At 42.6% G+C, this 72,089-nt stretch overlaps 1 pseudogene; it reads right to left on the reverse strand.

Annotated features, from left to right (window-relative positions):
* Positions 1 to 21,383: 21,383 nt before the first annotated feature.
* On the reverse strand, positions 21,384 to 34,621 carry LOC138733690 (hippocampus abundant transcript-like protein 1; annotated as a pseudogene).
* Between the last annotated feature and the right edge of the window lie 37,468 nt (positions 34,622 to 72,089).

A 72,089-nucleotide genomic window follows, 5' to 3' on the forward strand; every position in this document is an offset into this window, starting at 1 on the left:
AAAACACACCAGTTTTGACATTTCTCACAGCTTCAGTAAAGGTTTATTCCTGTAGAAATCAGACACAAAATAATCAATACGAAAGACACTCTGCAGCTGGGAAAAGACTGTGCAGATTGATGGTTTAGCAAGAGATTTATTCACAGGTGTATTCTCTCTTGTTCAAGAATAAAACAGCCAGTAAAGTACACTTGATGCTCTTGCAAATGACTGTGTACGGTGCATTGATCACTTTGGAAGACAGGCTCTTTGGATCTGGAAAAAAACCTAACAAATCCCAGTGTCATTCACACTGCCAGTGAAATTACCACTTTCTCCAATACATGCAAGAAACAACAATTTTCTCCACTTTGTAGTCAAGTTAATATTATACAAAAAAAAAAACTTATAGAAATATTTTTATTTGGAAATCAGGTATAGAAAATATTACATATGCTATTTGTGCTAAAATATTATATATATCAATGGCTAGTTATTTTATTATTTTATGAAAACACACATCTCCAAAATAATAATTATTATACATTTATTATTTGAAGCATGAGAAAATTTCCTTCCAATTTATTGTCTCTTCAGCCAACTTAACTCATGTTCCTCCAAAAATCCCAGGTTAAGCAGAAAATCTCAAAGAATAATTGGGTATCTTAATCTTTGATGATGCTCAGATCAAAGCACAATTTAGTGTATACTAAAAGAGATATTTTGCACCTGCTGTGATCTTAAAGTTTGGCAGCAATCTCTTACAAATGTCCTAATAATACTACCAGAAAACCTACCCTGTAGATTATTGATCAGAATTTCTAAAAGTTCAATCTTATATTGAACAGAAAATCTCTCTGCACTGAAAGGAAGAAAAGGACATTTTTCCTTATTTAAAAGTGAAAATTACTAGGGACAAGAGGACATGTTGTTATCTGTACTTTGCCTTAAAAGTTTACATCACAATGACCAAATTAATCCCTGATTTCACTGAAAACTCATAAAGGATGTTTGTGCTGACTGTGGCAGTTTTCAAATCTATCTTCCTATTGTCAAAAAGCAGTGCATTATAGATAAAAATTTAAATTTCTCTCTTATTTCGTAATACATCTAAGACAAGATCAAAAGCAAAGCAATTACTGCTTCTACAGTGCAAAATCAGAGGTTTAATGTACATAGTTATAATAAAAAACAAGATGCATCAATATGTACAAAGCTTTTTACTATTTCATTTCAAGGTTACTTCCGCTTTGCTCTTTTTTAGTATGTCTCTTGCCCTAAAAGGAAAAATATAAAACTTTCATCTGGAACAGTTTAACATGTACGCTGACAGACGAGAGTCTTAAAGTATTCATACTTTCACTTGAGTTAATGACTCTGAGAACTTAAGAGTTCAATAAAACATTGTTTGCACAAAATTTACTATTAAGTAGGTAATTAGGCAAATAGATTTGACCTCTTGCATTCAATTTCAAATGTGAATGCATCCCTGCATTTTCCAAGGCATGGTAAAAAACAAGCTTTCAAAAACAGGCCATGAAGAGTCCTAGGTATTCTGTAAGCACCCAAGGTAAGTCCCAGAGTTTCCCAATTACAAACTTAAATTGGACTATTAAAAATACAAACTATCTCCCCAATTGCTCAAAAAAAAAATCAGTTCTGCATTCACCATTGGCTTCCACAAAAAAAAGTATTGATTTTAAAAGACTGCTTCTGGAAAATTGATTTCCATAAATAACAACACTTAAACAATTACAAGAAATCCTTGCCAGCCTAATCGCAAAAGGAAAGCACAAAACAAAACAAACAAAAAAAGGACTGTTTTCAGTCATAAATTCAATGACTTTTGATCACTTCATATATATTCAGTATATTCAGCAAATTAAATTTAAGCAGTAATACAGATGCAAGCAATTAATAATTTGAAGTGAGCAAAGCCCTTACACACCTTCAAAAGACTTGGTCACCAAAGCAAACATTTCCAGAAGATAAATGTGGTTTTGGTTTTGTCCTTTTCGTAATTATAATATAGAATTGTGTCTTTACCTTACCCATGTGAATCATTTTGGAGATGTCTCCCCACCTTTTGTTCTTTCAGAATTTTACCTCAGAGCTGTCAGGAAGCCCAGATTTTCATATCTGGGCTGTAGTCACAAAGGAAAAGCTATGAATAAACTGATGGTTTATTAAGTGTGGCTTTGTGTTATACAAGGATATCAGCCCCTAAAGTTGGATAGCTTTGCCACAGAATGCAACCCAGGGACCAGTCTTCAGTGTGATGGATCTTAGGGATTCCACAATTTTCTAGCTATTGGGGAGGACACAGAAGGATAACTCCTTCACTTAGAAGCTGGCACAGTCTCTCAAACAGGTCCCACCACTCAAGCCAAAAAGTTACCTACGAGAAAATATGTTGCCCGGTGCTTCCCACTGCTTCCTACACTCTAGGTGGGCACAGTTCCAAGGAAGCTTGCTCCTGCTTAATGCAGCTCTATGCTCATTGCCCCATCATAACTCAGAGCTGGTGATATCAAAGGTGCTGAAAAACCTGACCCTTACATTTAATAATGAAATAGGTTCTCCTGGGTTCATATGGTTTGCACTCTATGCTCTCAGTGTGCTGACACAGACTTCTTAATTAAGCTTCAGAAAAAGATTACACATCTCAGTAAAATACATCCTGTCATCACAGAGCTATGGTGGTAGGGTCTTTTGTATATTCGGAAATGTATTTTTGAAAGTGCAGTCAACATAGGCTCTTTAAAATTTAGCACTGAATAGGCAGTATTATGGTAAAAAAAATCAAAAGATAATGGGATATTAAAACTTATCTCTGAGGAGTGGTATAGTGGCTTTATTTGTGAGAAATTTTAGAGTAAAAGGGCAGAAGGAACTACTGAAAGAAAAGAAAGAACTACTACACAGACCATGAAGGTAAATTTTTGCTTGAATTAAAGAGCATCAAAAAAACTAAATCTCAAACAAACTGAGTAGAAAATCCAGTGTACCACCTACTACATTTTCCCAGTACTTTAAGTGCCACTAGTGACAATCTTCATTTCCAACACAGACTCACCAGGTTTCATCTTCCAGACATGGTGCTTTCTTGTATAACTTCAAGTTCTGCGTCTCACACATTTATTAGCAGATGCTTGTCCTTTTTAGATATCTGTAAATTATAATTCTTTGTCTTTGATAAGCCAAATCTTTCCTGGAGTCTCTCAACTTACAGCAAATTCCTCACCCTCTTGACACTTCTCTGAACCTTCCTAGACTTATCACCTTCTATCTTGAATTTTAGACAGTTAGAAATGATCCAAGATATTGACAGAAGCTGCTCTAGAGCCATAACCAAAAGCAATTATCTTCCACTTTTCTACTCATAAATCCCTGATATATTCTACACTTAATTTCAAAAAAACAGGGGAGTACAATCAAATGTGCCAGTGCTAATCTGATGCAGAATCAGGATGAACTGCACTTCATAGGTAGTATTAAAATAATGTTTTAAACTCTAATTATTTAATAACTTGTTCAGGTCTCACAGATAATATTAAAAAGACAATGGTCACAAAAAATATGTTAAAAATAGGCTTGATACTTTGGAGACTTGGTTCTATGGAACTAATCTTATTAAGAAAAGGATGAATCATCCATTTCCAAAACATCTCTATCATTAACATGACTATTGACCTTTATAATATAGAAAGACTCACAGCATAATGAAAAAACTATTTTACTGCACAGAGTACCTAGCCACAAGTGAGAAACAAAACTTTTTTTAGAGATGCACAAGTGTGAAGGAAATATGTAATTTCAGATGAAGAACAGTTTGAAAATAAAATTAAAAAAAAACCCTAGGTAGTCATATCAGAAGACATAATTTATAAATTCCAGTTATTTATTTGCTGGTCGGTTTTCAGCCTCAAGCCAAGAAAATTACAGTTTCCAGTTGTCATGTTTTCGCATTCAAAACAAAAAGAACAAGGAGAAAAGTGTTATCTCTTAGCCAGGTATAGCAAACTGTTTCACTGCAGAGGACATGCAAAGAAAAAAATTTTGAATAAGATTTTATGTTACTAAAATGTATTCAGAAAGCGCTCAGGTGCAGTCAAGCAGAGTATGGAAATGACAAGACCATCTGAACAAATTATAGTTCAGAGAAATGACAACCACAGCATTATTTTGTGCATTTGAACCGGTTTGCTTACATAACCTCTGCCTGCTGTTGAGGTCTGTATCTCAATAAAGCAAATGTGCAAATGGCATGGTTCATGTTAGAAAAGAGCCTTCCATCAAGTTAGATAGCTGCTCAACATATCCAAATCCAGCAGGCTAGCATTCGACACAATTTTTCGCATCTGTTCAAATTCTTGTTACAGTAAGCAAGACAAAAAGGATTAGAGGTATACACAGAAATGAACTGCTTTTTTTTTTGCTTTTAATCTATCATTTTCTGGCCCCTCCAAGTAATCCTTACTATGAACTTTAATAATAATATCAGAAATCATAATCACTATCACTATCCCAGTTAATAAAGAAAACTCACTGAATCAAAATATATTGTGGAAAGACAATCAGAGTAATAGAGTGGGTTCCTTTGAGAATGGCAGCTATAGAGGGCATCTCTGTGTGATTTCAATAACTTTTGTATAAACTGCTCTCCACAGATTCTTGCACAAATTAAGAAGAACCCTATTACACAGTACCTTGATTTTATTTTTAAGAAATCCTGATGGATATCCACAGAACAGTGGAAAAGTACAGTTGGTGTCAAAACAGTGATAGACATTTCTTATGAATAAATGTAATAGCAATCAAAATTTTGTCATCAGAATCCCATCTATCTAGTTGTGCCTATTGGCCAAGCTCTTTGCCAAAACTGAACATGTCATCTCTTCTAAGCTACCTCTGGAAAACACTCCATTCTTTCAGCAACCCATGGAAACAAAGTTTTTTAGCAGCCTCTGCTTTGATTAGCTCCAGTTTCACCTTTTCAGAGAAAGCACTGCCTTAGGGAGATGGCAGAGGAGCCAAAACAGAAATGCAACATACTCATGTACAGTTAGTTATTTCCTTTGCAGCTGCAGACAAGCCAATTAGAAGGCATATGTTAGCATATTGTTATCTGTGGATGACCTTGTGAGCACTTGGTTACAAGAAAAAGGTCATGAGGCCCCTCGAAGCTTGGCTACCTAAGCTTAGTTATTATGTTACAATAGTTATGGCCGAAACGCAAGGCTTAGCAAGTTCAAAGCCGCTTAGATCATACTACAGAACGTAGTGAGACTGAGATAATCATGTTTGTAGTTGTTTCTTTTTAAGAACTTGATGTTTAGATAATTATAATAGCCGTGGTAACAGAATAATGCAGTATTGTGTTATATTTAGACCTTTTGTAATAAATTACTAAAATAATGTAACCAATGATGAGCCTTTATTTTGCAATATGTATGAGCTAATTAACTAGTGTATATATGTCATCGCTTTATCCCTAATAAATTGAGACTTGTTGATCATCATCTGATGTGCATGTCTCCCGTCGTTTCCGACAGTTATCAAAGGATGAATAGATTTGCCATTTTATGATGACATAAAACCTCTCTAGCCTGTAATACCAATTCTTGCCTAGTGTATCCTTTAACAGCGTAATTCAGTATGGTGGGTTTGTGGCCCTGTGTTTGTGGTATGTTCCAAGAGAATAGGCTTTTCTAACTTCAAAAAACCTGTAGGATGGATCTCAATTTCAAATTTGAGATCATCAGTATAGACCTTAGACACATTCAAAAGAATTTAAGACAAAACACAGTATCTAAGAAATTGAGAAGATTTTTCTCTCAGTTATCCTAGTATTAAAATAATCTTTGTAATTACTATAAATTAAGCAGATGTTTAATATTATAAATAGATTTATATTTTATCAGCAGGCAAGTTTATCCCTGCACTGAAAAGCACCTCTCCCTAATGAATACATATAAAAAAGAACAGGGATAGCTTTCACTTGACTTGAGCTCCAGTTTGCTCCCTTTGGTTATCCGTGCGCACCACCTGAAAATTTATCCAGTACAGAAAGGCATCTACTGATCAAACAGGTTCCTGAAGTAAACATTTCATTAACCTTTCTAAAAGGAACAGTTTCTCCAAAGAGAGAAAGCATGTTTCAGATAAAAGATGAAAGAACAGCAAAGCAGAGTACATGATCAAAAGAGCTTCCATATTAAAGACGAGCTAGCGGATATCAATAGTGAGAAAACCTAAGAGATACAGAAGTAGGTAATTACATACCAAAAGCTCCACCATTTTTCTAGTGTCCCAATCATAGGCAAACCACAAGGCAAACAGCTGGCTGGAAGCCACTTTTTATTTTTAGATAAAAGCATACGACATTTAAGCTACAGTTGTGCTGCTCACATATCCATTCCCTCCAAAGACAGAAATTTTCTCAAAGCAGGGGATTCTTTATGTGTAGAGGAGCCCTTTTCAGCTGCCTAGATTTCCCACAACATTTACATGGTGCTTGCCCACCACCTTGGACCAGCAAAGAATATGATCAGCTCTTTATATTGAACTTATTCTGTGCTGCAGCTGATTTCAAGATATGACTCCTCACTACATCTGCCTCCTAAATGCCTGTGTTTAAGTTATATGCGGTGGCGTTTTCTTCTTTTCCTTCTGTTTCTCTCCACTAGGCCCTTGTTCTTCTCTGCTTATTTCTGAAGGTATTAAATGAAAGCATTGACTTGAGAAACAAAAATGAACACTGAGAACTGAGTGTCAGCTTGTTCACTAAGTAAACAAATGGGAATCAACCTACTTCCAAAAATTGTACAGGTAAAAATCTCAAAAAAAAAAAAAATCTCAAAACACTTCCGATAAAATATTTTCTGTCACAAGCATGATTCCTTTTCCAGAATCTTTTAAACTCATTTGTCTCAGCATTTCATTCTCTTACATTTTTTTCATACTAAGAAACAATAGTCTTTGACCACTGAATTTCATGGGTCTCCACTTACTTGAAGGTAAGGGACCTTGTAGCAATAAAAAAGTCGTCTAAACAATGGCAGCTGGAGTATCCGGTGCACGAGGTTAGAAATGTAGTCAGCATATGCCACCATTTGTACCCACCCTCATTGCCCTGAACTCTGGAGTAGCTCCCATTGTTTGTCTCTCTTAATAAGACATTGAAGAAAACCTGAAATGATACCACAGGAAACAAACAATAGCAGATAAGCAGGAGGGGGTACAGTTTTAAGACATGTGAAGGTGAGGGAAAGACACTTGAAGTAAGTGCAATGAAGGACACCTAGTCTGGAGTTTCAAAGAACTGATTGTACAGCCCAGGCTACTCACAGATAAAACTATTATACAAGCTTAATTTTCAACACACTGGATGGTTTGAGGTAAGAATAAGGCATTTAAAATCAAAGTTAAAACTAAACATGCGGAACTGGAGAAACAAAAGAAAAGCAAAATAAGCAAAGGTTATTACTTCAGAAACTATTGCTGCTCACTTTCCTTCCCATTTTCTTGCTAATCTTCACTGGAGCCTTAGTGGTGAAATATTCAGAAGTACCCAGCCCCACTGAAATCCAATTTCTTTTTCTATTTTTAAAATTAAAGGTCTTGAGTCAAACCATGATATATTATGCAATGAATCTGCAACAGGAAGAGCTGTATAACATTGCCGGCTAGTGGTCACTTGACTTCAGAGCACAATAACTCAATTCTAGCAGTTATAATATTTTTGAAATGTAATAAAATCTTTTATAGCTGTAGTTTAAAGAGAAGACACAAACTGCAAACACATTTTGGAAGGTTAATTTCAGAGCCTAAATATCTGCATGAAGGTAACATTTGGTTCATGAACATGTTTGTCCTGCATTTATGTACAGTTTTCCAATTCAAGAACACATGGGTATTTTAAGACCATAACAACACTGATTCCTACAGTGCAGGAAGCGGTATTATGGCTTAAATAATGTTGTATAATTTTACTGTCTGTGCCATCTCTGAGCTATATATTCTGACATCTGGGCAATAATATAACTTTTTTATTATGATTGTGAATGATAAATACTACTCATCAATTAAAAGTGAACTCTCACAAAAGCATACACATTAGCAAACAAAAAATAAAATTAATACTAAAGGGGCAAGGAAAATGCAGGAGTGTGCATTTTATTGTGATAAGGGATGCATTTATAGTAATTACACTTAAAATATTTATGCTGCATCTTTCTGAATGCTCTCTGCAACCTAAGACCTAGCCTCAAACAGGCTGTTTTGTGAAGCAGGATAAAGGGGAACATGAACACCCAGTAACGCAAAATACAAGGTAAGAGAGAGTAAAAGAATGGAAAGAATGGATCCTAAGGCAAAGGTCATGTCCTACAAAAATATATGCACTCAGCTTTTTTTCTGCCTTTGTAAAAATTAAGTCACTTATCATTTACATATCTGGATGTAAAAGTTGTAGAGCAGAATATACATTACGGAGGCAGACACTTCCAGGCAGATTAATGTAAGACAAATGGAATTTGTTGGAAATTATGTAAGAAATTACAACTAATACTAGATTTCGAAGGAAAGTCTATGCTGTTATAGATAGTTACCACCAAATTGTTCCTATTAAGGCACTGTTGTGAATAATATTGTATTAAGTACAATAAAGGGTATATCTATGCTACTGTTAGCAAGCAGTTTGAAACTTGCTGTGTTCACACTCAGTCAACTAGGATTGGGAGCTACTATCACCTCGCAACTGATCTTTGTTAATTCATTTTGCCTTGCAGCCAGATTTATTGTGTTGGCGTAATTTCTGAGCTAGCTGTGGCTATGGGGCCTGTCTAGGCTTACAGTGAGAACTCACCAAGCCCATACCGGCAAGTAGCACCACGAGGATCAGCCTGGTTCTGCTGAGTACAGGACACCTGTCCTAAACAGAGAATCCTTTCCATCTGCCACCTGTGACGGAAACCCTAATTAAGGAGATGTCTTTAAAAAGGGGAAAGAAGATAGTTTTCACCTTTTACCCTGTGGTAGCAATTAAAGCAGGAAAAGGAAAAATTGTTCTTCTGAGGCTGCATCTGCACTAGTGACTTGGTTCAGAGCAGTTTTGAAGCCCTCCCCTTAATGGTCTCTACTCAACAGACTCTTTTCTCAGAGTGGTTTTCCTGCACACTGAACAGATTCCTTGGGCTTTGTACCAGGTATCTGTCACAAGAATGTCCAGTTAGTCCTTTAGCTATCCCCAAACCACAGGTGTGATGGAGACTTTTGGCCCAGGGGATCAAGCTTGATGTAATTCAGAGTAAATCCCCTGAACCACTGTAAATAGAAACAGAAGTCCAGGCACAGCCTCCTACTACTGATCCCTTTCTATTGTGCCAAATTATCTCTTCATGTAGATATAAAAAAAGGTATTAAGTAAACAACACACAGCCAAAGTCCTGTTACATTTTAGTCTCCACTGACAGAACACAGACCTTCAAACACACAGTTCTGGTTAGCAGAATATTTAACTAGCCTCAGCAGTGTCAGGTACTGTGAGCCACATCTGTAAGCCTCCTGAGACACAAGCAGACTTGCTGTCAAGCAGTGAAGATAATAATTCTAGATGGGCCATTGCCATCCCAGCAATGTCCAGGAATTACTTCAGTTTTTGCTGACTACCACAATACACTGTGAAGCTCACCTCATTCAAGTTCTCATAGTCTTCTTGAATATTTGCAAAACTGTCCAGCTGCTGGGAAATGCCTATTTTGAAGTTACATTTTCAGGTACCTCCACCAATGCACCACACACATTCTCCTAGAACACAAGGATTATCTGTATCTCCAGCTCCCCTCTTGGGGCAGACATGGTCGCTTCAGCCTTGCTGTGATATAGCTGTCTGCCTCATGGGTTTTTATCCATCTTTCAGTTACAAGAAGTTTATGGTTGCTCTTTGCTTACTAAAATATGCTGGCAAGACTTTTCTAACTCACTTGGTAGTTAACTAACTTCTGCCACTACAAGCAGATTGCAGAGAAGTGCTTTCAGACTCAGAGTCGCACCATTCCAGGTGGAGTGCTGTCCACAGCTCTACAAAGATTAGCACATTCGTCACCTCTTGGATCACACTGTGCTGTGCCAACACTGGCCAATTTTTTTTCACTGTTTTATATAATCATTCTACAGCTTTCTCTCTCTACAGAATAAAAGTCTTTCAAATGCTAAAGGCTCATTGATCTCAGCTTCCAGTTTTCACTCTGTCCTATGAAATCCAATACCTGTTCAAGGACTGGTTTTCCTCCTTCCAGAAGTGTCAGTGTATGATTTCCTTCTTTTTGTATAGTTAGAACTTTTCTGAACCTACACTTCACTTCTGCACAGAGAGCAGCACTCCTAAATTTGCTGCAATGTACTTGCACAGTTAGCTCATCTGCCTGAGGTAATGGAAAGACACCGAAACTAAAACAATTCATTACTAGCACTGCCATCAGAGAAATTATCCTCTGACAGCCTTCCTGCTTGAGAGTACTGCTTGCTTTCATGGGCACGGAGCAAAGCACTCTCCAGCCACCATCCACTGTACTAAAATGCCATCAGTCACAACAAAGCTTTTAACTCACTTCTATATTTGTGAGAAGTTAGTGCAGCAAAATTCAATGCAAGATCTTACAGAAGATGAAGGTGATTTCGTTTAACAAAATTACCTCAGATTCACTGTGCATACAGTTGCATACTAACAGCACCAAGGCTACCTACTCAGCTCTCACACATCATTATTTATTTTTGATTGATTATCACACACTGACTGGGGATGCACTTTTTTCTGATCCTTCAGTCTGGACCCTGCTTGGGATCTTTCTCAGTAATTTGTCTCACCCCTTGCACACCTCGAGCAAAGCACTTGAGACTCTTGACCCCTTCATTTTCTTGTGCAGATAATTCATGGCCCCAGAACTCTCACCTTGAAATTATTGATATTTCACTTTTTTTCTTCTCATTATATGAATAAAAATATGTACAGCATTGTGTAGCAATTAACACATACCATAACTTTGCTTGGCTGTTTCTAAGGCTTTAGCACAATTTCTCATCACATTTCAGTCATATCAGTCAGTATTTTTGGTACAAATGTCTATACTTTCTATTAGATTAACCATCTTTGTTTCTATTTGGTTTTCAGTACTTTAGCCGCATAGACACACAGAGATGCATTCCTGCTGTGCCTGACTTCTTTCTAGCACAAGTTCATGTAACAGAACAGCTGACTCTCACAAAAGGTATCCTGCTATTTCCCATTTTTAATTACAAAACAGGCATGTATCCTGCTCTCCATCATCTACCTCGGCAAATACATTTCTACTGCACAGACAGTGATTATTTTTGAAAGGTTTTACTTTTTTTTCCAGTTTACTAAAATCCTAACTAATCTATACCCAACTAGACAGAAGACAACTACTCATACTTACTAAAACTTCTGTGAGATGTGAAATGCATTGTGTGTGCATAGGTGAGGATTTTCAGTCCATCACAGAATGCATTAATGGAACTGATCTTAGATTTCACAACAGGCACTTTCAAAGAGACAAAACAGCAAGGACTCTTCACTCCCTCAGTCTGTCCTTTACTGGAGGTTGTCTTATGTAGAATTACAAATACCATTTGCATTCAGTGGATAAAGCTCTTTGTGGTCCTCTGAGTTGAGTGGTGATGTCAATATATATTTATTTTTTTTAGGTAATTCAACTGCTTTTTGCCATAATGGGGTCATTGTATTTTCCAAAAGGGCTGACAAGAGGTTTTAGACCATCTAACGGCCAAAAATGTATGTGTGATGTTTTACTCAAGCATTTGAAGGTCAGTGCCTTAAGGCACATCCTAACTCAAACAACATTCTGATTTTTATGCATGGTTGTCCTACTTCCTTAGCTAAAATTTTCTTCTGTGATTAATTCTACTTAGGAATAAAGTAGTACAGTAATTTTACAAAGGCACTCACATCTCAAATTATTCCTGAGACCCTGACATGAAGCCTAAAACTGTGACAACAAAAGTGAAGATACTTTTATTACAAACACTAGTCTTTCTAGAAAGCTGCAATGAGCAGTGTTAGGCACTTCCAGTAACTGCTGTCGATGGGAATAATCATCTGAACCTTGTCTAGTAATGAAATGTTGCAATCAAGGCTTAAGTCACCAGCACAGACAATTCTCTCAACAGCACTGCTGTGTGACCCTTTCCTTAGACTTTTAGATCTCTTCTATGCAGGGCAAAAAGGACATAAGAAATCATTAAACTAGTGTTCCCTTGACAACAAGTATCTGAACGCTACAAGTCAAGCATGGTTATTTGTTGCTGAACACAATCATGTACCTATCTACTGGAAATATTCTTAAAAGTCACACAGTCAGAAACTGAGTAAGAATTGTAATCTCAAGGAAAAAATAATGGAGCATGAACAAATAAACAAAATGCACATTTACAGCACATGATTTAAGGAAGTGTATCCTACTAAAATAAGCTGTGAAATTAACACCTGAGACTGCACTAGTTGAACTCACCAAGCTTTCAAACACAACATGCTTGAAGCTGTAAGTTTTCCTCTGAAAAGAGGAATATTTGCAAAGACTGTGGTGCTCAGGTTATCACCGGAAAATAGCTCTTTGAGATGGGCATGATTTCCCTTCTTTGAATGTCAAGTTTTTCAGTATACAGACATTAAGCTTGGTGTGCAGGTTTTACTATCACTTTTGATTCATAGCATTAATTTTAAAAAAATTATAGTTATCTTTCAGATATAATCTTGGCCAAAGTCATTGAACAATGGGATGTCAAAACATTCCATTTCAAACCTAGGTCTTACTATAAGTAAAGCATTTTTTAACTGAAAGGTTTTTAACAAAACCTTCTTGCAAGCAGTACTAATCTTTACTGTCTTAACTTCCAGACAGGGCTTACTCATTACAGGAGATTTTTATCTGGTTTGAAAACTCAGCCAGTTATGAAAGCCAAGCTTCTTTCTTTCCTTCTCTCTCTTCAGTAAACCAATGCTATCTCTAGTGCATATTTTATTATGAATATCCTACACATTAGATGGGTCAGCATTACAGAACAGCACAAGTTGAAAATTTTGGGTTCATTTTTGGAGTCTTTCTAATTAAGGAAAAATAAATATCCTATTTACAAACAAAAATTTTAAAAATCACATTGAAAGACACAAAGGGAATACTTCCCATTCTATTTTAATAGTCTCTTTCCAAATATAACTACATTCAATGCAAAACAAAAGTAAATAAATGCAAAGATATTTGCTCTGGGCTTCTTCCACAGACTTAGTGATAAGCTTTTACCTTTGTGTATTTCCTAATAAAATAAAAGACCAAGACCTCAATCAGATGCTTGAGGCACCTGCGCAGAACTTTTTAATATTATAGCTACATGGTAGCTTAATGTTTCCGCACCCCTCCCCCCATAACCTGAGATGAAAGAAATCAGGCAAAGCGGTTGTTTTTACTGCCTTAAGTTATCGCCAAGAATCATGAGCTGTTTTTTCTTTTGACAGATGCCGTAATGTCAAAGTGGCTCAAGCCCACTCTTAGTGAGGCTGTATCCTAGGAAAGTGTTTTGCTCATAATATGCTGCCTGACAGGCTGACCTTTATCACATTTTTAATTTCTTTCACCTTCAGGAAGGGCAGCTGCAGTTCTGCTGCTGTATTTCACATACAGATAAATAATTACAGAACAATTTTGAAGCACTAAAAATTGAACCTCTCTTGATCTTGCCTCATTTTCTGTTTTCATGTTATTTGTATTAAAAATTAAAAAATCTGGATTTATTTTGCATCACATGGTTCCATAATCACTACAAGATTTTACCAGTCCATATTTCCTAAAGTATTTTCCCCCACAAGCCTCCATGTTTCAAAAACGAATGCTAACTCATTGACAGGGAAAGGTTGTTTCTTGAAGAAAACTGGAATCCCATTGTCCAAACACATTAAATCCTTAACCATTCAGTTAAGACTGCAAACTAGCAGCTCTGCAAATGGGTTTTTCCCGAGACTGCACAAAGGCCTGCAACTTCTCTCAGAGGTTGAAATGTATGCCTGACAAGGATCTGCAGAATGCAATTGGTTTTATGTGGCAGAGCCTAGTGAATATTTTCATTCCCCTCTCCCATTTCAGTTTTATTTGTCTCTGAGTGTTAACAAAAACATAAAATATACACTTTTGCACTTCTTTAAATAAGGTATTTAAAGAATTCTACTAGCACTTAAATGTATGTCTAAAACTTGCTGCAATTAATTAAAGCTTGCAGGATCACTAGCTGCACTGAAGTAAAGCTTGCAATGCATTTAAGCATGAGCACAGTGTACACACTAGAGGGCTAGCTTGGCAAGCCTATGGAAGTTTGATGCCAAAGGTACTTATAAGTCAGTTACTGGTGCAGCCAATAATTACGAAATACATTTCAGTTATCGTCCAGGTGCAAAGAAGTAAGACAGCTAGAAAAAACTGGTTTGGAGATTTAAGCAACATGGAAGGATGGTTAGACGGGTTTGTTTCAGTTTTTCTTCAGAGCTTAAGACTTAGAGTCTGTTACTAGAAGACTTTGTCTTGGGTTTTTTCTTTCCCTATTTTTCACAGCAATGTTTTAATCACTACTCTGAGAAGGAGCATCTGCTTACCAAAGGTAGTATCGGCATAACATAGACTGGACACCTCCATATATGGTTAAGTATCTCTAACAAAATAGAACTCATCACTTTCAGAAAAAATAGCAATAGTTAGCTGCAAGGCACAAAAATATGCTTAGATATACTCTTATCAAAACTGGAAGGGGGGAAAGAGAAAGAAAATTAATTGCTTGTGAGACAAAATCTGCCTGTAAGATAGATTTTATAGAGAAAACTATACAAATACAGCAAAGTTTTCAAGATCATCAACTCTTTTCACATGTTTAGAAAAGTCATTTGATGTGGCTTCCTGTTAGTTGCCTGTCATTTTCTGTCAGATTTTCTTGCATCGTGACTAAATAAAGTCCTTCTGAGCAGATTTTTGCCTTCACTCAGATAGAGCAGAGCAAGCGGCAACCTCCTTTACAGTGCCTAGAGCAGTACTAAGAGATACATAAGGCAGCAATTAAGGGACACTTCACATACAAGCAACTTTCTGAAATCCATAAGCTGGAAATCTCATTTGGACATGCAATCAGATATGACCATTGTTTCCTGCCAGCCAAACCATGGTTTAAAAAAAGATTCTGACTTCAAAATCATTAGCACTTCATTCAGTTGACTGCATTTACATTACCTAGCTCTTAGGGATTCAGTAACTCATCTAGGAATTACTTTCAAATTAAGTAAGGAATGTAACATTCTCGCTTTAAGCACTGACACTGTATATGCAATATATAATATAAAGTCACCTTTATATCAACACAAAATAGACAGGCTGCAAGGGCCAGAAAGTAGCAACGCTAGGCCTGGAAGCATATCCTGAATCTTGCCCGTCTTTCTCCATCTTCTTAATGTAAAATCTTCTGGAGAATGGAGCAAGACTGTTCTTGAAAGCAATGAGAGAAGACATATAGCACCCTCTTTTCTGAAACACTTTGTTCAACGGAAATTGTCTAGCAAATAAAAAACTGGTTCAATACAGTTCTCTAAACACGTGAGATTCAAGTATTTTCCGCTACTCTTAGATCAATCTTACCACCAATCTTCTGAAAACCAAATGAGACAGCATGCTGGCCTCTTCTTCCAAGTGACAGGGGGCAGGACAAGAGGGAATGGCCTCAAGCTCTGCCAGGGGAGGTTTAGGCTGGACATTAGGAAAAAATTTTTCACAGAAAGGGTCCTTGGGCACTGGAACAGGCTGCCCAGGGAGGTGGTTGAGTCACCTTCCCTGGAGGTGTTTAAGGCACAGGGGGACGAGGTGCTGAGTGGCATGGTTTAGTGTTTGATAGGAATAGTTGGACTCAATGATCCGGTGGGTCTCTTCCAACCTGATTATTCTATGATTCTATGAAACAGGACTGGAAATCATGCTCATTTTACTCAGTCATATAAAAATTAGGCCATTCTGCTTGCCTTCTATTCCTGGTTCCCCAGAGTTTTCACATTGACTAGGAAGAGTCTCAGCTTAGCCAATTAAGCTTGGAAGATCCCATAAGTGAAAGCATTTAGGCTGCAGCAACAAGGAACTCTGAGCTGATTTTATTTTTAAAAAAATTCTTTTCTTAAAAGTCATTCTGATGCCAGACTCTGTAACACACTGGCTAACAGACTTTCTTAGGAAATCTAAATCCCAGTATAAGGTTTTATATAATCACAGTATAGTAACGTCATATTTTTGTGACAAATGCATATACAGAGCAGCACAAAATCTCAGCAGAGAGGAAAAGGAAAAGCAAACAAATATCCTAAGCATAATTGTCTCAGTATTTTATCTCTCTTCCCTTGTCTTTCTCCCCTCTCCCCCAGTTTTTGGAGGGGTAACAACATGGTTTCTCCTTAAAAAAAACACAAAACAAAAAAAAAAACCTCACAAAAAAAAACCCGAACAAACCAGAAGAAACATACATTGCACCAGCACAATTAGAACTTTGTTCCTCTGGACCAGGGATGCACAGTTCAACACAAACGATGACCAGCAGCGGCTCTAAAGAAGCATGCCCATTACCTCCTTGAGCAAGTGAGAAACTGCCTTACTGTGATTGTACATTCTTATTCTACAATAAAACAAATTCTGGGGCAATGGTTTCCCAGCCAGGGGGTGAACATCCTGGGGGTGTGTAAAGCAATCCATTGGGGTGCAGGAAGAAAATATCAGAGTTCTGTTTATTCCTTACCTAAAAAAAAAAGTAAGAAAGAAACAAATCTATACCAATATTTGATGTTCTGACACTGACACCATCATTTGCTTTGTTTGTCAGATGGTAACACATCACATAGTCAGTACATGACATATTATTGGAGAAGAGTGGGTGCTTCACAACACAGAGAGGGTTTGACTGTGGCACACTCATTTACTTGTTTCTTTTCAGTGTACTGCAATATACTGCAGCTAAGTGCATCTATGGATTATATTGTCTAGTCATAACTAAACCAACCCTCAGAAAGGGATCAAGTGGTTTAAAAAGATTTTTTAAAAAAACTGCGTATTGAAAGTAATACTAATAACAAAAACACAAACAAGAAAGTTGCAAAGCTGACACTTCTGCTATTCGTACGAGCCCTTCAACAGCCACACAGAATAATATTAATAAAATTCTAATCAGATTTTACAAAGTTAGGGAAAAAAAAATCAAAATTATCAAGATGACTATTTGAAATACAAATTTACATCCACTGTTGGTAACAGTGAACCTCAGTTTCAGTGCATAGTGTGTCTTTAGGTACAATAACAGCATGAAGCCATCAGGATTAGCCGGCATCTAAAAACTAATCATCCAGGGCACAGAAGACAAACCTATACAATTTTTTTTCATCTATGTTTAAAGTAAAGTGATGCTTAATCTAGTACTTTAAAGAATTTCATGAAAAACATTGCTGAAGATTTTAAGAAACATGTATTAGAACAAGTTACAGGATGTGGGAGGTTTCCTGTACAACTGGATGAACACACAGGTGTTCCTAACATGTCTCATCATTTTTTAAAATTAAAAAACGCACAGAGAAAAACTTTGAGTCAGTTAAGATGTGCTGGAGAAGATATATTCTCAACAGTGAATAGTTTCTTTAATAAAAATATATTTTATAAAAAAGTGCACAACTGTAACCACTGATGGACTGGTTGATTTGACTAGAATAAAAAAATGGATCCTGAGAAGTAAGGTTATAGTAATGGTGAAATTCATTCCCTGGAGCATTCATGGGTGAGCTCATGCAGCAAATAAGTTGGAGCATAAATAAAAAGCACACAAAGTGCCACAACATGTCATCAGTGTGTGTAATTTTATAAAAACAAGATCTTTCAATACTAGAATCTTTACAATACTTTGGAAAGAGATGCAGGGTGACCATGAATGTCTTCTGTACCACAGGGGTTCACTGGTTCATGCCAAAGTGCTTAAAAGAGTCATCAAACTCAAAGCTGAGGACACATTTTTCTTTCACAGAAAGATAAGCAAGTGTTCCAAATCCACTGACCTTTTCTGTGATGATGATGTGTCAGTACTATGTACATAAGTCAATATTTTAGAAAAATAAAAAACATTTAATCTGTCTCTTCAATGTAAAGGTTACATTTTAACAATGAGAAAGAAAATAACATTTTTGTTAAAGAAACTCATTTTACAGAGACCATACTTTTGAAAGCAGAAGTTTGGAAATGTTGCCATCATGTGTTTTTATTGTTAGAAGAGGTGTAAGTTGTCACCTATAAAAACTCTCATACCTCTACACTTGACCTTGGAAACAATTTTGCAACCTGTTTGAAACTCTTCCATATTAATTTTTAGTGGGTTTTCAATACACTGGTTAAAAAACACAAAAATTCTAGTTAGCTTCAAAGAAAACTTGACTGCTGTTGAGGAAGAGGAAAACTCACTGGCTGAATTTTAATGAACACCTTTGCATGATTGGTGGTTGGAATTGAAAAATGAGCATCACAATTCAGTAAGCATGATGAGGGGATTAAGACACGGACTTCAATCTGATTGATCGAAGATCCTTTATTGAGTCAGCTGTTTCTTTATATAGCCTTTTGGGTTACATAGCAGTCCACAAGGCTATCTACAGTGTATTATTAGCTAAAGGTAGTTGTCCATAAGGCTATTACTAACATATTATTGGCTAAACAACTGCGCATGCTAAAAAAACAAGTTACACTAAAATTAACTATATTGATTTTTCTTCGTTTGCTTTTCTCTCAGTTGGTACTTCTTCCCATTGAACTAACTCTTGTTTATCTCTCAGCTCTCTGTTTCAAGGTCTTGTCAGAGTTACTCGATTTAAACAAGGCCCACAGCATCAGAGTTGCTTGATGTAAGAAAGGCATGTCAGCATCAAGTCCTTCTTCCCTATAAAATGCCTCCACATAAGCACAGCAATGCATTTGGGTCCATTTGGGTCTACAAAACTTTGTATAATATCTTTTTTCAGTAATGACAGCCATTAAAACCAAGCATTCAAATAAATTTAACATCCATATCTCACTTCCCCAGCACAGGAAAGACATGGATCTGTTGGAACAAGCCCAGAGGAGGCCCACAAAAATTGCCACAGTGATAGAACACCTCTCTTATGAACACATGTTGAGAGAACACAGGCGGATTATTCAACATGAAAAAGAGAAGGCTCTGGGGAGATCCCTTCAATATGTAAAAGGGGCTTATTAAAAAAGACCAAGAAAAGTTTTACCAGGGCCTATAGTGATAGGTCAAGGGGTAGCAGTTTTAAATTGAAAAGGGTAAGTTTAGATTGGATGTAAGGAAGCAATTTTTTATTATGCAGGTGATGAAATATTGGAAGAGGTTGCCCAGACAGGTTGTAAATGCCATATCTCTGGAAGAAGTCAAACGAGGCCCTGAGCAACCAGATCTAGTGAAAGATGTAACTGCCCCCTGATTTTTAAAGGTTCCTTCTCACACTAAACTTTCTGTGCTTCTAAGATTCTAATATAAAAATTCAAATTTGACCAGCTGCTGTATTATTATTAGCAGTGATGAATTTGATATCTGCTACTTTTAACACTACCACACCGTATGACCTCTTAAGTTCCATTATCATTTTGCAATATTCTATACTGGCATCATGCAAACCCTAATTGACTGCAGACCGGCCTGCAGGAAAAAAAAAAAAAAATAGGAATAACTAGCGTGAAAGCCCAGGCTTTAGTTCCAATTAATCTAAAGTAAAAGAAACACCCAAGCCTCATCAGAAAAAGCTTCTCTAACTTGAAATACGATTTAGATCAGCAGTGCCTTGGGATTTTTTTCCTTAAAATGAATTCTTTCAATTATTTCCACTGCTCTACACCAGTGGCAACCATGTCAGATACCAAACAGACTTCTGAGCAAAGCATGCTCTTCACTATGCTTGATGACACAGACAAAACACATCAGTACAAAAGGAATACGGGTATTGCAAATACGGCACTAGGATTCAAGTATTTCTCTTCTGAAGCACAGAATTCACAATTGTGAACTTGGAAGAACAGACACACATGAAACATAGAAAACTTAAGATGTACATTTATCTGCATTAGGAAGCTTATTAGCTTAAAAACCAAACTGCATAGTACAAAATGTTTGTTACCTCTGCTCAATGTAGAGCAAGTTTCAGCATACATATTTTTAAAATTTGTTCAGTCAATACAGAATCCTTTTAAAAAACTGAAGATCTGACAGTACCCTCATTACATTTATAAATGCGTGAGTTACACAGCACCCCATCTGGAAAAATTAAAACGTCTCACAAATATCTACATATATTGTATACATACAAAACATTCATAGGAGTACTTCAATAAAGTTGGTTTAATGGTCCATTTCAACTGCAGCAGAGTATATACAAATGTGTGTATTCTTCACAAAATGTCTTTAAAAGTTAGTACATTTGAAGCTATTCCTAACTCCTTTAAAGCATCTTTTAGAAAGCTATTTTGATATGAATATATACATGAGATTCAGCAGGTAAGACAGTTATATGAAGGATAAACATAATTTAAAAATGAACATTAAGTAGCAGTTAAGGCAGAGATGAAAAGAACCAGTAGGAAAGATTATTTCATATGGCAATGAAGTGACAAAATGCAATAAATATATAAATACACATATTTCTTGATGTAAACTACTCTGGCATCCACAAGTCTCCATATTTCTGAAGCTGTTCATTTTTAAATTAGAATTTATAATTAAAATTCTACTTTTTAATAAAGTAACTTCTCGTTACTAAGTATTTGAGTGTGTATATTCAAGAAATTAAATCACTTTTCTTTATATCCATTATTATTTCAGATACCATAACTATACAGACCAGTCCCTCTCACACTGTGAGGACTATATGCAGACAGAAGGCATAAAAAACAACTACTAATAGTGGTGGCAGAAACTATTCTGCCTCAAACTTGATTATGTTTCATACAACTTTGTGAGCTGTATATTCAAACTTAAAAGAAAAAAAAATATCCATTGTGTCCGTGTATCCGGGTTTCTACCCAAAACCGGGATTTGACATAGCATTTGCTGTCCAGTATTGGTTAGAATCACAGATGGTTGTGACCTGTCACACTAAACAAGCCCTCCTGCAAGTATGGTATCAATCTGAAGTATCATCAAGAATGTAACCTTCCCTTGTACACAGCTGCCTTCCTTTCAGAGGTCAGATATTCTGTGCACCCCACCAAGATTCCACAGCCACAATTCAGTGCATGAATTTGTTCCATTGCCTCCCAAGAAAGTAGCCTTTAAACACTGCTGTCTTGTAGCAATGGTATGACATCTTCTTCACTACTTTGGTCTAGGTTGTTAGAGTACTGCTGATGCTGTTGCTGTGTTTTCTGGTACGGCTGACTTCGCTATGCTCAGGAATAAATAAGGTGACTAGAAAAGCCAGAAGAACGATACACGCTCCAACCAGGAAGGGTAGACCAAGAAGGATTGCTTTCTGTGGGGAAACAAGCATATCAAAGAATTCATGAAGTTTTAGGCAATGACTTCTGCATCAAGGACTATACCATTAAGGTAGATAGATGTATTTGCAGCGACTATAAAGTTTATGCAAAGGTGTTCATACGTACACCACATGAACTTCCTGTATCTCCAATACTTCAGAATTCCTCAACAGATATGCTTGCTGATCTAAAACACAGAAGCATGCACAAAGCTATCAATTGATGATAGGATTGCCTAGTAGGTGAAACAGACATTGACTGATGCTTCTTTGTAATTATTTTTTTCCTTTAGACAACATGATGTTAAAGTAGCTAGACTCCTTTGATGATTAAGAGGATAATGTTTCAACACGTAGAAGTACAAATGTTCAATAAACCTTTAAATTCACTTTTTCCACTTACTTCCATAGCCGACACACTTCAGAATCAAAATTAGCTAAACAAACAACAAACACCCCCAAAACTAATACATGAGAGACAAAAGTAACAGCAGGCTATGAAGGACATACTGCTTTCACTGCAGAAACTGTTTGCTGACCTGTATGAAAGCTTGCTATTCGAAATTATTCTCTCTTGCATAAGCAGTTTGTTTAAAATACAATTTATCCACATTTCATAAGCATAATTAAAAACAAGTACTAGACAGTTACAAGATTAATATCAAATCACGTAAGTTTCATGAAAAACACTACAAAAGCATCAGAAATCCAGCAAATTTTTTTTCATCTTAAACATCTTTTCTATATTTTTGTCAATCAAAACTGAATAAAATCAGAGGATTAAACTTGTCAATCCAGTGTACTCTCTTTATACCACGTGAAGTGCAGGAACCCCTTCTAACATGAAGTGAGAAAGTAGCTGAAATTAAGCACACAGTAATAAGATATTTCCCTTGTTTCAATTCATTGCAAGCAGAGGCCTAATTTGTCAGCTGACGGTCTCTAAATTTGAAGTATATAATCATATTAATAGAATTCATAGCAACAATACTACTTATATCTTCAAGTGATGCTAAGCCCACAAGTACTTAAAGAATGTAATAAATTTCCGTAAATTAATACTCTCATTTGTAATGTAAGAGCTAATTTATCTGAGCAGCTTTGAACATTCCACTACTGCAATTTTACTGAAGGGAGCAAGAAGTTTTGAAAAGCAGTCCTTGCACATTGCATTGCTAGGTGTTAATATTACTTTCCACAGTCTATGACTGCACTGTTTGCGCTAAGGATTTCCTGCGGATAATCACAATGACACAACCTGTCTCTCCTCTTTAGGCTCTCCAGTTTTGCAAACAGTTATTTAAATGGGAATTAAGACAGATACACAATCTTTCTTGAATAAGTGCATCAGATCTTTTCTGTGATGAAAGACAATCACAAGGGTGACCTGTGGTAACATTGCAGCTCTTCCACTTCCATGATAAAAAAAATAAAATAGAGTCAGTAAAATCTTATCCTTAAGTCCTCTAGAGTAACACAAGTGAATACTTAAAAGCAAGCCAATAAAAAAAGGACAAAAAATTAAATTTGAGCTGTTTGAAAAAAATACCAGAAATTACTACTAGGATGTGTTCTTCTCCATTTACTCTACACGCTTAGTAAGTGAAATTTGCATACAAACCTTCCTGTCACCAGTGTTTGAATATGCAGGTTTACAAAATCAGATCATCTAACAATTTGTATTAGCACTATGACCATCAGTAAACACAGAAGACTTAATATCTGAAAGGTGGAATACTAAATTATGACAATAATCAGCTTTCACTAGTTAAGTTAAATGGTTTTGGATGTTGGTTTTTTTAAATGGGACAAGACAACTTTCTGCCGAAGTAGAATTTGTCAAAAGTTACAAATATTCACATTAATAATTTTAACAATACTTATATCATTTCTGATAACAAGTTCAAAATCTGTTTCCTGTAGTTGCAGTAATAGTATTACAGGGGTGAAAACAAGGAGGAAGAACTGTTTTTAATTCACCTAAACAGCACAATGGGTTTGATCTAGGTTCAGCACAGTAACAGCACATTTACAGTTGAGTTTCCATAGATGCATTACTCATAGACTTACAAACAGGGGTTAGAATATAAGCTAAAACTTAAAAAAAAGTAATAATGCTTGTCACAGACTAAAACACATTACACCATTTAACTGCAGTTCCACAGAATACAGTAACTTTTTAAAACAAGGTAAGTGAGCATTTAAATTTGTTATTAAAACACTTATTACTGAATATTTGTTAGCATTTAATAAAAATCAAGAAAATATTTTCCAAGCTAAGTGTATCTATAAAACAACTGTAGTTATCAATTTAAAACACTGAACAATATCAAGAGACATAGCTTGCACTTGAGCCTTGAAAATCCAAGGTACTAGCACTAGTGTTGTAAGCTAGGCTTGTACACATTCCCTTGCCTAATTTTGGTACATTCCCTGGTATTCACTTCCACTCATTTTACCTAGATCAATTTTTAAACCTTTGTAATATTTAAATTGTGGAGCACTTTCTCACTGTTACAGTAGACTTGAATATAAGAATTAGTGGGGAAAAAAGTGTATTGTTATTTTCCTGAGTGATAGTTCTATGTGTTAGGTACTTGGCATGTAGAGTTGTATTTAGAAACATTTAACAAATCTTATGAGTACGTAGATATTGATGTACATGATGATCCAGTGGGTCTTTTCCAACCCGGTGATTCTATATTTAAATCTAAGAGCTGTCCCACTGAAAGCAGAATAAAAGCAATCTTGGCTATGAAAATACTTACTGATTTTGCTGCACTACTAACTAAAAAGTCTATTTACTTATTAAGTTTTCAAGAAAACAAGGACATCTGAAATGATAGTTCCTTTAGACTTACAGCTTACAAAAAAAAATTATTTATAAAGAAGCTTGTACATTAGGCTTTGACACAGGAGTTTCTTCTACCACATGCTTTGGGGATTTCCACAACAGAAGTTTTGACTCATTTATAACTTAGTGGAGTAATCAATTGCTCCAATGTAATAAATGTGGGCTACTTCAACAAAAAAAAAACCAAACAACCTCACACATGGATATTCTTAAAGTAACAGAACATACAGACGTTACTTGTTACAGGTATGTATGTACAAGGTCAAAAAGTGAACACACAAAAGCTTTCCCTGAGGACAGGAAACATTCAATGGTTTAAAAAACAAGAGTTCAAGAGCAAAATTTTAACTAGAGGAAGCATAACAAAGCTCCTGAAAACCTGCAATCATGACCATACGGTTTTACCATGTGTTAATACAGGTTCTTTTTTGTACAAGAAAAAGATTGTGTTTGCCCCCTTTTTCTAAAACTCCACTCAATTTGCTTGAGAAAATTACGGAGCACCTCACCACAGGTACAGGCAGCAGTGAGCAGTATGTTCAAACACTGGTTGCAGTTAATAACTTGAAAATGGAACAGACTGGGGGTTTAACAACAAACAATTGGTCCCACAGTGCTACAGCCACGAGTTATTTACGTACTCAGCTAATCTGTTGTCTTTCTTAATCAACTTAATGACAAGCTAAGGGATCATCAGGTCTCTTAAAGTCCATTCTTGGTATTTTGAAAAAGCAATGAAATTGTAGCTGAAGAGGTCAGAACAATCAAACTAAAATGAAAAAAAAAAGGCTCAAAAGATCCTCCATATTCTGGTAAGCATTTATTTGCTATTTTAAAAGTCAACAGGAAAGCACAAAACAGAAAAAAATGAAGATCTAAAAAAAAGATGGAAAGGAGACAACAACAGACTGAAGGGAGTTCCAAAGAAATGTTCTATAGGATTGACTTCTTTCCTCCTCCTCACATTTCACACAGGTAAGGAAAGGTGAAGAAAAGCATTATTACAGCCAGTGGATAAAAAAAATGTATTTCACCTGTATACTGAATTAATGTTCATCAGAATAATTAACCTATTTCTGTGAGGTTCAAAGAAAACAATTTACTAAGTTACCAAAAATTACCTTCCTATTGCCAGAATTTCATGTTTCACTATAATTCAGGATTAGAACTGTGTTTTGAGTAGATTTACATCAAAAGAAGCTAACTGGTTCTGCTAGAATACTAAAACCATAGCTGCTACTACTGTAAATCTAAATATTTACAATCAAATTTCAGTTATGGGCTCTCTTAATAGTTCAGTAAAGCTGACAAGTGAGAATTGAGTAGTTCAAAAATTGGATATAAAGATTTTAAATTAAACAAAAGTGACAGACTTTCACCCTGATGAATTCTACACTGCAAACTTCATCCCAAATTTTAATCTTACCTTATTACTGGGATCTTGCATTGCCTTTTTTCCAGAAGTCTGACCAGAAGGCAATTCATTGAGCTCCACATGAAAGAGAAGGAAAATAAAGCCATGCAGTGCTGGTCCCAGGCCATTGCACAGACCTTATTCCAGTTACTATTCCTTGGACAACATATAATGAAGAAAAAAAAATTAGTTTTTCTTTATTTTTTAAAATCATGTATAAAACACTCAGATCCAACAGTATTTAGTGCATTCTAATGGCTGTTCCAAAATAGCGCACCTCATATCATTTCTACATACTAAGATATTGAGAAATACACTGAAGACAGCTTTGATAATCCTCTACATCACCATAGTTCTGTCACTGTATATGCATACTACAGGTAACGATACAAATTTTCGGTATGAGTGACTTAATTTATGTGCAAGTCTAATTTTCTGTGTTCAACACCTTCACCCAAAGACTACAATGACGAGACAAGAGCAGAGGTTAAGTGTAGTAACTGCTCAACTCATTTTCCAGTGAAATTTGGAGTAATTTATCTATGTGTTCAGGGTTGTTGTTAGTAAGGTACATGCAGACTGCAATAAATTTATTCCCTTCACTAGTCTAAATCCGTTATTTCCTTAAGTACCAATTAAATTATTCAGAGTAGTAAACTCACAGTACTAGATTGGTTGCAGTTTTACGTTATTCTAAATGTTTAATCAAAAATCCATGGGTGCATTTCTGTTTCCATTTAATTAAGTCATTGTGACAGCAGTATTTTGATGATCTTAGAGATTAAATTTATACAGGACACTTTTTACAATATTACTAGTCTGCATGTCCCATTCCTTCTTAAAGCAGTGACTTGTGAAATGGAATGAAAGTAAACATGCCAAAAAGAAACTTGTCCAACTTTTTTCTTCGCATTGACATATAAGCTTAAAATCTTTGTGCCACTAGGTGGCAAAACTTCACTCTAGAAACTTTTGTGTGCCTGAGCTATTAACAGTACTTTCCTCTGTAAAAACAAAATGAAAGATCAATTGAAATAATTTATTTCATTTCATAAACAGAAAACATGTATTTTAAAACTCTTTTAAATGTGTCCATTAGAAGCAAAAACTGAGGAGAAGGGAATGAAAAAAGCCATGAAACATAGCGTCTTACACACCTTTCACACATAACAGAAATCTGCCTGCTAGAACTGATCTCCTTTGTACCTTCTATATTAACTGCACTTATATAACTTAAAGTTGTACGAAGTTACAGCAAGAGTTATACTTAGGATTTATATGGAAGGCATTTTTTTAAAGGGAATTCTAAATTCAGTTACTATACATCAGCGTTATAGTCTGTGATAACTCCTTCCCTCATTTAAATGAAGAGTTATTTCTAACTATTCACTCCTCTTCACATCAAAACAAATTATTTTTTGTCTTCTCAGATCAACTATTTACTTAAACTTTCTTTCTTTTTCCTTGAAAATCTGAAGTGTTATAGCAATAGGCCCAACTTTTCCACATAGAATAGAGCTTTTGTATACACTTAGTTTGATCTGGCAAGTGGTTTTAGTTTCCATTAAAAAGATGGTATCGTTATATTAATCCTCACTATCTACTTAAGAGAATACTACGTTTAATAAAAAAGAGGAAGTAAAAACCAAGAAAGTTACTAAATTTGATTTTGTTGCTCTTGTAGTACTTCTACAGGAAGCTAGAAAAGAAGTAGCTGGTCAGATAAAAACTATGTATTTTGTAATGCAAATTTAATAAATTTGTGTACCTCTTTTTGTCTCCACAAAGATTGACAGACTTCCAAATCTACTACCAAGGAAACTCATTAATCAACAACATAATTGAAGAACACACCTAGATAAGCTTTCTAGACAGAAGAGGTATCCAAGAAAGTACTCAGTTCATGAAACAGAAATTCATTTAATATTTACCTTACTGATCTGACTCTGCATTTCGTGAAACCAAAGCACTAATTGCTGGGAACGTAATGCTTGATATTGTTGCTACAGCTCCTGCTGCCCACATCATCCTGTGGCAAATGCATAATTTAAATTAAAAATGAGACTGCCCATGTGATTACTCCTCACTCTCCCAAAATGGGCCACAAGGGTACCCTCATTTAAGATTAATGCCTTTTGAAAATTACTTTTATACCTCTGTCTGGAAATTATCTGGTTGGGCCTTCTTCCTATTTCCCTCCCACAAATCACCCTAAGCTTGTTGGAACATAAGTGCATTTGATTCCACACTAGCTATGCAAGTAATGGAAAAGAAGGGATTGAGAGTGAAGTGAGGCACAGACTCTTCATAGGCTGTACAAAGTAACAATTACACAGGGTACCCCAGTAAGACAGTTCTGTAAATTGTGTAACTCACTAAGAAATGCTCTAACAAAGAACAAGCAGAAAAGCGAAAAAGCTCTTCCAACCATTCAGTTCCACTTTACTCTACTTACAAACAATTTTTCCAACAAAAGAATCTCTGTTCCAAGACCAAATGCAGTTATAGTAACAGAATGACATGTTAGAAAAAAAAAACAAACAAAAAACATAACGATCTCGTAACTGGTTAGAATGGATCCAGTGGAATGACTAGAGAGAACATACTACTGACTATCTTGTAAGCTTAAGAAGAAGTTTTATCGAATTTTTAGATATAAAACTCAGTGGACCAAAATAGTGCAAAGATTCCTTTTTCGAAGGCACTGTTAGTCTTCTTACACAATATACCTGGAAAATTCAATCATTCCTGCATGTGCAAAATAGAGCTAAAATTTTGTAGTGTAATGCAAAGGAGAATACTTAATTCACCGAATATTTAAATATGCATGACAACAGAATTAAATGGGGAAAAACTCTTGGGAAAATATTTTCAGTCCTTTAACAGTTATTTATCTATAAAAATGTGTGCTTTCTAAAACAGAAATCCAAAACCATATCAATCTAACTGAAGGATCTCAAAGCCAAGACCAAGGAGAACTGCATTTCTTTCCCCCATCAGCCTCATCAGGATACTGAGAAACACAGTCTGCAATGAAATTAGTTCATCCAAAAGTTATTTTTAAACCCAGATTGCTAAAGTAATTCAGAATAGCTTTCTTCTGCTGAGGAACTTCACACTATTCATGCTCTTACTTCCTCTATCTCAAGTCTAAAAGGGAGACTAGTCACACTAACATTTGATGTACAGGTATTCTTGACCATTTAAGAGTTTCTACTTCAGAACATGAAGAAATACATGTATTTCCTTCTCTTATTATTATATCAGTCTATTCCCACTGTAAACAAGCTTTTGTCTCCACCTCTACAATACTGTTTCATTACAGACTAGAGGGCTTCCCAGTAAATGCTAGTATCAAGTTTAGACAGTACAGGCTGGATACCGGTTGAATTTACCCTTATCTACAAATATTAGAGAAAAAAAGTTAGCTTAGAGAAAAGTACACTCTTTAGGTCAGATGAATTACAATCCAATTCTACAATGAAAATCAGCAAGCCGCTTTTCCAGCTTCACCACATGCACTGAAATTTGGCTAAGGTAGATTCCTAAGGCATCTTTCTGCAAACCTCTTTGCACCACTCATATGACCTTTTATTTGCATATTGGCCCTAAACCTAAAGGACAATCATCCTTTCATATAAGGTTTGTAGTATCCAATTCTTCTATGAAGTTTCTATTTTATTTTTGAAGCTACTGTTCAGTGCCGTATTACAGGTATTTAATGAAAACAGTATCGTATAATGTCATATCATACCACATGCATAATATCTTCTAATTGATCTCCATAATAATCTCCTCTGAAAGATGCTAGCAAATACTACAGCCTCATTGCAATTGTTCCCCTTTACAAATTATGGGAGTATTTTTCTTTGTACATTTCTTATATCTGTTTAGCCTTAATATGAATCAGTTTGAGTAAGAAATAAATTGTGGAAAATAAAGTCTTTAAATGCAGTCTTTCAAGCACATCACTCATCTCTCGACACTCACAATCAACTCCCAGCAGGATGGATCTCCTAAGAATCTCTCTTTCCTGTCTTAAACTATCAGTGTAACACAAAGTCAAACTAGCTTAGTAAACATGAATAAGCGAACTAATCCTTCCTATATATGCTCGTAGAAAAATCAAGCCTTATAGATCTATATTCTATATTAAAAAGAAATCACATGTATCGAAAAATTATTTCCACATATTCAGAAGTGGGGGAGACACTGCCAACCAGAAGTACAAGCATAAAACAGATATGGAAAAGTCTTACAATATCAGGTTTTTGAGTCTGTAACAATATAAGAATTGAGCATTTGTCTTACGATAAAACAGAATAAGGAAGTTAGAAAAGTAAGGCATTTTCCATTTGGATTTCACACCAAACACTGTTTCCAATTCAAGAATCATTAAATCCACAAAGCTTGGTTTTATTTTGGTTTTTAAACATAGCTAGATCTTTTTGTTCAAAAGCAGAGAACAGAAATTATGGGATACAGAGCAGTCAAGCAACTAATAAGACTGAAGATTTCTCAAGCTTAAAAAAGCAACTAATTATCATTCTTTATTAATCTTCAGTTACTTATTAAGTACTTACTGAAGTGCATCTTACTGCAAAAGGCTCTTCTTGTTCCCATGATACAGAAGATGCCCACGAAGCAGGTCTCATTTTTTCTGGTACAGATTCTGGTACAGCTAGCAGGATGAAGCAGATGTTCACAATAGCCACCAACAAGACCACAAGACAACAGGGTTATCTCCACGGCTGGCAGACAGCTATGCTTCAATGGCAGGACTAGTAACCAAATTTGCTGTGAAGGTGGCAGTACCTACACACAAAAATAGGTTACAAACTTGTTGAAGTGGTTATTCTGCCATTGCAGAAAAATGAAATAACTTAATACCACCACCCTTCCCCAGAAGTGTGGGATTTTTTTTAAAAAAACAACACTTTGGACTTAAGTAAAAAAAAAATAAATAATAATTTATGACATTAAATATAGCTCCAAACAGAGCATCCCCATCCTCCTCCACATCCCACCATCTAAGACAGGATTTGCAGTTAGAGTGAGTTTGTCTCAAAAGAAAATGACACTTTAAAATAGATTAAAATGTATTTTGTATGCCAATTATGAACTTGGTGAAATTTCACTGAAAAAGTTTTCAGCACATTTAAATGCCTGCCTAAGTGCTAAGTGAACTTGAGTTGCAGCAGCTTAGAGTAATACATAATGCCTTTGTTGATAGTTTGCATTTTAAATACACAGCTACAGCTGGATAGCACAGCAAACTAGGAAGTCATTAGCCATGACAACAACTTCAACAACTACTATATTGGTTTGTGCTGTGTTGTGGTGACACGCAGCTAGTAACAGATCACTTACTACATTCACAGACAGAAGAGCATGATGAAAAATCAAGTGCTGTAGTTAACTTTTGTTATTAAAAACATTAGAGAAGGTTAAAATAAAGCTTGCTTTTGGTTTGTTATTTTTCCATTCCTGCTCTTTGTCAGTCCTCAAAATAAAACATAACCATTTTATAGAATAAGTAATAACATAAGCTAAGGAATTTAGGTTTATACCAAGCCAGGAAAAAAAAAACCCAAAAAAAAATCCACAACCAAAACCTGCTGAGCTTAAAACTGAGTTAGAAAAGGCTATCAAACTATTTAAATTACTGTTGGACTTGTGTTAATACAGTAACTAAACCACATTCTGTAATTTCTGCTTTTAAGATACGCAGTTCTTATACCTCTTAAACCTTAAATCATAGAATCATAGAATAAAAAGGTTGGAAGAGACCCACCGGATCATCGAGTCCAACCATTCCTATCAAACACTAAACCCTGTCCCTTAGCACCTCGTCCACCCGTGCCTTAAACACCTCCAGGGAAGGTGACTCAACCAGCTCCCTGGGCAACCTGTTCCAGTGCCCAATGACCCTTTCTGTGAAAAATTTTTTCCTAATGTCCAGCCTAAACCTCCCCTGCCAGAGCTTGAGGCCATTCCCTCTTGTCCTGTCCCCTGTCACATGGGAGAAGAGGCCAGCACCCTCCTCTCTACAGCCTCCTTTCAGGTAGTTATAGAGAGCAATGAGGTCTCCCCTCAGCCTCCTCTTCTCCAGGCTAAACAACCCCAGCTCTCTCAGCCATTCCTCATAAGGCCTGGTCTCCAGCCCCCTCACCAGATTTGTTGCTCTTCTCTGGACTCGCTCCAGAGCATCAACATCCTTCTTGTGGTGAGGGGCCCAGAACTAAACACAGGATTCAAGGGGCGGTCTCACCAATGCCGAGTACAGAGGGAGAATAACCTCCCTGGACCTGCTGGTCACGCCGTTTCTGATACAAGCCAAGATGCCATTGGCCTTCTTGGTCACCTGGGCACACTGCTGGCTCATATTCAGTCGGCTGTCAACCCACACCCCCAGGTCCCTCTCCTCCAGGCAGCTTTCTAGACAGACTTCTCCTAGTCTGTAGCACTGCACAGGGTTGTTGTGCCCCAAGTGCAGGACCCGGCATTTGGCCTTGTTAAACCTCATGCCATTGGACTCAGCCCAGCGGTCCAGCCTGTTCAGATCCCTTTGCAGAGCCTCCCTACCCTCTATCTGATCCACACTTCCACCCTGCTTAGTGTCATCCGCAAACTTGCTAAGGGTGCACTCAATGCCTTCATCCAGGTCATTGATAAAGACATTGAACAGGGCTGGAGCCAGCACTGAGCCCTGGGGAACCCCACTTGTCACTGGCCTCCAGCTGGATTTCACACCATTTACCACCACTCTCTGGGCCCGGCCATCCAACCAGTTTTCCACCCAGGAGAGTGTGCGCCTGTCCAGGCCAGAGGCTGACAGTTTCTCAAGCAGAATGCTGTGAGAAACTGTGTCAAAGGCTTTACTCAAGTCCAGGAAGACCACATCCACAGCCTTTCCCTCATCCAGCAGCCGAGTCACTTAGTCATAGACGGTGATCAGGTTAGTTTGGCAACCTTCCCTTGTTGGTTCATTCACCAGCTGTGCAAGGAAGTTGTCTTCCACGCACTCCAGGAGCCTCCTAGACTGCTTCCTTTCTGCTCTATTGTACTTCCAGCAGATATCAGGAAGATTGAAGTCTCCCACAAGAATGAGGGGCATTGATCTAGAGATTAACCCCATCTGTTTATAGAAGAGCTCATCAGCTGCTTCTCCTTGGCTGGAAGGTCTATAACAGACTCCCATCACAAAATCTACCTTCTGGTGGGCTCCCCTGATTTTAACCCACAGGCACTCAATCTCCTCATCACCACAATCCATCTCAATGGAGTCCAAGTCCTCCCACCTCCTCTCCTACCTTTCCTATCCTGCCTGAAGAGTTTGTACCCCACCATAGCTGTACTCCAGTTATATGAGTCATCCCACCATGTTTCCGTGATGGCAACGACATCATAGGCTTCTTGCCCTACGACAGCTTCCAGCTCTTCCTTCTTGTTCCCCATGCTGTGTGCATTGGTGTAAATGCACTTCAGCTGAGCTGCTGAGCCTTCAGCTCTCTTAGAGGGAACAGAGTTCTTTCCCAATTGCCTGGTGACTGGAGTAGCTAGCTCCAGAGTGCCCGTATCTCCCTTACCACCCCAGGTGTGTTCACCCCCACTTTCTGTGTGGTGAGGTACTGGTGGTCCTCACCAGCACACCCTCTCCCAATCACCATTGCTCCATGTCCAGGGTCGTTCCTGTCTAGCCTGGGCTCAACCCCTTCCCCCTTCACATCTAGTTTAAAGCTTGATTTATGAGCTTAGCTAGGTTTCTAGCAAGGGCTTTAGTCCACCTGGGAGACCCACATGTCCCATCCTTAGCAAGAAAGCCTGGGGGCGTGCGAGCCATCCCATGATCAAAGAAGCCAAAGCCCCTCTTCTCACACCAGGCTCAGAGCCAGGCATTAATCGAATTCTTCTTCCTGGCTTCCCGCTCCTCTCTATTTAGACTTGGGATGGAGCAGAATACTATCTGAGCCCCAGGACCCTCCATCATTTTCCCAATGGCCCTGAAGTCATTCTTGATGGTTTTGGTCTTTTTGTTTACTAGATCATCGTTACCAGTTTGGACTACTATCAGAGGATAGTAGTCTGTCTCATGGACCAGGGAAGGAAGTTTTTTAGCTACCTCCTTCCCTGATGCCCCCGGTAAGCAGCAGACCTCTCTGTGGAGCTGGTCCGGTCTGCAAATGGGTCCCTCCGTTCCTTTTAGGAGGGAGTCCCCTACAACAATCACCCTCCTCTTCTTCTTGATGGAGGATGTTTTTATCTTTTTCTGAGGATGGTGCGGCCTAGGGAAGGATTCTAGGCTGTGGGAGCCATCATCCTCATCCTCAGGGTTAGATTCCACCTGGAGCACATGGTACTTGTTCACCAGGGGGATCTGGGGTTTTGGTGTCTGGGTGAGGGGAGCAGGTTTCCTTCGTCTGGCAGGAACTTGCTGCCATTCCCCATCTCTTGTTCCCCCAACCTTGCAGTTTGCAGGTGGATGGTGTTTGGACACACCAGCTCCAGCAGGCTGCTGAGTTAGTGAGAGGGCCCTGCTCCACTGGTCTATCTCCCTCTCACACTCCCTGATGGTCCTCAGCCTCTTTGCCTCCTCCCTTAACTCCTCCACCATACAAAGGAGTTCCCGCACTCGAGTGCAGCTTTCACAAGTGGAGCCAGTAACAGAGGCACGAGCTGCTGTGGGAGGGGGGCACTGCCTGCAGCCCAGGGTCTGGGTAGCTACATGCGCCCACTGTGGCTCTGTCTGGGTGGCAGCATCCATCCTGCCTGCTGCTGCACACGGAGCAGCTTTGATCTTCTGCCGGGTGGCCACCATGGTCCTCGGTGTCTTCTGTCTAGTCCCTAGGTCCTCTCTGCGCCCTGCCTGCTCACCCTGCCCACTTGAACTGCCGCTCAAACTGCCACGCTCCTCTTCGCGGTGCTCCAGGTCACGGTGCTCCAGGTCATGGTGCTCCCAGGGGACTGTTTCAATCTCCCGCGGTGGCCGCCGGGACAGCCCCCTCCCATCAGGCACCGCGGGACCAGCGCGTGGGGGCTGTCAGGACCCCCGTCTGGGTTTTTCTGGGATTTTCCCGGCTCCGGGAAGCTCCCACCAACTCAAAATGTCCACCACACCACAGAACTCACCATCCTGCTGCTGGGTGCTGCAGAAGAAGCCAAAAGGAAAAAAAGGAAAAGTTGTTAAAAGGAAAGTTGTTTGCTTCTTCCCTTCTTGTGAATCCCCTACCTCCCCAAACTGCTCCTCTGATTGAACTTTTGCTGTACTGACAGGATTGCCACTGCAGTCCGTATCACTTACTGTGGATTTATTATTGGAATTGGCACACGGGTGAAGAAAACCATAGCAGAAGAAAGTTTTTCTTCCCCATGCATAAACTTCTGTTAGTGGAGCACCGAGAAAAGACAAAAAAGCCTGTGACAGAAGAAAAGGAATTAATATATTAATATAATTAATATATGTAATATAATTAATATATTAATATATTGATATATTAATATATTCCCAATGCGGCCTTGAAAGTCCCTTATAAGGGCAGCCCGACCCCCATCAGCCTGTGTCTTTTTGTGTCCAGCCTGTCTCTAGGGCCCGACTTCACCCCAGCGAGGGAGAGCTGTGCCTGCTCATACATTGCTCTCCCCGCTGAACCACAGCACTAAGACAAGCTGGTGCCACGGGTGGGTAGTCCTCAGACAAAATGTTTAAGGCAAACAGATAAACATAGTCTGACTTTGCATTCCACCCCATGACTTAAACATTTGTCACAGAAGTCAGATCGAAAACTCAGGTCCATGCTGTCCATAGTGGTGAAACTTGAGGGTGCAACTTGCTCAGTCGAACCCACCACTGCATCACCTCCACCCAACCGCAGCCAGCTCTGGGTTCGGAGTCCAGCCAAGCAAGAGAGAGCGGTGCCCACTCCTACATCGTCTTTCTGTTGAACCCGACACACAAGCAGGCAGTCTTCAGGCAAAACGGTTAGGGCAAAGAGAGCTGACTTGACACCATCCTAAATATCACCAAGGTGGAGTTTCTTGTATTTTGTCTTCTGCAGTTTTTAATTCCACAGCTAATGCCATGGGCACAATTTGACACTGGGCTTCTTGTGCAGTTTCCCCTTCATAGAATCATAGAATCACCAGGTTGGAAGAGACCCACTGGATCATCGAGTCCAACCATTCCCACCAGTCTCTAAACCATGCCCCTCAGTACCTCATCCACCCACACCTTAAACACCTCCAGGGAAGGCGAGTCAACCACCTCCCTGGGCAGACCATTCCATTGCCCAATGACCCTTTCAGTGAAGAATTTTTTCTTTATATTGAGCCTGAACCTCCCTTGGCAGAGCTTGAGGCCATTCCCTCTTGTCCTGTCCCCTGTCACTTCGGAGAAAAGGCTAGCTCCCTCCTCTCCACAACCTCTCTTATTCTGCAGCAATCAGTCCTGGTAAAACAAACAATCTTTACTTTGTAACTGATGATCATCCAGTTAAGAGTGCACTAAGTCCATTTCCTAAGAGGGCTCTAACTGCCATAGGGATGAGCTGAATGGCAGTGAGACAGGCTTCTGTTCTTCAAAGGCAGTAAAACTTTCTGACACTCTACATTTGCATTCTCTAAGGCTAATTGTTTAGGCAAAGTTTCTGTAGCAGTGGTATTGTCTACTTGCTTATTTAGAGCTTCTTGTGGTTTGTCTAAAACCTCATGTATGGTTCTGTAGCTCTTTGTCAGATATTAACGAAAGACTGTACATAAGTCCCGATCTCAGGGACATTTATAAATGCCTTCAATACAATACTCTTCAGTTTTTGCAGCTCTTTGATTAGAAAGGACTATCCTGTGGGTGTTGCAAACTATCTGGGTCTGCTATAGCCACACTCCAGGTGGGGAGAGCAGCGGGCAGCTTGGCGGCGGAGCAGTTAGAACCTTCTTTTTTACAGCTTTTGGACTCTCCTTTATCACTTCATAACTAATTGGCTCCCAGTGAGGACCAGCACCCTGTGAATAAATCACAGGAAAAGCTTGTTCCCACACTGCTGTGCCTCACTCCTGACCTGTGCCCATCTGTCTGAGGGACAGGGTGGAAATGAATCAGGCTCCTTCTCAGGGTCTATCAGACCCAGATCAAAGGAGTTGTCAGCAGTCACTCATGGTCCTGCACTCAGGGCCATATCATCACTGGACTTTGATCTTATTCCAGGTCTTTTGCTCGAATGCCAAGCAAACGTCCAAAGAACTCCCAAAGAAGGTTCCTGATCCTGAGCCCAAGCCCAAAGCACTTTAAGGTCATTAATTCCTAGCACTTGGTTTTGTTTCTTTAAAATACATGTAAATAAATCGATCACATCTTTCTGCTCCTGGGTTATCGGCAGCTCCCCTTCCATACTACAGGTGGGTATTTGCTTCATTTCAGCCCTCCAATCATTCTGTAGATCTGCGCCATTGGACCCTGTTCCTCCTTACCCGAACCTCCTTTCAAACCCTAAATCAGGTGCCATTTGGGGCACATTGACATGCACAGACTCAGCTTCTATTTCAAGCTAAGAACTAGTTTATTGTTGCAAGCTAATATTTATACCTAACTAAAAATTTCAACACTGCTCCCACAAGTCCCTCATAAAAATTTCCATGGCATTTTTTCCTTATTCCAACCTCCTTGTGACCACTGTTACTCTTTTCATGCCTTCTTGTTTCTGCCAGCAACGTTTATTCTTCTCACTCCCGTGACTTGCTGGATATTAAATGTTATGTGCTCCTGTTCCAGGGTCTTAAAAACACTTCCGTGGCCATCTCTTGCTCACCATCTCTTCTGACATTTTGCGATCTCCCTCTTATCCCATGCCTACTTGTTTTGTTCAGAAGCAGTATACACTGTTGAATAATCTATTTTAAAGGAGCACAGGGGAAAGAGGCCCACAGAAAGACAAAGAGCATGGCCAGAGGTACAAAGGAATGCCGAAGCAGGTTCCTACAAGCTGCAGTCAAAACAAATGCAGAAAGATACAACTGGTATTTATTGAACAAGGAGAGATATAAAGAATGTGAAAACAATTGTCCCTGGCTTCTTCTACTAGAATGGAAGAAAATAAGCAACACAGGACCTGAGAGAGCAATTTTAATTGCATGGCACTTGACACAATTTACTATCAGGTTCTAAAATGTCTTGCCACATCTTATTTTCTACTGGGAACACAGTCCTGTTGCAGTTCAGACTGGCCAAGCTTATGAAGAAGGAATCTTCTGAGGAATATAAAACATGAAAACACCATTTCTGGTTCAGTTTTTGAGGCCAAGGCCGTTGAGGGTAGGAAGAACATCTGAGTACAATTGCCATACACCCTGACACTTCCTCAAAGTGCATCTTTAGACAGTACTGCACTGTCTAAACTACTTCTTACAGAAATAATACATGACCAGCATATTAAGTTGCACAAGGTTCAAAATTATATAGCCATCACTGAAGTTTTCTTTCTAAAATGTAGAAATATCCATGGCGCAGAGAAATTCCTCTAAAAAGCGCAGACTGCTTGTTAATTCACATGCTTCTCCACAGGCAATTACTTAAGCGCATTGCCCAGCAGTTCAGTTTGGATTCTCAGTACTAAAATATCAAGTTGCCTTTAGATAATTAAGCTTCTATTGCCCTAAGCCTCATATACTTCTCTCTGAACACAAAACATCTCTGAACACAAAACATTCCAGACTGCAAGAACTGGAAGGATCAGTGTAGCATGTCAAGGAAAGAACTGGTTTCTCTCACCTTGACACAAGAAAAACTCGTTACTTTGACAACTGACAGGGATGCCGAACAGGATGTGCTTGCAGGATCTGCAAGGGTTCAGGATGCTAAGAGATGAGTCGGAGTTGCTAGCAATGTAAATGTTTATTAAATGTGCATAGGAAATCAGGTAACTGTCCGGCCAGGGTCACCCCAGGCAATGGAGGACGACCCCGAATCAGTGCACTAAGGGATGTATTTATACTCACACAGACCCATGCAGTTTCCATACAGACTTTTACAAGCCAGATAATAAATCAGCTAAGTTTACAGAGTTGTCTCAGTTCAGCAGTCTTCAAGGTTGCGGTCCTGTTCTTTGCCAAGCAGTTTCTAAATCCCCACTTTTCCTCCCTTCCTCCTTATCTCTGGGCAACTTGTTCTTTACTTACACAATGCCGCATTCTTTGAGCTGGTTAGTTAACTTCTGCTGGGGCCCAAGGTGATTCATGATCCTAACAGGATCCACTTTGATAACAGGAGGAGCCGCCAGACAGAACCAGTCGTGTGGTTCAGGCTGCGAAGAGCTGAACATGTCTAAACATGTGCACGTGGTTGGCCCAAAATGAGCTCAACAAACTGTTGCATAATACACTAACAAGACCTGGCCCAGAAAGTATAAAGGAGAGAAGCAAGGGTCATGTTCCACCGAAGCTGAGTCAGAAAGCCAGAAGGAAAGAATTCGGTGGAGTACAGCTGCTGAACTACTTTCTCTTTGGAGGGACATGGACAAAAACAATCCCTGCAGATGCGAGTGCCACCTCCAACTTTCTCTCATCCTTGGGCCAGCTCCTGTCGTTGTATCATGTACTATGCATCAGTCCGGTTGGCGTCCCTGTCTGTTGCTGGCCATAGACATGGGCTCCACTGGCCTTTTGGGCCCGGTGGCTGGATGGAGGATCCTCATGCCTGCCTCATGCCTGCATGCCTGCCCATAACGTGCACACCTACAGCTCTGCCTGGGCTTACAGCTTATTCAGTGCTGGTGCCTTACGGGGTTTGGTGTTGCTACAGCACAAACACTTGTGAGACAGCTCTGTCCCTCTTTATTTGCAGAAAAATGGCTGCTATGAAAGGCTGTTGGTCAGGGTTCCGTCAGTGCGCCTCTACCTCTGGGTACTAGGCTCGAATATGCGGAAAGTACAGGTCGGACTGGCGGGGTGCTGGGGCTGTTTACGCTTTGGTTGGAAGACACTGGCCTGTTTCCACAGCTGCAGAGGAACCAGCTATGGGGTGGGGCAGCACGAGGGCTGTTGTGCTTTGGGCCGAGGCTGGAGGATGCTCTCCTGGTCCTGATTCATCAAGGCAGTGGGAGATGACCTGGAGGATCATGGGGACTATTGTGGTTTGTGTTGGAGGTTGCTGTCATGTTCCCACTTTAGCAGGGAAGCTGGAAATTGACTGGAGGATTGTAGAGGCCTTTACGCATATGGCTGGAAGGTGCTGTCCTGGTCCCGCTTCATCTGGGCGGCTGGTGATGGGTTAGGAGGGCATTAGGGCCACGAGGAGGCTGGGTGTGCTGCCTTTTCAGTCTAAAGCAGTGGTTGTGGCTGGGCGTGCAGCTTAATCAATTCTGGTGCGCTTTTGGTACCACACAGATCCTTGTGTGACAGTTCCCTTTATTTCCAGAGAGATGACTGATTCCAAAAGCTGCTGGTAGGGGTTCTGCCATTGTCTTGGCGCTACCGTGGGGACTGGGCATGAAAATACTTGTGGCATATTAACAGGCATGGACTCAGCTTTCATTTCAAGCTAAGATCAAGTTTATGTGGAGGTCACATGATTGCTGCTGCATAGTACACTGACTAGAAAGGACTCTTGTTAAAGCGCATGAAAAACCCTGGAAGCGGGCCTCCCCTTCCCAGCTTGATGTAGATGTACCAATGGATTGCACAACAGGTAATCGCTAATACAATTGGCACCAATATCACTGTCACTACTGTTCCTATCATACAACGTTTTCGTGCACTTTCCGGGCAGAAACCACTTGTTTGGCTCGGTGGCTTGGAATCTCTTGTGGTTCCCTTGCCAACTGCAGCTGGAAGAGAAATTTTGGATGTTAGTCCATTCTCATGCACCACTAGTAAGCTTGCAGCACAATTCACATGGACGGAAGTTCTCTGTTTCACACCACTGCTAGTTCCTGGAGCTAGCTAGAAATGCTAGTTCTCCCAACAGGTTGTCTCACAAAACGTGAGTCAGAAAGAGAGTGTGCAGGGGAGCCATATGTGATGCCACACTGGTCTTCACAAGGAAAAAAAGGCGCTTTGTGCTGCTTTTGTGCCTTGTGCCTCTGGGGACTCAAGGCAAGCTCTGGGATGCAGCTGGAGTGGGAGCTTGATTTGATTAAGAGTCCCATTTCCCACCATCTGCAGAACAAGATCCAGATGCCTTGAGCCCAAAACGCTTCTGGCTTTGGCTGAAGAAGTGACGTGGAGGAGCAGGCACTGGGGGAGGAGCCTGCTGACATACAGGAATCCTGATGGGGGACACTGGCTGACCGTGGGACAGCAATTGCCTGTCCTGCGCAGGCCCTGCATTGACTCTGCCTCTTCATCTGGCATTGAGTCGCTTCTTCCTCCTGCAAACACTTTCTCCGGCACAGCCTCCCAGTCCACCTCTTGAGAAAGAAAGTGGCATGGGTGCATCAGGTGGAACCGTTCCCGGTCAGGGAGATGGCACATTCAGGAGCGTGCAGGGGAGCCATATGTGCTGCCACACTGGTCTTCACCAGCTAGTGACAGTACTTTTGACTCCATAATCTAGCAGGCAGGACATTACTGTGGATCTCCTCTCATGGGATGGATCTCCACTTATGGGAGGGGTCCTGCTCTTTGCTGCGCTTCTGCCTTGGACCTCTAGGCAATCAAGACAAGTTCTGGGATGCAGCAGCAGCAGCTGCTTTGGATTAAGAGTTACATTTCCCATCATCCACGGAATGCCATCCAGATGCCTTGAACCCAAGACACTTTCACCTCTGCCTGCCAAAGTGATGTGCAGGGGCAAGAGTGGGGGAGGAACCTGCTGACATGCAGTGATCTTGAGCGGTGACAGCAGCTGACCATGGGACAAGAATTACCTCGCATGCCCGGAGCGTGCTTTGGTTTTGTCACTTGAGCTCGCAGTGAGCCTCCTCTTCCTTGTGGCAACACTGCCTCCTGCCCAGACTCTTCTTCATCATCTTGGAAAGAAATCGGTATGCATGCATCAGATGGGACTGTTCTCACCCAAAGGAGATGGCATCATCAGGAGACAGTACTTCTCAAAGACACTGATAAGGTTAACAAACAAGGCCTGGGCTTCTAGGGCTGTGCCTCATCACGACTACAAACAAGAGCCACGCCTGGGCTGGGAGGCCAAGAAACTGCATTCGAAGTACTGGTTTGTACTGCACGTAGTGCATTTTTGGCAGACCATATGGTGATGCTAAAAGCCTTCTTTCAAAGATAGGGGAAGAAGGTCCAGCAAGCTTTGACCTGGGACGGTAAAGTGCCCCTGGCACTCAGCTTGAACCACAACTGGCAGCAGAGGCTCTGCACCATTTCTGGGCCTGGCCAGCACCTCTATGCAAGGCATGAAGCCGCATATCACTACAGGGAGGCTCAGATCAGTCCCTCCCTGCTGCACAGGCCAAAGCATGTCCAGATGTGCATCTAAAACCAGGAGCTCCTGAGGCTCACAGCGAAAGCAGAGTGAAAGCTACTCACCGAGACTTTTCTTCAGATCATGGAGTATTTCCCGCGTGATTTCCTGTTGCTCCATCCTCTTTTTTCTTTCTGTTTTAGCTTCAGACTCTCCTGTTAGAGGACCTTAACAGAAAGTATTCCATTTGATTTTAGGTGAATAAATTACAGAACACAATTCCTCAGTGTGTGAGGTAAGCACAAACAGACTACTCACTCCTGTGCTTCTTCCTGGGCAGTACTGTGGCACGCATCCAGGGAGCTGCAAGAGTCCTCCCTACAGGCACATCTATAACCAAACAGCCAGAGAAAGGAATCATGCAAAGAGAGGTCGCACACATCCAGGTCTCTATCCCCTCCCTGCTGGAGCATCCCTCTGCTTGACCTTTGCCCTTTGATCTGGCAGCTCTGAAACGGATGAAAAAAGCTACCACATACCCGCGCGACCTCCAACAGCCTCACTCCTGGAACCCTTCCGGGAAGCTGGATCACCACTGCCTGCTGGCACGGCTGCAAAGAAGCACAGGAGTCAGAACAGCTCCCGTGACACAATTCAAGACACTTCTTCAGATCAGAGGAGCAGGGAGGGCAATTCAAAGCAGGGGTAACTCTACGGCACTCATCTCTCCCTTACCTTCAGGAGCATGATGCCAAGAGTTTTCACGTGCCTGCAGCGGCACCATGTGAGGACCAAACAGTCCACGTGCTGAGCTACTGGGAGACAAGACCCCTTGGAGTTTGCACCAGATCTAAACTTAACCCCAGCAAGCCTGCTGGCTCAGCAGCCGGCACCAGGAGCAGCTCTGTCCCGCAACGTGCCAGCAAAGACTGATTTGAAGGGCAAAGAACCCCAGGGAACAGCACTGAGCCAGACCCGTTCCCTCTAGCTTCTTCTCCATGACCGTGCATTGGCCACAGAAAGAGCAATTTGCATTTCTCATCAAAAGAAGATGAAAAATAGAAATGCTTCCAAGTGGCATTGATCTGAGTTTCCAGGACAGGAGCAGGCCAAGGATTTGGGAAGCTCTCAACCTTGAGAGGAACTCGAAGATAAGATTTTGCCACACTGTCAATGGATCTTCTTGCAGGAATGGTCTATTGAGAACTTACCTCTAAGAGGACCTAAGGGCTCCAAACCAATATCCTGCCGTACAGCGGCATAATCATCGCCTCCATCTTCACCTACAAGCAAGTACAGATAAAAAATGTCTCCATCACATGTTGGGAGCCCCTGCTGTCTTAGAGAACTTCAGTCACTGCCAGGGAGGTGAGGTAACATCGTGGGAGACAAATGTCTGTCACAGTTGCCAGAGCTGCCGAGGGTCCTTGTCTGACACTTGGCAGCTCCCTGAGATCCCTTCCCAGGCCATGTGCAGCACCGCTTGAGGTGCCGAGGGACCAGTGTACGGCCCCTCAGGGCTTTCTTACCTGCAGAGCTCTCACACACACAGAGGAAACCCTTGCTAAAGCGCTGAAGGGTAAAAGCCACCATCCACGCTTCTCAGGGAGAAGAGCCCACTGGCTCACAAAAGGCTGCACCGATGCCACGCTCTTACCTGCCTCCAGCACTCGTAATGGAGCAGCCTGAGCTGCCCTTCCATGCAGGGCCACTAGGATGAAGACCACAAAGAGGAGGCAGCGGATGGGGGCCATGGCCCCCTGCACTTGCACCGTGCTGCTGCTGATGCTGCTTCTTCTGCTGCTGCTGCTGCTGCTGCTGCTGCTGCTGCTGCTTCTGCTGCTGCGGCTGCAGTAGTGACGGCTGGGGCTAAGCGCTTGGCTTTTCTAGTCAGCACAGCACCGCAGGGCTCTGTGACCTCACAGCCCCGCTGAGACCTCATAGCCGGGCTGAGGCTGTGGGTGGTGATCATGGGGAGCTGGTGGAACACAGGGAGGGCAGCAGCCCCTCCATGGACAGGAGCACATCTCATGTGGCACCTGCATCCAAGGACAAGGACACAGATGCTCCTATGTTTGAGGACATTCCTCCCAATTAGGAACACCACAAAGTCTGCTCGGTATCTGAGCCTGTTTAAAAAGAACCATATGTGCTGCCACAGGGGTCTTCTGCAGAATTTGACAGCACTCTTACTCCTCAGGCTGGCAGTCAGGGCTTTGCTCTGGACCTCGGCTCACGAGAGCACGTTCCTTTGTGCTGCTTTTGTGCCTTTGGCCTATGGGGACTCAAGGCAAGCTCTGGGATGCAGCTAGACTGGGAGCTGGATTAGATTAAGAGTCACATTTCCCATCATCTGCAGGACCTTCTGCAGATGAAGGCTGAGGTAATCAACAACTTTTTTGCCTTGGTCTTCACCAATAATCACTTTCCTCACCCCCTTCTTGGGTCAGTGAACAACATGATGGCGACCAAGGGTAAAGCCCCTCCCACTGTAGGGGAGGAGCAGGTTCATGACCACCTGCAGAACCCAAGCATATATAAGTCTACGGGACCTGATGAGATGCATTAGAGAGTCCTGCAGGAATTGCCTGATGTGGTGGCTGAGCAACTCTCTATGATATTTGAAAAGTCATGGCAGTCAGGAGAAGTCCCCGGTGACTGGAAGAAGGGTAACATTGGGCCCATTTTAAAAAAGGTAGAAAAGAGTATCCTGGGAAGTCCTGACCTGTCAGCCTCACCTCGGTTATAGGGAAGGTCATGGAACAGAGCCTCCTAAAAGCTATGCTAAAGCACACGGAGGACAGGGAGGTGGTTCAAGACAACCAGCATTGCTTCACAAAGGGCAAGTCTTGCCTGACCAGCCTGGTGGCTTTCTAGGCTGACCACATCAGCGGACCTTGGAAAAGCAATGGATCTAATCTACTCGGACTTCTGTAAAGCTTTTGGCACGGTCCCCCACAACATCCTTCTCTCTACATTGGGGAGATATGGACTTGATGGGTGGACAGTTCTGTGGATAAGAAATTGTTTGGATGTCACATTCAGAGAGTAGTGGTCAACAGGTCAAAGTCCAGATTGAGATCCATGACAAGTGGTATCCCACAGGGGTCCGTATTGGGACCAGTGCTATTTACTATCTTCATCGATGATACAGACAGCAAGATCTTGTGTACCCTCTGCGAGTTTGGAGATGACACCAAGCTAAGTGGTGCAGTTGCCACACCAGGAGGACAGCGTGCCATCCAGAGGGACCCGGACAAGCTGGAGAAGCGTGAACCTCATGAGGTTCAACAAGGCCAAGTGCAAGGTCCTACACCTGGGTCGGGACAATCCGCAGCTTCAATACAAGATGAGGCATGTCATGATTGAGCGAAGCCCTGAGGAGAAGGACTTGGGGCTGCTCATTGATGAGAAGCTTGACATGAGCCAGCAATGCATGCCTGCAGCCCAGAAGGCCAACTATATCCTGGGCTGCATCAAAGGAAGCATGGCCAGCAGGGCAAGGGCAGTGATTTTGCCGCTCCACTCCGCACTTTTAAGACCCCACCTGCAGTATTGTGTCCAGTTCTGGAATCCTCACCATAGGAAAGATACGGAACTGTTGGAAGAGGTCTGGAGGAGGGCTATGAAGACAATCAGAGGGCTGGAACACCTCTGCTATGAGGACAGGTTGAGAGAGTTGGGGTTGTTCAGCCTGGAGAAGAGAAAGCTCCGAGGAGATCTTATAGCCGCCTCCCAGTACCTGAAGGAGGACTGCAGTGGAGTGACATTTTGCAAGGGCATGTAGTGACAGCACAGGGAGAAACGGCTATAAATAGGAGTGAGGAAGATTTAGACTAGACATTAGCAAGAAATTCTTCATGATGAGTGTGGTGAGCCCTTGGTGTTTTCTACCTGGAAAGTTCTCACGCACACAGAGGAAAACCTTGCTAAAGCATTGGAGGGAAAAAGACACCATCTGTAAAGTCCCTCAAGTTCTTGCTGAGAAAGTCTAATCCCATCCTCTCCCTCGTAAGCAACCACTGTTTTAAACAGGGGTCGGAGCTCGGGGGCACGATGAAGCAGCACCCTCTCATCCCAACAATAGGTGGCCGCTTCCCTAGCTGGATCAGCAGTCTACTGGGTAAAACTCGAGAAACTGGTTCCCCCACTGGCCCAAGGAACCTCAAGCAACAGTAATCTCAGCATCTTTTCTCCTGCAAAAGCAGCCTCTATAGTACCTCACAAAATCTCCCTCGACCTTCTCATATCAGGACTCCAAGCACCCCCAACAACACCAGAGACAAGTGGGAAAAACAGAAACAGGGCATGTGAGAAACACTCATTCACTGGTAAAATATTAAAAAGGACAAAGTCTTCAAAGCAAAGATGTGGCGATGTGGCAGTAGGTGGATGCCTAGGGCAAAGCGATCATGAGATGATAGGGTTTTCTGTTCTAGGTGAAGTGAAGAGGGTGGTTAGCAGGACAGTACCACTTAATTTGCAGAGGGCAGACTTTGAACTCTTCAGAAGGCTGGTTGGCAAAGTCTCATGGGAGACAGTACTTAAAGGCAAGGGAGCCCATGAGGGCTGGGAGCTCTTCAAAAAGGAAATCCTAGCAGCTCAGGAGAAAGCCATCCCCACATTCCAGAAAAAAAGCCGGCAGGGGAGAAAACCAACTTGGTTGAACAGAGAGATCTTGAGTGATGTCAAGAAGAAGAGAAACGTTTATGGGCTCTGGAAGAGGGGACAGGCCTCTTGGGTGGACTACAGGAGGGAGGTGAGATGGTGTAGAGAAAAAGTCAGAAGGGCTAAGGCTCAACTAGAAATCAGATTGGCAAAGTCTGTGAAAGATAACAAAAAATCCTTCTATAAATAAATAAATAATAAAAGGAGGACTAGGGAGACCATACAGTCCCTATTGGACACAGAAGGAACAACAGTGACAGGGGATGAGGAAAAGGCTGAGGTACTTAATGCCGCCTTTGCCTCAGTCTTTAATTGTAAAGAAAGTTGTTCCGTCTCTGTGCAAACCCAGGAGCTAGAGGAGCAAAATGAGGCTCCCGTGATCCAAGAGGAGGTGGTCAGAGCCTTGCTAGCCCAACTAGACACCCACAAGTCTATGGGGCCGGATGGGATTCATCCAAGGGTATCGAAGGAGCTGGCAGATGTGCTGGCCAAACCCCTTTCCATCATCTTGCAACAGTCCTGGAAGACTGGGGAAGTTCCACTGGACTGGAGGCTGGCTGATGTAACCCAGCGGATGAACACAATAAAAAGAAACCTACTTTTTTCCACCATGCTACCCCCAAGAGATTATCCCACCATCCAGACTCTAACATAGACTTCCATTTTTGCACTGGGACACGTGCAATTTTATATGTCCCAATGTCCTTCCTTGGTGAAACACATCCATTCTTATCCCTTAGGTCACCCTATTCCCAGCCTTATTGCTCCTTTTCTCAAGTTTCTTCCTACCTACAATTGTATTTCTCGCAAGTTACAAGTGGTTAAACTTCACGAGTCATAGCAATCCCTATTTATGTGAGTGTGGTAATTAAGTTTGGAAGCCCCTCTAATATGCAGACATTGCTGACATTTAAAACATTCATTTAGAGATCCTGGGGTACAACTGGAGGTGAGCACAACCCAAAGTCGGAGACTCCAGGCAGCCATTGCAAGCCAAGGTCTGGTATAGCATATATCTCCGTCACTCAACGCCTATTGGATTGCAGCCAACAGCAGTTTTAGATTCTTCTTGGCAGCAAATATAGAGGCTAACCCAGTCTTGCCCTTGGCTTAGTGACACCTGAAATCACCTTTTAGACTTTCACAGGGCTGCCACTTCCAACACACTCCACAGTACCACCAGCCTCCGTAGTGGTTAATTACCTGGTCCCTTATTATTTGTCTTACAATGAGAAACAACAACACAGGTTGTTGTCCTTACAGATTTAGCCAACCCATTTTGATCGTTCTTGAATTATTCTGGCTTAACGCCTAAATGTTAGCTTCAAAGGATCATCTCCTGGTTTCACAGTCCACTCTCTGCAAGGCGGGGCCTTCACTCTAGTGGCATGAGTCCACCCCTTCTCTGTAGTCCTTATGGCTGCTTCCATTGTCAGAAATACCAGGAAGGGTCCTTTCCACATCGGGGCTAGAGTATTCTCCTTCCAGGTTGCACTAGGACCCAGTCTCCCGGTTGTATTTGATGCAGGCTGAAATCCAGGGGAGCTCTTTGGGGTAGCAAACCACACTTTCTTAAATCTGCAAGAGACTGAGTTATTCCATGCAAATAGTCTGTAAGGTACGTATCATTGATCTCAGGGATTGGTTCACCGTCTTCTTTCCACCTTTGTACCTTCGGGAGTTCTGTATCTAAGAGCTAATGCTCATATTTCCAAGGCTGCACATATCAATTGCAGGGCCTTAGAAGTAAAATGCGTTCCCCTATCAGAATCTATTCTTTCTCCCACTCCATACAGGGGCATTTCGTATGGAGGCACACCCAAGTCTTTCCTTGGGGCAGTTCTGATTCATCTTAAAAACTGATCACACAGAGTTTGAGCTGTCCAATGAGTTTCTGAATGTAGCCTGGATAGTGTTTCCCTGGTAATTGCTTTGTTTAACGTTTGTCTCCCATCTGGCAGGATCCACTTACCTTCCAGGGTTTTTACACATCCCATATTTTGGAGAGAATTCTCCTCTTCTTCTGCCAATACTGGCAATTTGACTGACGTTTCTTTACCAGGTATTAAAACTTGCATCCTAATAGCCCCTCCTTCGAGTGCTGATCCTTTTGCCTGCTCATCAGCTAGCCTGTTACCTCTATCTTCTAAAGCATTCCCCTTTTGATATCCAGTTACATGTACTATTGCAATCTCATCTGGCCTACTTAGGGCCTCAACTGTTCATACACTAGTTCCTTTCCCCTGGAGGTAACCAATCCCCGTTCTTTCCATATTTTCCCAAAGGTATGGACAACTTCGAAGGCATATCTGGAGTCTGTATATATCGTTCCATTTTTCCCTCCTAATAATTCCAGGGCTCGTTTAAGGGCATATAGTTCACACGTTTGGGCCGACCAAATGTCAGGGAGTCTCCCTTTTTCTATTACACTATTCTGTATGCCAACTATTTTTGCGTACCAGCTGTGATGTTTTCCATTTAGGCATCGTGATGACCCATCTATAAAGACTCTCTCTCCTTCAGGAAAAGGTTTCTCTCTCAAATCCTCTCGTACTTTAGTCTGATACTCTGTGATGTCTAAGCAGTTATGTTCTGGTGTTTCTTCTCTATTTTCTCCATATAGGTACCGGGAGAGATTGAGACTTTTATCTGTAATCAAAATCAAATCATCTTTCTCTGTTAGGATGGCTTCATATTTCAAAATTCTGGACTCAGCCAGCCACCTACCAGATTCTGGCTCAAAATCGTCCTGACTACGTGAGGAGTAGACACAATTAGTGCCCCTCCAAAGGTCAGCTTTCTACTTTCTTCTACCAGCAAGCCTGTGGCTGCTATTGCCTGTACACAAGTTGGCCAGCCTCGTGAAACTGGATCTAGTAATTTGGACAGGTAGGCCACTGGTCGTATTATCCATCCCACACCCTCTATATCTGGGCTAACACACCATAGGCAATCCCATTTTCAACATGCTTATATAAATGGAACGGCTTTTCCAAAGAGAGGAGGAACATTACTGGTGCCTGCACTAGCATTTGTTTTAACTCTCTAAATTGCTGTTGTTCCTCCTGTGTCCACTCGAATTTTTCAGACTCTTCTTGCAATTTTTCATATAAAAAATTTAACATGCTGACTAAAATTTTCAATCCATAGTCTGCAGTACCCCAGCAAACCAAAAAACTTTCTTATCTCCTTTTTGCTCTTTGGAAGGGTAAGTGCTACAATGCCAGAGATTCCTTCCAAATTTATTCTCCTCTTCCCTTCACTAATCAGATGCGCCAAGTACTTTACTTCCTTTTCCACAAACTGTAACGTAGTTTTTGTTACTCGAAGACCCTTTTTTCCCTAGAAAGTTTAATAGCTGGATGGTAGCAGATTGAACTTCTGTTTCTTTCCTTTCCCCCCAATACTAACAGATCATCTACATACTGGAGCAGTTTGATTCCAGGAGAAAAGGTAATTTCCTCGAGGAAATCACTCATTTAAATCCCGATCATGCCAACCCTCCAGTTTCTCCAGCTTTTTCTTTGTATCTGGCCAGGCCTTTATCACAAAATTCACCTTTAACAATTCTTGCCCTGCATCACTTCCAGGGTCTATTCCTGAGTATCGCTGAATATCTTTCCTTAACCTCTCCAACCACTCTGTAGGTGGCTCCTCTTTTGCTGTTTGCTTTCAAAAGCTTTTTCAAAATTCTGTCCATTAGGGATGGGTTCCCTTATTCCTCAGATAACCATCCTTCTATAATCGGACACATTATTCCTCCTCTCCATATCATTTTGGTTCAAAACAGGTCTACTTACAGGAAATTTTTGCTCTACGGGAACTCCCCCTTGAGCATTAGGGGGATTCTCCCGCTCCCAGATCCTGATTCCAGCTGTCCGTATCATTTGTCTCTCTTCTGAAGTAAATAGGGCCCCAAGGATAAACTGCATTTCATCCCAAGTACAGAGATTAGGGCCTAAAAACTGATCCAGCTGTTCTGACAGTCCCAATGGGTTTTCTAATAACCTCTTCATTTCCTTTTTAAATTCCCGGAGCTCAGTACTGGTCAGGGACACATTCACAAATCCCACTCCTCCTGGGGCTTCTGGCATGGGTACTTCTCTTAAGGAAAGCATTTCTCCTCTAGATGCCTCCTTCAAGGAAGGCAAAGGGAAATTCTGAACATCCCTTTTAATCTGATCCAATTCAGTGGCCCGAGACCTCTGTACTTCCCCTGTGAAGGGGGCAGATGGTTCTGCAGGATCATCCTCCCCTCCTGCACTATTTTCTTCACTGCTCTCTTCTTTAGTTTCCCCCATTCCATTTTGATTATTGGATACTTCCCTAGGATTGTATGGGGGTGGTAAATGGCCTAGGGGTTCCCGTTTATTCTCTTCGTCCTCTCCGAGGTCCCTTCCAACATGTATAGCACGGGACCCCTTCCAACGTGTACTATAAGCACTCTCCTCTTGACTTACAGGTTCTTTGTTATTTAAGTATAGATTCAAAGCCAGACAAATCCAATCATCTGTAGACCCAAACTTCAGCCAGTAAAGTGGGTCAGGCCTAATGGGTTCCTTTACCCACTCAAACCTACAACACTGTCTTTGAATCTCAAAGTACATTGTCTCTGGCACACTCCTTACATTAGTATCTGTTAAAATCCCATTCGCTATTGGCTGTGCCTGAGCCTAGCAGTGGCTGATCTGATAAGGGACACTGGAGTGCAGAGTGTTACTAAATCACTTTGCCGTAAAAGGGGGGAGAAAGAAAAAAAAAAAAAAAAAGAACCCAAACCCTTTTCTTGTAAGATCACACATATACTTTAAAACAACTTTCCCAAAAATATTCAAATATTTTCTCCAGGTTAGGGTCGACCAAAAAGTCCACCCCCTCAAACACACGTAAACTGTTGAACAATGAACAATCTTCCTTGAATCTCAGTGTTCTAAGAAGGTAACCAGAGTTTTAAAAGTTTACCAATCAGAGGCACGTGCCTTTGTTGCTTAAACCTTTTACACACAACCAATGACCACTGCTACTTAAACCTTTTCTCTCTCCTTCTCTTCATGTATCTTTTCCACCACTGATGACACTTTCTATCACACATAATATGCACACACACACTAAGCCTGTGCGTGTTGTTCCCGAGTTATAAACACACAACAATAAAACTGCCTGCAGAAATAATCGCACAACAGATTTTGGATAAATCAATAGCTAGCACTCTATTAAAATTTTTAAGGATCATTACCCTCATCTTGACATAATTTACCGGTTTCTGTTCTTGACGTGCTGTCTGTGCAACAGGTGTTAGGTTAACAACAAAGTCATAAAAATTCTAAGACAAAACTTACACTCACTTCATTCGTCTCCTCCCATCAACTTTAGTTCAAAACCACAATCGCTTCATAGCAGTGCTATGTCTCAGGCACACACAGAGTTAGGAAGTATACCAAAGTTAAAATCAGTTATCAATATTCAATTTCTTATTATACCTTCCGAGTTCAAAACCAAAATGGCACACAATTCTTGTAACAATTATTAGTAGGGACTCAGAACCACCCCCTACCAAAACCAAGACAGTGGGAACTTTAACCCCTGCTACCAAAACCCAAGAAATCATATGTTTTCGATCAGTAAGGCTCTTTGAATTATTCTTGAAGAGTCCCCACAGCACTGCAAATTCAAAGTTTCCAAAGGCATACTCTGGGTTCCGGTACCTGGTATACCAGCACTGCGCAGGACGTCTCCTGGCTAGCCCCAAATTTAATTCAGTTCAGGAATACCTTTATAATCTGCCATGGCCCTTGTCTTTTCCCTGGGTGCTACCTTGCCCCCATTCCCTGAGCATCACCCCTAAAGGACTGTCGGGTGGAATGCTCAAAGAGGGATCCTCAGATTCCTCTCTCCTTTTTGGAAATCTCTTAGTGAGTCTGTTTCCCATTACACCGTTTTCCCCCCACGGGACACCGTTCACCTGGAACCCTTTCACTTTGTCCCTTCACCGGCCAGTCTCCTCACGGAGATATGGAACCGTGGTTAGAGGGACTCCGCAATCGCTTTGCAGGAACCCCTGCGTCTCACTCACACACACTTTCAGTTCTGCTCTCCCAACCACCCAGACAGTACTTAACAGTCACTTTTCTTACCTGGGTCCCGTGTACAGGATTACTCGGCTGCCGCACGCAATTCAGACTTGTTAATTCATTTAATTACCTTCTCCCCTACTTTGCTTCCAGAGTCCTCCACCCAGACAAGGTTCGCTGCTTCTCTCGGGGCAGGACAGTAGATTGGAGACTGCTAAAAGCAGCAGGGCGCGCCTCTCCGCTCCTACTGTACCGTCCCACAGAGACAGGATCACTTATCCCACACGAGCCACCAAATTGTGAGAAACACTCATTCACTGCTAAAATATTGAAAAGGACAAAGTCTTCAAAGCAAAGATAATAATATTTTTATTTTACAATTCAGCGCTGAACTGGATGCCCTTCTAAAAAAAGGCGTAATGCAAAGGCTGATTACAGGAGTTTTATACTGGTTTGACATACATATTCATACTGATTCCGAGAAACACTGGTTACATATTCAGGGACTATTGGTTAAACATGTACAGAACTCATCACCCACTCTCAAATGTACATCACAGTTCCTTTGTGTCTTCAGAATCCTCTGATTCTCTTTACTTATCTCCTTACTCATTGTCTCCTCTTGGTGAGCTCAGGTCTGCCCTTTGTTCCTGCTAGGGGACTGTCCTTGTTTCAAGTAGTAAACAGGCTAAACTCCTGTTACAATCACATCCTTTGTTACTGCAAGCTGGCCATGATTTGCCTTCAGTATACATACTAGGTTTAGACCAAGAACAGTGTAGGTCCTCAAAGAATATTTATTTAGGCCGGAGATTGTCTGCATATTATGTCTTGATATGAGGCAGATTTATATCACAGAATAATTAAGCATACAAACCAGCTGCAGCAAAACTTATCAATTAATTCTCACCCCACTGCCGAGCCTACAGCTCTGCCCTGCTTTCTAGACACTGGATTTATTAGGCCCTGTGAGTAGCAAAACAAGCTTGATTTTTGCAAAAGAGAGAGGCCAACAACGGGAGCGGCCAGCAAGGGAAAACTGCAGCTGCTAAAGCAGATGGTTTGGGAGGTGGCTTGACATTCCTCTCAGCTGACATTCCAGCTCAGAGTGACACCTGGGGGGTGAGGGGAGCAAAGGCCTCATAGCCTTTTGTTGCTTCAGATAAAGACAATCCCAAAAGGCACAGACTGAGCTCCTTGCCGTGAAGAGGAGTCCCCGCTTCTGATGACACAAGGGGCCTTGGCAAGGGCCAATCAACAATAATTGACTTAGTCCCCACCTCGCTAAGAGGCACCAAAAGGTTTTCAAAAGGTACAAAACTGATACCTGAAAAAATGCTTTTCTTTGGGGAAGAACTTGATGGATGGCTCACAGGCCTGGACCTCTCTTCCTGCACCAAGAAGGAAAGTCTTGGCAAGAACTGCTCATCTGACTCTGTCAGATGTTTCCTCCAAAAATTACTACTATCTCGAGTTCTTACTGTTACTTGTTTTAAAGAGAGACAGAGAGGGAGAGAGAGAGAGGCGGTAGTTGTTAACCTGTTATAAGTGCTTAAGCGCTAATCATGGAAGCACAGAACAACCAGCTTGGAAGAGACCCACCGGATCATCAAGTCCAACCATTCCTATCAAACACTAAACCATGCCCCTCAGCGCCTCGTCCACCTGTGCCTTAAACACCTCCAGGGAAGGTGACTCAACCACCTCCCTGGGCAGCCTGTTCCAGTGCCCAGTGACCCTTTCTGTGAAGAAAATTTTTCCTAATGTCCAGCCTAAACCTCCCCTGGTGGAGCTCGAGGCCATTCCCTCTTGTCCTGCCCCCTGTCACATGGGAGAAGAGGCCAGCACCCTCCTCTCTACAGCCTCCTTTCAGGTAGTTGTAGAGAGCAATGAGGTCTCCCCTCAGCCTCCTCTTCTCCAGGCTAAACAACACCAGCTCTCTCAGCCGCTCCTCATAAGGCCTGGTCTCCAGCCCCTTCACCAGATTTGTTGCTCTTCTCTGGACTCGCTCCAGAGCATCAACATCCTTCTTGTGGTGAGGGGCCCAGAACTAAACACAGGATTCAAGGGGCGGTCTCACCAGTGCCGAGTACAGAGGGAGAATAATCTCCCTGGACCTGCTGGTCACACCGTTTCTGATACAAGCCAAGATGCCATTGGCCTTCTTGGCCACCTGGGCACACTGCTGGCTCATGTTCAGTCGGCTGTTAACCCACACCCCCAGGTCCCTCTCCTCCAGGCAGCTTTCTAGACAGACTTCTCCTAGTCTGTAGCACTGCACAGGGTTGTTGTGCCCCAAGTGCAGGACCCGGCATTTGGCCTCGTTAAACCTCATGCCACTGGTCTCAGCCCAGCGGTCCAGCCTGTTCAGATCCCTTTGCAGAGCCTCCCGACCCTCCAGCAGATCCACACTTCCACCCAGCTTAGTGTCGTCCGCAAACTTGCTAAGGGTGCACTCAATGCCTTCATCCAGGTTATTGATAAAGACATTGAACAGGGCTGGAGCCAGCACTGAGCCCTGGGGAACCCCACTTGTCACTGGCCTCCAGCCGGATTTCACACCATTTACCACCACTCTCTGGGCCCGGCCATCCAACCAGTTTTCCACCCAGGAGAGTGTGCGCCTGTCCAGGCCAGAGGCTGACAGTTTCTCAAGCAGAATGCTGTGAGAAACTGTGTCAAAGGCTTTACTCAAGTCCAGGAAGACCACATCCACAGCCTTTCCCTCACCCAGTAAGCGGGTCACCTTGTCATCAGAAGATGATCTAGTTAGTGTGGTAGGACCTGCCTTTCATGAACCCATGTTGACTGGGCCTGATCACCCGGTTCTCTTGCATGTGCTTCATGATAGCACTCAAGATCACCTGCTCCGTGACTTTCCCTGGCACTGAGGTCAGACTGACGGGCCTGTAGTTCCCTGGATCCTCCCTGCGGCTATTCATGTGTACAACGTCAGCCAGCCTCCAGTCCAGTGGGACTTCCCCAGTGTTCCAGGACTGTTGCAAGATGATGGAAAGGGGTTTGGCCAGCACATCTGCCAGCTCCTTCAATACCCTTGGGTGAATCCCATCCAGCCTCATAGACTTGTGGGTGTCTACTTGGGCAAGCAAGGCTCTGAGAATTTATCGAGGCAGTCCTGAATTTGTGTTAATCTATCTCTTGAATTAAACTACTTACTGCCTCCAGCATTGTGAGATTGTCTCTCTGATGAGCATTGCTGCAAGCCCCTACTGTCCATCAGGTTTGAGCTGTGAGCCATACCTGCTAACCATGTGAGTACTGGTTTCTAAGGAGACTCTCACAGGCAAACAGATTCTGACTGGTGGCAAAAACAAGTGTAACCCTTTAGTCATAAACAGTTGACCAAGTCTCAGATTTTTCATCTCATGACTCCATGGGAGGAACTCCTCCAGAATCTCACCTGTTTAGTTAGCACAGCAAGCAGTGTTTCCATGGATAAACTGTTGCATAAATATGTGTGCACACTCTGTGGTGGGAACAAAATGGGCCCCGGAGTATTTTAGAATAAGTGGTGGGGTGGACCCTCCCCCAACCTTTCTTCCACACAGTTTAGCAGCACAGAGCAGGGCTGTCTTTGATAAGACTCGTAAAAGGAAGTCCACCTACCCAAGAGCAATTCCAAACCTTGTGACTGCAAGTTGTTTGTTTTTTTCTTTGCTGAGATGTCAGGAATTACTACAAAAAACCTGCAGAGCACTTAAATTTAACTCTATCATGGTAAAGTAAAATTTACAGAATTTAATAGATTTGTAAAACAATGCCCCACAGCAAAAATTAGCCTTCCAGCTACCCAGTAAAAAGAAATTGACTCACATCAGAATATTCATGGAAAGCAATACCCTTTATCAGCAGACGCAGGCTTCAAAATTGCTGGGGTGGTGGCAGTTCCTGGGGAGAAATTTGCAAGGTAAAGCATAAAGAGCAAGGAGACGGGCATTCTAACACACCCTGTCAGAGCAGTGGCACGTGTCCACAGGCGTGAAAGTAGGGCATGGAAAGTAGAATTTTTGTAGATCTTGGCACAATCTTGTTGCCTCTAAATTGTGTACCAGATGGGGCTTGGAGAGAAGCAAAACTCTGACTAAATCCTCATTAATTACCATTGAAAATACAGGGCTGAGAGAATGGATTTGTGTTTAACTTCTACTGAGTTGCAGAAAGAACAAATTCAGGCCAGAAGACAAGGAAAAAAGGCAGCTTGCCTGGAAAAACCAATGAATTAACCTTTCCATGGGCAGTGCATGAAAAAGAGATGGGGACTGGTAACTTAAATTGTAAGTGGCATAACTGCATGCAAGTACCTTTATTCTGGATCCATCCCCCTTCAGAGGCACCCAGTCCAGTCTGTGATAAATAGGCCCTGTGACAGAACCCAGACGAGACCCTAGGATATACCTGAATCCTCCCAGCTCCAGTGTCCACTTGCTGGCAGACAAGCGACTGGGGGTGTTGTTCTCCTGACACCTTTGCAGACCACAAGTGGTTTTTTTCTCCACCTCAGCTGCTTTGTTTGTATTTATTGCTCCCCACACTGTAGCTGATTGCAAAGATTAAGCCTGTACCTTTGAAGGCAATTCAATATCCTAATGCCATGTGCAACTTACTTCAAATGTATCAACAGGATAAAACCCAAATTGGGCAGTACCTAGAAATTTTTGAGAGTGGGAAAAGGTCTTACAAAGGGATGTAAGATCTGGCCATTGAATAACTCACATTGGGATTTTTAGTAATGTAAATGCTAAAACAGCATACGGACAAGCTATAGGAAATTCAGTAGAAGCAATACACGCATGTGCTGAGACCAGGGTTAATTGGGCAAAAACACAGAGGTGCAGGCAGAGACGGGATGAGCACCCTAGTCATTACTAGGGAAGACTCAAACAGGCTTCATTAAAATATAGAGGTAGAACCCTCCAAAACTGTGATAGAGAACAGGCCATCAGCACACTTGTGGATCAGACGTTCACAGATAACCAGAAATACTTAAGGAAATATTTGCCTTATTGACAGGGAAGAACCTGACAAAGGATTACTGATGAATTTTGCTGTGGTTATTACGTCATTTGCAAAGCGGCAACGGAAGTTATATAACAAGTGCATGCGGTTCTACTGTTCTGCATGTGTATTTGTAGAATGGCCTGCACAGGTTTGTCATGTGCAAAATCTACTGAAGTTCAAACTTCAAGTAAATATATACATCCCATAGAGAATATGACCAAAGAGTTATACGAACCTCAGCAATGACGCAGGAAGATTTGCTTTCAGCTGTTGTAAGGTTTTGCAGGAGTTATGACTTGAGCTCAAAGGTAGCGTTATTGGATATGAGGCAAAGCAATGTTGCGTTGGTACAGAATTTGATGTACACAGGAAGGAAATGTTACCTCTCTAAATTATACATATCCTGAGGATCTTGGTCTTGATAACATTTGGAATGCCTTGTGCACCAGCCAATATTGACCACGATAGTACTGGCAAGTGATTTGCCTTCTGAGGGCAGAGGGGCAAATAAAAACTTCCTCAGTATATGTAACAAGCCTCTGAAGAAATTTTATGTACCAAAACTCCATAGCTGAACATACCAACCGAACATTCTGGAGTGTAGCGATTACATTTGAAGATAATATGCCAATAAGAACTAAGCAGTATACGAAAGAATTTCAATGTGTTCCACAATCTAACAAGTTTTCTTGCATGTGGACCGTTATGATTCATAGAAACAGATTCATACAATGGAGGAGAGGATCCTCATTTACCACCAGTCAAACTGTGGGACTGCACCAACAAATTGCTCCAATACCGATGATTGCATGTGGGTGTGGTTAACCAAAAACCTTTGCCACATCTTGAAAACGATATGTTTGTGTCACAACCACACGGCTCTAATTCCTGAAGCCAGTGCAAGTTTGTCCAAAGTTGGTGAGGTCTTAAGAAAATATTACAAAAGAAAAGACAAAAGATACCATTTAGTGTGCAATTCTTTGACTGTTAGGTTGCCACTTTGTAATTATAATGTGTTCTACTATTTCTTATCCTTTCAGGAAAATTTGGCATTGTTTCCCTTTAAAAAACTTGAGACTTGAATTAATTTTAGGGAAGGTTAGACTAGAGTGAGAGCCTGCTGTGGTCTAAGCTGCAGATTTCTTTCAGCATTTCTACACTGATGCCTTTCTAATGCTAGGATGGCCGAGATACAAGATATGCAGTACGTGTAAGTGCTTAGGATCAAGGGGAATATTAGTCACTGTTAACTAATCCCGCAAACATTTATGCACTACAGTAACTAAATGCCTCGTCCTTGTCACTGCAAGCACATGCTCAACTCTACGTATGGTAGCTAGTTCAGAATCCATGCAGATTGCTAGTGTGTAAAGTTACACATAAAAAACATGTTTGATGTATCAAGTCTTTGAAGATGTCTTCAAGGAAGACTAGAGTCTTTCAGTTAAATCACAGCTATATTTTACTACGTTAAATTTCTGTATAAAGATATATTTCAATTGCTTAGATAACTATAAGTTAGATTATATGAAATGTTAACTTTCAATTTACATATTTTGTAATTTATTTTCTGTGTTTTAGCCCTTTCCTTTTTTTCTTTTTTTCTTTTCTTGTTTTTCTTTTCATGTATTGTATTTTAATGGACAGGTTTACCAAATGAGCACTGTGTAATATTGATTCTCTAATGGTAGCTACCCTTCCTGATACCACACAGGTATTCTCTAATAGTCTGATGAAGAAAGGTCCTACATCTGGGTCAGGGTAATCCCCGATTTCAGTACACGATGGGGGATGATGTGATTGAGAGCTGCCCTGCAGAGAGGGACTTGCGGGTGCTGGTCGATGAGAAGCTCAACATGAGCCGGCAATGCACGCTCGCAGCCCAGAAGGCCAACCCTGTCCTGGGCTGCATCAAAAGAAGCGTGGCAGCCGATCGAGGGAGGTGATTCTGCCCCTCTGTTCCTCTCTTGTGAGACCTCATCTGGAATGCTGTGTCTTGTTCTGGAACCCTCAACATAAAAGGATACGGAACTGTTGGAACGGGTCCAGAGGACACCATCTATCAAAACAAGCTTTTGAACAGAAGGCCTGGGAATGGATTTTCAAGATTTTGAATTGGCTTAGGTTATAAACTGATTAATGCATTCAAAGCTTAATTGAATACGTGATAACGTTTAACGTGCTGATGTTGTGTAAAATCTATGATACGGTATTTCAGCCAACCCTGGCTAACTACACATATTGATAGCAGAGGCACTGACATACACGCATATTCATATTCTATAAAACCAGCCTTGTGCATGCATAGAAGCTGCTTTATTTAGTGTCTCAAAATGCTCCTCTACTATCAAAGAAGTTAGAACTAAAAAAAAAAACAAAACCAAAGACCGCTGGAAATCAAAACTCAGCTTTGACTCTAGGGGGGCTCTGCTTATTCCCTTCACATTACAATAACCACACAAGTAGCTGCGGTTCAGCAGTTTGCACTAGCTTGTATAATTTCATAGATGAACTAAAGAATACAGGAGAGTCAATCGGCAGTAAAGAGAAAGGCCAAGAAGTCAGAATATACTTACTTAAGCCTGCATTTGCTCAAGAAACACAAAATGTGAATATCAAAAATTCCAAAGCCAAACCAGATATTCTGCTATTCTGCAGATATACTGCAAACCAGATATTCACTCTGTTGGAATTTCTGCCAGCATCGCCCTTCTCCAGTTAAATCTATCTGTTGCTGGTGCTACTGTTCCTCTGCTCTGGTGTGAAGCAAAGTTTATTGAGCCCTAGCTTGGCCTCAAGCTTACTCCTAGGGTAGTACAAAAGCCATGCTGTTGCATTGACTTGTCTAGATCCCTGACCTTACATATTGCGTTAGTCACTAATTAAGGAAGAAGAATTCAGCTCTTGCTTGTTTATTCTTGTAGTAAAATGATAAAATATGAGGTATAACAGTGACTCGGGCTGTTTGAAAAGGCCTAGAGGCTGGAGCATTCACAGCACTTTGCTGTGGATGATGGACTCGTATACTGCCAGGCATTGTAGAGCAGGGATTGGTAGATTCCTGCTATGACCACTCATCCCTTGACTCAGATTTCCCATGGGGGTGTCCCATACAGAAAACAACTAGCTCCTGTTCTTAGTTTCTCGGTCAGAATCATGCAAATACCTTGCGTGAGTAGATCAGTATTTTGACTGGAATATTAATACTGTTCTACAAATCACTGGTTAGTTTGAATCCCCTTTTCTGAGGCAAGGGCTCTCAAACTATTTACCAGAGAAAAACTGTTACTCGTAACTAGTAATTAACAAGGTAGCATTTGAAAGAGCCAAGAGTCAATCGACGATAATGAATGTGTAAACTCACATGCTACTTAACAGGTACATCCACATAAGTTACCGGCACAGAGAAACTTGTCAAATCAAGGAAGAAGTATTCCATTCCCACAATGGCACATTTGGCTCCTTTCCTTCCTCTGGGAAAAAGGCAACAAGTAAAAGGCCTGTCTTTTATAGCCTTTCCCAAGTCAGGCAGCAGCTTGTATGAATACAAGCAGGAAGCCTCAAGCCCACTTGGCACACAAAACAGGTGTGCAAACGATACCCTTTCCCCTTAGAGATCGCAGTCTTGTGCTGGTTTGTACAAACCACTATGACTTGAAGGCTGCACCCTTGGGACTTCCCCTGAAGACACTAATTCTTCCCCTTGGTGGAAGCATAAGCCAACATATCCTGAAACCTATGGCGGTCTAACTTCTAGAGCTGTCATGAACGTCTCATTGGCTGTATGAGGATGCCAGTATGGACCTCTCTAAGCAACTTAGGTGGTGCAATTGTCTCCCTCACCCTCCTCACTTCCAATAACTTTCAGTCGCCCTCCCCACTCCCACCCAATTCCAGATGGTAACTGTATTTTATTTCCCTGAAGGGAAGCTGAGAGATAATTCACAATTGTTGTGGGTATCTTCTGGCATCCCAGCCCAACCAACACATTCTTTTTTCATTATTGTCCACCTAATTGTTTCTAATGTTGAGACAAGCCACGATTTTATACAGTAATAAATTTTTATTTACGTACATGACACACAGTAATGCTGAGCTCTCTTATATATGAGTAATAAAATACTTGTGCTCTCGTTGCTCCAACAGGTACAGCAATTGTAACAGTAAAGCATACAAAACCGCATTTTTAACTTCTTTTATCATAGCCCGTTCTATTCTACAAACAGTACCTACAACATATAATGAATCAGAAACTATATTAATAGGCTGTGATGTATATTGTTGAAATACCCAAACCACTGCTCGTAGCTCCATAGTTTGTAATGAATCACCTGGCTGTGTGAATATTAACTTCTGGTTCCATTGTCCTCGCTTTTGCCAGGTAATAGCAGCCCTACCAGATTTCTTTCCTGCATCTGTAAAAAATGTAATGCCTTTCACTGGCGTTTCAGATCGCATCGGTATCTGTTCAAAGGTTTGGTTTTGTATCAAAGGAATCAATTTGCTAATCGGGTATGTGTTGTTGATTTCTCCCATAAAATCTGCTAATGCAATCCCAATAGGTTTTGAATGTTCCATAAGCCAATCCAAATATCCCTTACTAATTGGCAGGTAAATTCATGAAGGTTCAGTCCCAGACAATTGCAAACATCTTTTCCTGCCCTTCATAATCAATTGACCAAACAGCTCGAGTCTAGTGGTTATAGTATTTTTCGGTTGATACGGTAAAAATACCCATTCTATGATTTGAACCTTTTGTTCTCTCTGTCCCAAAAGGCCAAAGGATGTTTTCGATCTTGAGCAGAGTTAACCAATACTAGCTCCAAGGGCTTATCTGTCACATAACGAGTTACATTAGCTTTTAAAAGTTTTTCTGTGATTTTGTCCAGCTGCCCATCAGTGGTCACTCCCCAAAATTTGATACCAATCGTGTCCCCATTTGAGACAACACGTCTTGTCCTAATAATGCTTTGCTGGGGAGAAAGTAGCCAATAAATCCCCTTGTTTGTTTTTTGTGAGCAGTGCAAAGTAGGCCCAGTGGCTGCTTTTTGGCTAGGCTACCGATAGCTCCACTAGTTTTCTCAGCCTGGGGGGGCTGGTCCTCTTTCCAACAGGAGCTATAGTAGCGGCTATTAGTCCCTTTGTCCAAGGGGCTGCAGGCATCCTCTTTTCTCGAATGGGGGGGCAGCTTTTGTCTGGGGGCTGCCGCTTTTTTGCCAACCAACGTAGGTCAGATGGGGGCAAGTTAGGCATTAAATATCGGGGAAACCCCTCTCCTATTCCAGGAATAGGGATTTCAATCTCATCATTCTGCTCCCAAAATCTATTTCCTCTACCCCAGCAGAATCCTGCTTGAATCACAAAGCACAGTGCTCCTGTTAGCAGAATGACAAACACATAACCACACTAGGAGGTTATATGTGGTGCTTTATTTCGAGGCCCCGGGAACCAGGGGTACGCACCCAGATCTGGTTCCAAAGACCGTCACATCGCGTCCGCTTTTTATTCTCTAAAAGTTTCGCAATCTATTGTATATTCAACAGGTTACTTCATTATCTAATACATATGCATAGGTAGGTTACTTCATCGCCTTATTGCGACATCAGTCTCTATTGCGCCTGCGTAGCCCCCTCTGGCGGTCGTTCTGATGAAGTAAGTAGTCTTCCTCAGATGAAGTAAGTAGTCTTCCTCGCATTGTCTTTATTACATCTTGTTCTTTTGGCAAACTCGTCGGTTTTTCTTGGCTGGACCCGCACTTATCTCCACTTGACCGCTCAGGTATATCTTTCTTGCCTCCTGAAACCTATTCTTCTGTCCTTCACAAGATTTATGACGGTCTTTTGGCTGTTGCAGGTGTATGTTCTACTTGGGTAGGGTAGCTAGTACGTACTTTTCCTAAGCATACCTGGATCCTATTTGTTACATGAGGTCCTTTGAGCAAGTACCTCGGGTCTGTTGCTAGGATACGTTAAGAATCAACAGAATCATGAAATTTTACATTCAGTCTTAGTTCCTGATTAGTCGATGATCAGTGTTTTATCCTACTTTAAGTGTAACTTTCCTAGCACTCCCTCAAGCTCCTGCAATCCAGCCAGCTCCCTTAGGGCACATGCATTTGCTTTCCCTGCAGCAGAGGTTTCAGACTTCTCCCCCTTATCAATAACAATTGAGGGCTGGAGTTTGAAACCAGGATCTGCATCAAGAGCAAGATCAGGTTCTGCCACCCCATCATTAATAATGATCAGGGGTTGGAGTTCGGGATCAGAATCGGGAATAGGATCCGATTTCATCACCCCGTCCTCCCAAAAACAATGAGCCTCATGCTGCGAACTAGAAAAACCCGTCTGACAACACCCCTCACTGCCGTTCAAAAGCAGCGATGTGATGCCTTCTGTTTCACCAACAAGACCCGCTCGAGCCACCCGCTCGGACTCTGGGGCTGCATCCAACGTACTGTAAGGTCCCTCAAGTTCTTGCTGAGAAACTCTAATCCTGTCCTCTCCCTCATAAGCAACCTCTGTTTCAAACAGGGGTCGGAGCTCAGGGGCACCATGAGGCCGCACCCTCTCATCCCAACAATAAGTGGCAGCTTCCTGATCACACAAATGTTCCCAAGCTTGATAAAAGGCAAGGCGCTGAGATGGGGATAATAGTAACATAACTAATTGCCGAATATCTGCAGGACAAAGGGTATGACCCGTAAATATAAAATCTAATAAACCCCGTGTAAATGGTGATTGCAAACCATATTGTGTACAAGCAGCCTTGACTTCTTTTAGTAATTTCCAATCGAATGGTTCCCATTCACTCGCTCCTGTCTGTGTATTTAACAATACAGGATACGCTTCCACAGTTACCCCTTCTAAAACTGCGTCCCTAATTACCCCCTGCCGACGCGCTCCTGGTCCCCGCCACCTTGTCCCCCCAGTCCCGGTATCAAACCCCATCGATGGTAGAGCCGCTGCAGTCGGTTCAGGGCGTGACTGCATCCCTGGGTGATCGGGCGGAGGTGGTTGGCTCTCCTTTTCCTGGCGAAGTTGAATTTCTTCCAGCTTTGCCAGCAGTTTATCAAATTCTTGACTGAAATTGGAGCACTCAGGAGAGGGCGACACAGGATGTTCAGAGTCCTCACTATACGAATCCTCTAAGGAATTAATTGAAGGACTTTCTGGAGGAGGAGGCCAAGGAGGACCTTTATGTCCTTCACCTTCGGTAGCGTGAACCTCCTCATCTTCTTCCACTGGGGGAAATGGAGAAGGCCAATCTTTGGAAGGTGGTGGTGGTGCCTTCGTGGGTAAATTACTTTCACGCAACGATAAGGCAGATGCGAATGAACCACCACTGTTCTCTTGATTCCTATGCATAGCAGCATAAGCCGATGCCGCAACTTCTCGCTCGACTTTCACATCACACAATGTCTCTTTAACTAATCGCCAAAGAGTAAGATACTGCCAAAGGCTCTTATTTCCTTTCGAGCATTCATCAAACAGTCTTTGTCCCATTCTCTCCCAAGTTTCTTCCTCGAATAGGGCAGTGGTCGTTGTTACAACGCTGCTTTGATAAGCCCATGTTAACATAGACTGCATCGCAGTTTTATCGTAAGTAATTCCTCTCATTGAGAGCATATGTTGGAGGAGCTTCTGCGCAGATTCTATCCGAGCCTTGTCCTCGGAAGAAAGCGCCTGCCCCATCTCCTCCCCGACCGCTCGCCTGGCCAGTGGCGAGTTTCCTCAATTCTTTAAGCTGCGCAGCCCTTGAAATTTTGTTTTCCGAGTGCCGGGGACAGCACTCACCTACAGTCGGCTTTGGAACTGGGGGGAACTGAGGCATTTGCCGTTTGAGATGGAAGTAGTTGGCGTACTTCCAAAATTGTGGGGTAATGGGTGGTGGGGTAGGGGGCACGAGGGCTCTGTGTTGTGGACGGGAGACACTGGCCTACTAAAACAAATGCGGTGGGAGCGGTGGTGGGGTGGGAGGGCGCGGGGTTCTGTCCTGGTCCTGCTTCAGCAAGGCAGCGGGAGATGGGCGGGAGGGTGGTGGGGGCCGCTGTGGTTTGGGCTTCTGCAGGGAGGATGGGACCGGCCTGGATGGTGGCGGGGGCCTTTGTGGTTTGAGTTTGAGGGTTTTGTCCTTCAGCAAAGTGTCTGGAAATGGGCTGGGAGGGCGTGAGGGCTTCCAGGTGCCTGGGTGCAGTGCATCTTCAGTCGGGAGCTGTAGACACACGTGATGAGTCCCCCTCTCAGCTGTGTCAGGGTGGTTCTTCTGGGTGTCCGGGCGTGAAGGGTCGCTGGCAGTTTTCTTCTTGACTCCTGAAGTGTCAGACGGGGCCCTGTGGAGAGAAGACGGGTCAGAGTGACTCTCCTCCACAGCACATCCCAGAGCTGGCAAGTCTCCCCACCACAGGCTGAGCTGCTGGTACTCCTCACGGCACCACCAAGCAGGAGGGCTCATTCAGGCAATCCACTGGCACGAGCAGGCACCGCTGTCATCTCACTTTTGAGGGCAATCTCATTCCCTGTTCTTTCCTGTCCTGACCTTGCTTTACCTACACCCATCACTCCTGGCGGCTGCTTCTGTCCAGGCACGGTCAGTTAGAGCTTACAGTGGCTCCTGTCAGAAGGGGCTCCTGAGAAGGCGCCTCAGCAATTACGAGGCCAAGGGAATCATCTGACAGCAGCAGAACCCCCTGCAGAGCTTTCTGGCCAACCACTACCTCACCACTCCACAGCTGCCTGATAGAAAGGCTTTGTGGCTACCAGCAGCCAACCAGGGAAGCACTAGGGGCATAAAATCAACAACTTACTGTTTCTTCTTAATGTATTGATGGATGGCAAAACAGAACAACGCTACTCCAATGGGCACGAAAATCACCATCAGTGCTGTTCGTATCATACACTGGTTTTGCACATCTTGAGGACATAAACCTCCTGTGATTCTCTGGCCATTGGAAACACTTGTGGTTCTGTCGCTCACTGCACCTGGAGGAGTAATTTGAGGTGTTAGTGCATCCTGGTAAGCTTGCAGCATGTTTGATGTAGCAAGAAGTTCTCTGTTTCACACCACTGCTAGTGCCTGGAGCTGTGGTCCCCTCCTTTGGGATAGTTTGTCCCACAAAACCAAAGTCAGAAGGAAAGAAGGAGAGCATGTGGAGGAGCGCGGCTACTTGAACAACCCCTCCTTCAAGGGACACGGACAAAACCCATCCCTGCAGCAGCAAGTGCCACCCTGAGATCTCCCAATCCCTGGGCAAGCTCCTACATGTGGAAAGGACAGAGCCAGGCCTTCCCAAGAGGTCCTGCCAACTCTCCTTTCTCTATCTGCCATTTCTCCTACGCTGGCACTCTTGCTGGCACACCAGATTTCAAGACCCGTCCCCAAACCAGGGACCCCACCGAGGCTGCTCCACACCTGAGCCCATTTCACAAAAGCCGCATGTACTGCCACAGGGGTATTCTGCAGCCTTTGACAGTACTCGTACTCCTCAGTCTGAAAGTGAGGGCTACGTTCTGGACCTCGGCTCACAAGGAACAAAAGGCGCTTTGTGCTGCTTTTGTGCCTTGTGCCTCTGGGGACTCAAGGCAAGCTCTGGGATGCAGCTGGAGTGGGAGCTTGATTTGATTAAGAGTCCCATTTCCCACCATCTGCAGAACAAGATCCAGATGCCTTGAACCCAAAACGCTTCTGGCTTTGGCTGAAGAAGTGACGTGGAGGAGCAGGCACTGGGGGAGGAGCCTGCTGACATACAGGAATCCTGATGGGGGACACTGGCTGACCGTGGGACAGCAATTGCCTGTCCTGCGCAGGCCCTGCATTTACTCTGCCTCTTCATCTGGCATTGAGTCGCTTCTTCCTCCTGCAAACACTTTCTCCGGCACAGCCTCCTAGTCCACCTCTTGAGAAAGAAAGTGGCATGGGTGCATCAGGTGGAACCGTTCCCGGTCAGGGAGATGGCACATTCAGGAGCGTGCAGGGGAGCCATATGTGCTGCCACACTGGTCTTCACCAGCTAGTGACAGTACTTTTGACTCCATAATCTAGCAGGCAGGACATTACTGTGGATCTCCTCTCATGGGATGGATCTCCACTTATGGGAGGGGTCCTGCTCTTTGCTGCGCTTCTGCCTTGGACCTCTAGGCAATCAAGACAAGTTCTGGGATGCAGCAGCAGCAGCTGCTTTGGATTAAGAGTTACATTTCCCATCATCCACGGAATGCCATCCAGATGCCTTGAACCCAAGACACTTTCACCTCTGCCTGCCAAAGTGATGTGCAAGGGCAAGAGTGGGGGAGGAACCTGCTGACATGCAGCGATCTTGAGCGGTGACAGCAGCTGACCATGGGACAAGAATTACCTCGCATGCCCAGAGCGTGCTTTGGTTTTGTCACTTGAGCTCGCAGTGAGCCTCCTCTTCCTTGTGGCAACACTGCCTCCTGCCCAGACTCTTCTTCATCATCTTGGAAAGAAATCGGTATGGGACTGTTCTCACCCAAAGGAGATGGCATCATCAGGAGACAGTACTTCTCAAAGACACTGATAAGGTTAACAAACAAGGCCTGGGCTTCTAGGGCTGTGCCTCATCACGACTACAAACAAGAGCCACGCCTGGGCTGGGAGGCCAAGAAACTGCATTCGAAGTACTGGTTTGTACTGCACGTAGTGCATTTTTGGCAGACCATATGGTGATGCTAAAAGCCTTCTTTCAAAGATAGGGGAAGAAGGTCCAGCAAGCTTTGACCTGGGACGGTAAAGTGCCCCTGGCACTCAGCTTGAACCACAACTGGCAGCAGAGGCTCTGCACCATTTCTGGGCCTGGCCAGCACCTCTATGCAAGGCATGAAGCCCCGTATCACTACAGGGAGGCTCGGATCAGTCCCTCCCTGCTGCACAGGCCAAAGCATGTCCAGATGTGCATCTAAACCCAGGAGCTCCTGAGGCTCACAGCGAAAGCAGAGTGAAAGCTACTCACCGAGACTTTTCTTCATATCATGGAGTATTTCCCGCGTGATTTCCTGTTGCTCCATCCTCTTTTTTCTTTCTGTTTTAGCTTCAGACTCTCCTGTTAGAGGACCTTAACAGAAAGTATTCCATTTGATTTTAGGTGAATAAATTACAGAACACAATTCCTCAGTGTGTGAGGTAAGCACAAACAGACTACTCACTCCTGTGCTTCTTCCTGGGCAGTACTGTGGCACGCATCCAGGGAGCTGCAAGAGTCCTCCCTACAGGCACATCTATAACCAAACAGCCAGAGAAAGGAATCATGCAAAGAGAGGTCGCACACATGCAAGTCTCCATCCCTGCCCCTGCAGGGGCAGCCCTCTGCTTGACCTTTGCCCTTTTATCTGGCAGCCCTGAAATGGATGAAAAAAGCTACCACATACCCGCGTGACCTCCCACAGCCTCGCTCCTGGAACCCTTCCGGGAAGGTGGATCACCACTGCCTGCTGGCACGGCTGCAAAGAAGCACAGGAGTCAGAACAGCTCCCGTGACACAATTCAAGACACTTCTTCAGATCAGAGGGGCAGGGAGGGCAATTCAAAGCAGGGTAGAAGGGTGGTCAGGCAGTAGAACAGGTTTCCCAGAGAAGCCATGGGAGCCCATGAAGGCATTCAAGGCCCAGCTGGGTGAGGCTTTGAGACTTCCTTTTAGTGGAAGGGTTCCCTGCCCATGGAAGGAACGTTGGAACTGAATGATCTTCAAGGTTCCTTCCAGCCACAGATGCTCCTATGTTTGAGGACATTCCTCCCAATTAGGAACACCACAAAGTCTGCTCGGTATCTGAGCCTGTTTAAAAAGAACCATATGTGCTGCCACAGTGGTCTTCTGCAGGATTTGACAGCACTCTTACTCCTCAGGCTGGCAGTCAGGGCTTTGCTCTGGACCTCGGCTCACGGGAGCACGTTCCTTTGTGCTGCTTTTGTGCCTTTGGCCTATGGGGACTCAAGGCAAGCTCTGGGATGCAGCTAGACTGGGAGCTGGATTAGATTAAGAGTCACATTTCCCATCATCTGCAGGACCTTCTGCAGATGAAGGCTGAGGTAATCAACAACTTTTTTGCCTTGGTCTTCACCAATAATCACTTTCCTCACCCCCTTCTTGGGTCAGTGAACAACATGATGGCGACCAAGGGTAAAGCCCCTCCCACTGTAGGGGAGGAGCAGGTTCATGACCACCTGCAGAACCCAAGCATATATAAGTCTACGGGACCTGATGAGATGCATTAGAGAGTCCTGCAGGAATTGCCTGATGTGGTGGCTGAGCAACTCTCTATGATATTTGAAAAGTCATGGCAGTCAGGAGAAGTCCCCGGTGACTGGAAGAAGGGTAACATTGGGCCCATTTTAAAAAAGGTAGAAAAGAGTATCCTGGGAAGTCCTGACCTGTCAGCCTCACCTCGGTTATAGGGAAGGTCATGGAACAGAGCCTCCTAAAAGCTATGCTAAAGCACACGGAGGACAGGGAGGTGGTTCAAGACAACCAGCATTGCTTCACAAAGGGCAAGTCTTGCCTGACCAGCCTGGTGGCTTTCTAGGCTGACCACATCAGCGGACCTTGGAAAAGCAATGGATCTAATCTACTCGGACTTCTGTAAAAATGTTGTGGTCAAGCCATCGTCTTGCCTGGCACCTCAAGTGTTCTCTGCTAAGTGCCAGGCTGTTTCCAGGGTCAGAACTTTTCAGTTTGATAAAATCATGGAATCATAGAATGGTTTTGGCTGGAAGGGACCTTAAAGATCATGCAACTCCAAAGCCCCTGCCAGAGGCAATAACAAATCCTGACTGGTGTGGGGAAAGAGCTGGTTATCATTCCTGAATGTTCTCTGGCAGCGCAGGAAGGGCAGGCCCTAAACGGGATGATCGGGTAACAAGCTTAAAGCAAAGAGAAGCAAGGGTTTTTCCAGGCACGCTGCCTACACCCCTGCTCGCAGGGCTGTGGCGTCCTGCGATGGAGCAGCCAGGCCGCTGACAGGGAAGGGAAACGTGCCCTCCATCACCCAGCAGCCGGCGCTGTCAGGGTTGGGGAGTGCGAGGGTTGTTGTGGTTTGGGATGGATGGCGCTGGCCCGGTCACTCAACTGCGGGGGCATCAGTGCCAGGGTGGGGCTACAGCGGCTGTGGCACTTCGGGCTGAGGCCAGAAGCTGCTGTCCCCGTCCCACTTCAGCAAGGCTGCTGGGGATGGCCCGGAGGGTCGTGGGGGCCTTTGCAGTTTTGGCTGGAAGGTGCTGCCCTGCTTCTGCTGCCCTCCTGGAGAACAGGACTGTGCAACACCATAGCCAGGCAATAAGCTTGAAAAGGGTTCTGTTGGTGGGTGATTGGGTATGAAGGAGTTGGAGCAGCCTGTAGAGACTGCAGGAGGCAGCCGGGAGCAAGGGCTGCAGAGTGAGGAGCAGCGCTGGCCATTGACTCCCACCTCGTCCAACCTGCTTGGGCCAGCCCTCGGGCCCTGAGCACACTCCATTCCCGTGAGTCCCACACCAAGCTTCTCTGCTTTCAAAGTGGCAGTTACATTTTTAACCAATTAAGTGTGGTTTTACAGGACACACTTCCTCCTGCACAGCCTCTCAGTCCACCTCTTGAGAAAGAAAGTGGCATGGGTGCATCAGGTGGAACCATTCCCGGTCAGGGAGATGGCACCTTCAGGAGCCAACGCTTCTCAAAGACACCGATGAGGTTTACAAACAAGGCCTGGGCTTTTGGGGCTGCACGTCGACACTGCTGCAACCAACAGCCACACCTGGGCTGGGAGACCAGGAAACCGCACGCGACCTTGTGATTTCCACTGCCCCTAGTGCAGTTTTGGCAAACTCTAGCGTGATGCTAAAAGCCTTCTCTCAAAGGGGACAGGAGGAATCTCAACCCTGGCAAGCTGGGGAAACGGTCCTGATGAGAAAGGCTCCTCTGAGAGGTGCTCACGCTCTTCCCAGTAAGCACAGCACCGGTCACATACGTCCCACCCCAGCACTTCTCTGGCACGTGGCAAATGGAGTACAGCTAAGAGGCCTGAAGAATCAGCACCGCTACTGTACTTCCAGCACTAGCAAAGGGCACCAGCACTGCCTGGGACCTTTTTCCTGCCTGGAACCGGCCCAGGGAGAAAGCACTGAAGCGCTTGAGC

This window comes from Phaenicophaeus curvirostris, chromosome Z (assembly GCF_032191515.1).
Source record: "Phaenicophaeus curvirostris isolate KB17595 chromosome Z, BPBGC_Pcur_1.0, whole genome shotgun sequence".
Taxonomy (NCBI): domain Eukaryota; kingdom Metazoa; phylum Chordata; class Aves; order Cuculiformes; family Cuculidae; genus Phaenicophaeus; species Phaenicophaeus curvirostris.